Source organism: Panicum virgatum, chromosome 4N (genome assembly GCF_016808335.1).
Source record: "Panicum virgatum strain AP13 chromosome 4N, P.virgatum_v5, whole genome shotgun sequence".
Classification (NCBI taxonomy): domain Eukaryota; kingdom Viridiplantae; phylum Streptophyta; class Magnoliopsida; order Poales; family Poaceae; genus Panicum; species Panicum virgatum.
The window spans coordinates 31990837-32062925 of record NC_053148.1 but is presented as its reverse complement, the minus strand read 5'-3'; the positions used below and the strand labels follow the sequence as shown (position 1 = coordinate 32062925).

General features: G+C 45.8%; 3 protein-coding genes and 1 long non-coding RNA gene across 44 annotated transcripts in view; 1 reads left to right on the top strand and 3 right to left on the bottom strand.

The window, feature by feature from the left end:
• Positions 1 to 19366: 19366 nt before the first annotated feature.
• LOC120671469 lies at positions 19367 to 20643 on the top strand. The gene has a single exon (XM_039951803.1). It carries the CDS (start codon positions 19452 to 19454, stop codon positions 20136 to 20138), a length of 687 nt encoding a protein of 228 aa, XP_039807737.1. The 5' UTR covers positions 19367 to 19451; the 3' UTR covers positions 20139 to 20643.
• Positions 20644 to 23283: 2640 nt separating this feature from the next.
• On the bottom strand, positions 23284 to 24439 carry LOC120670212 (mitogen-activated protein kinase kinase kinase 1-like). Its single transcript, XM_039950275.1, has one exon. It carries the CDS (start codon positions 24228 to 24230, stop codon positions 23463 to 23465), a length of 768 nt encoding a protein of 255 aa, XP_039806209.1. The 5' UTR covers positions 24231 to 24439; the 3' UTR covers positions 23284 to 23462.
• Positions 24440 to 36512: 12073 nt separating this feature from the next.
• On the bottom strand, positions 36513 to 64930 carry LOC120670269. 41 transcript variants are annotated; one of them, XR_005673165.1, is made up of 13 exons: positions 42846 to 43302; positions 42164 to 42521; positions 41963 to 42033; positions 41652 to 41807; positions 41501 to 41564; positions 41289 to 41394; positions 41061 to 41217; positions 40638 to 40728; positions 40113 to 40204; positions 39493 to 39603; positions 39266 to 39341; positions 36735 to 38377; positions 36513 to 36527 (listed from the first exon to the last, which is right to left on the bottom strand). It is a non-coding gene; the product is annotated as an uncharacterized LOC120670269 (long non-coding RNA). The 41 variants fall into 41 exon arrangements; XR_005673160.1 differs by having other exon boundaries at positions 36735 to 38388; positions 40136 to 40204; positions 42846 to 43301; XR_005673152.1 differs by having other exon boundaries at positions 36735 to 39341; positions 42846 to 43304.
• Positions 64931 to 70905: 5975 nt separating this feature from the next.
• Positions 70906 to 72089, bottom strand: part of LOC120670498 (ethylene-responsive transcription factor ERF039-like) — a 1222-nt gene continuing 38 nt past the window's right edge. The window contains exon 1 of the mRNA XM_039950609.1: positions 70906 to 72089. This exon is cut by the window's right edge and continues 38 nt beyond it. Within this exon, the coding sequence (XP_039806543.1) occupies positions 71092 to 71832 (741 nt within the window). The 5' untranslated portion in view covers positions 71833 to 72089 and the 3' untranslated portion in view covers positions 70906 to 71091.

Here is a 72089-nt window from a genome sequence, read left to right as displayed (position 1 = left end):
ACCGGCTTTCTGTTGATGTGTCCCCTCATGTAAAGAGCCTTGAGGTGATTGTCTTACCCGCTTGGCTTCTGGAACACAGCTTCACGGGGACCAAACTGAAGATGAGCCATGTCTTCCTCCGGAACCACAAAGTAATCTGAAGACAAGTGCACCACGTTAATCTCCAAATTGGTGCGCTCCGGAGATGCTTCATAATCCACCAATTCCTCGTCTTCAGCTATCGGAGGAACTGCTGGGGCTTCGTCAATAGAAGAAACTGAAACAGGTGGTGCCGATTTGGCTGCTGGCTCTGCAGAAGGCTCGACCAGTCTGACCGGTTAGTCAGAGCGGTCTGACCGGTCTGTCTGACCGGTCTGACTAGTCGGCTGCAGTGGTCCAACCAGTCTGGCTGGCTGATCAGCTGTCTTGGCCTTCGAAACCTTGCTCTGAGGGAACATGGGCCTGTATCTGTTGAAGTCCTCATCCCTCTTCTTATCTTTCTCCTGCTCCTTCTTTTCTTTCTTGCAAAGGCGCTGCAATTTCCTCTTTTGTGTATGAGTTAAACCCAAAGGGCACCACCTAGGCTGATGGTACTTGTTCGCCGTGCTCTTGCTGCTACCGGCCTCATGATCATTGGCCATGACCGGCTTTTGCGAAGGAACGTCAACCGATGTATCTATATCCATCGGTTTCTTGCCCGTATCCTTTATGGGCACCTTGATTTCACCGATTTGAACCACAACATCAGCTTTAAGCTTCTCTGGGTCGGCCACAGGCTTCTGCTACCCTTTCTTCTCCTTGACGCGATACTCGAACCTCGGAACAGGAGCTTGGCCCGGCCTCTAATGAGACCGGTCTGACTGGTCGGAGGTGACTGGTCTGACCGGTGCAGCCTGCTGCACTGGACCAGATTGGCGTGGTCCCAATCGGTCATGTACTGGTACTCTGGAGCTTTTCCCTGATAATGTGGAGGATAAGGCATCAGAAAACACTGCATCCAAATTCCTTCATGCTCCCACACCGGATTTGTTGCATTTGATGCCGGTGGCATCCATGGCATGGTAGCATACATCTTCTGAGGAGGATACAATGTGACAACATCACCTCTGCGCCTGCTGAACTCCCTCCTCGGGGACGCTGGACGATCTTGGAGCGGTGGTGATCGCGGTCTCTTTTTTAGCAGCCGATCGTTTTGAATGGCCTTTGTGTACTTGTTCAACAACTGGTTGAAGGTGGGCTTCTGATTAGTAGCTCTTCCCTGCACCTTCACCTCATTGGTCTTCCAAGTACCCACTTTCGGACGTTTTGGCTTGAATGTCCGGGGACGGTCACCAGGGCGGTCAGATCGGCTGGAAGAACCGGTCGGACCGGTCTGACCGGTCGGAGACACCGGTCGGACCGGTTGTGCCTGATCAGCAGACCGATTTTCTGGTGGAGAGCTTCCTTGCCCCCCGAGTCTGGGATTTCTGACAATGATCTTCAAAGTATCCTTGCCATCATCACTCTTCTCTTTGATAACTTCCCGGGCAAGGATCTTGTCACTTGTATTCATCGGTCTTGGATCACCGATGACAACATGCTTCCCCTTAGCTCCTTCGGCTTGCTCCGGCCGAATGAGCACCTTTGGATTGTTCAATTCTAGCATATGAACAGGGAAAGAAGCTTTGTCAATTTGCATCTCAGAAGGTACCAATCGTCCTTCATTAATGGCCGATTGTACCTGTCGACGAAAAACATTACAATCAGTAGTAGTATGAGATGTAGAGTTATGCCACTTACAATATGCATGTCGTTTAAGTTCGTCAGGAGATGGAATAGCATGTGACAATCGAAGTTTACTATTCTTAAGCAATTCATCAAAAATCCGATCACACTTAGAAACATCAAAAGTAAATTTCAGCTCCTCTTGCCGATTCTTTTGAATCGGCTTGAGAGACGGAACCGAACCGGGTTTGGCCTTTGATGGCCAAACAAATTCAACGGCATATACTTCCTTACTATCATCGTCCGAACTATCTGAATCATGATCAAGAACATGTGTGTTGGACCGATGAGGCTTGAAAGTATCTTTAGAATATTTGTACTTAAATTCGGTGCCAATAGCTCGCATTTGCAAATGATTAATCGTAATGTAATCAACAAATAATAATGCAAGCCATTATACGCTAAATCCGCCAAATCCTTTTCCGAAAGAGATGAATTAAAACACCGATTTTTTAAAGCTTTAAATCTTTGGAAGTAATCCAAAACCGATTCATCTCGGTTTTGTTTAATCGACGTCAAATCTAACAGTCGAATTTCGGCTTCCCCACTATAGAAGTGATCATGAAATTTGCGCTCTAATTGATTTCAATTTAAAATAGATCCCGGCGCAAGCGAGGAAAACCAAGAGAAAGTGGTTCCAATCAAAGGCAAAGAAAACAAGCGAACCCGCAAAGCATCATTAAGACCCGCTTCTCCCAATTGCAAGACATATTGGCTAACATGCTCCCAAGTCGTGCGAGAATTTTCACCATTGAATTTGACAAACTCGGGAACGCGCCAACCAGCAGGATATGAAATAAAATCAAACTCAGGAGGATGTGGCTTTTGATATAAACGCGACCCACCCATATCAATCCCCAGTTTAGATTTAAGTACACCGGCCAAATCTTCTTTAAATCAATTAAAATCGGCCTGGCAAGCACCATTGGCCGAAGTATACAAAGAGGATGATACACGTTGAATGGTAGGACCGGAGTAAGCCACGTTAGTGTTAGGAATCGGTCCTCGATGAAGTCCAGATACCTGCTGTGATGTAACATGGGGCCCTGTATACATCAACATCTCATTAGTTCGGCTAGGGACGGCCGAACTAGGGTTGGACGTGTGCGGCACAAAGGGCACTGGCTGCTGTCCCGTCAGACCGGTCTGACCGGTCGCGTAACCGGTCTGACCGGTCGCGTAACCGGTCTGACCGCCAGCACCGGTCTGACCGGTCGAGGAGACCGGTGGGACTGGTGGCGCATGGACAGTAGATGGCGACGGAGTTTGCCCTGGGAACGAGTTCGGTGGCATCCCATAGAATTGATCTTGGGTAAAAGACGTGCCAGCCGAATCTGCTTCTGTGAATTGAGCGCCACTCTCGACAGTTTTATCCTTTTTAAGCGTTGTAATTTCATCATTAAGCCCAGCAAGAGTCTCTCCCGCAGCTACTTGCACAACAGATATTTTCGAATCTACCATGAGAGAGAATTGTTTAACTAATTCAGAGGGATCATTAGGAAGTACCTCGACCTTGTCTTGGTTTAACTTGAACGATGGCATCACGAACTCCCCGACCCTCTTGAATAGGCCTCCTCGCTCATTCTTGAATCCCTGAAGAAACTGCTCCTTCAGGTGCTCTTCAGCGATGAGGTAGGCCTTGCGCTCCTCTTCAGTGAGCTCCTTCATAGTTGCCTTGATGACATTGTCGTTGTGGATTTCACCATGAGTACCCATCTTCTCGGAGAATCTAGATTAGATCGGTTTTAAAACCAGATTAATCTGAGTCCCCAGCGGAGTCGCCAAAAAGTGTGTTGACACAGAATCGCGCCAACACACTCGAATGCGCTAGAACGCGCGACGATCGTCAAAACGATCAACACAGCAAAAACCCTGGGCGGACCGGTCTGACCGGTTTCGCCGACCGGTCTGACCGGTGCAGGCAGGGAACTCGCGAAGACCTAGAACAGCGAGCTCGGGAGGGACCCCATCGGAGCTCGTGATCGTAGGGTTGCTCTGAGGTCGGCAGGCTAGGATTTGAGAGATAAAAGTAATGCGATTTTTTGTATTGATTCGATTGGGAATAACCTCAATCAGCGTTAGCCTTTATATTTATAGGCCGGGGAAGACGTACCCCTTCACGAGTAGGATTACTTGAGGACTCTTTACAAAAAAACCTAATTCTACTCGGACTGTACAGACCAGACCGGTCAGACCGGTCGGCCCGACCGGTCAGACTGGTCGACCTCAACAGGTGCCAAATTTGGCTGTCAACATGTATATAGATCTACCTCCGTCAGTGGTATTGTCCATTGAAATTCTCAAACTATCCCGAGAAGCTAAGTTGGAGCATAAACGCCAAGTTTCAGACTTCTGTACTTGTTGCAAGAATATCTTGGTTAGGATCATCCATCCGCTTGAGTGCAAGATTTAATTAGTACATTTTTATTCGCGAGGAGACCTTGGCCGCTGCGTTCCTAGAGGCCACAATGTGCCATTATTTTATTCTATGACATTAATTAGCAAAAAAACATAAATATTATTGTTATTTGTTAGAAAACTACTCACTCAGTCCTAAGAACAAGTACAATAATAGAGCAAAGTTATACAATAAGGGTCTCTTATAATCTATAGGAAACTTTTTTATCATTAATTCAATCCATGTTTCACCTTCTCTTTGCTAGTCCTCCTCACACTCAATATATCATCCACCACCTGCATATACTTTCATACCCAGCTTGATGTTTGCATGAGAGCCGAGCTCTCCTCTCTCACTCTCCTCTCTCCTCTCCTCTCCTCCACCTCAGCATTTGCTTGGCTATAAATCAGTTATTGTACTTGCTCTAAAGATAAAAATCACTGAGGATTTTATGCCAAGTTTGAGTAGTTTTATAGAAAATATAAATAACATTTGTATGAATCTTTTTGAATTGATAATATTTTAATGAAAAAATATGGAAATAATGATGAAAAAAATGCATGTCTAGTAGCCTGTTGGTTGCCCAAAAGCATGATATTTTTTGTAGTAAAGAGGAAGTAAGAATGATATTTCTTATGGTACAGAGGAACTATAATACTAAAAAATAAAGATATGAAGAGTATTGAAGAGAGAGAATCTAGAATAGAAACATTGAAATAGCTGAAAAAAACACCTTTCATACGGGTAAGTTGGTGCTAAGAGCATTTGTAAGAGTATACTATTTCTTATTCCCAAAAACATGGTGTTTTCTAACTCCCAAAAAAATTTTGTTAGAAAAAAATAAGAGCGTTTGCAACAATATCCAAAATATAGTTCCTAAAATTATTGAGTTTTCCAAGCTGCCAAAAAGTATTGGGAACATTAAAGAATAATTTCTCCAATATAGTTTCTAAAAGAATCATTTCTAAAATACTAGTCCTACACAAAGTTCTGGCGATGTGCTGGCAGACATGTTTGCAGCACGCCACGGGGGTCACCGGCCATGCCCAGCCGACATGTTTACAGCACAACGACACATTAATGCAGTGCCTTTATCCATCGCATAATTAACAACTCAAAGAATCAGCACTACTAGCTCTCAGTGGCGGAGCTAGACCCGAGATCTAGGAGGGGCCGGGCAAGTTCGATGGCCGGCACTAGTGCCTAGATTTTTTTTCTCTAAACATCAACGGCGCCTTCCATGAACATGTCGAAAACTGCAGCAATGTGTTCAAAATAAAAAGGGAGGGAGATGAATCAAGGTTTTATAGGTAATTGGGCTTCGCGATGGACATGGATTAACTAGCCCAACAGGAAAAAAAAGCAGAAACACATTCCATGGAGCTTATTTTGGACTGTATTTCTTTTCTAAGACGATGCACTGCTACATAAGATTGTGCCTGCAGCCTATGACCTCAATGCTTTGCCCAGAGGAAGCGGGGCCTATATGTAGCTCCGCCTATGCTAGTTCGGTAACAGAAGTAGGCGACGTCCAACCATGGAAATAAACAAATCAATGTTCATCCTGCTGATTGATTCCATGGCAACATGTTCGTGGAGAAAGGTCGACATTATGAACATTTCAATCTTATTTTCATTAAGATTTATGGTTATGATTCTCTTCCCTTTTGTGTGCTTTATCAGCACTATTAGTGATGCAAATGTTACTCTCTTGTATTCCATTGAACAGTGGTGAACATATATATACAAGACCCATGTGGGCAGTTAAGAGAGAGAGAGGGAGGGAGATTGTTATTTGTTTATGCGTAGGATTGCTTTTCGTCCTTTTGAGATTATTAAAGACTTTGTTTTATATGCTTAGGAGCTTATTAGTTTTATATGTATTTTTTGCGGGTGGTTTTATACGTATTGCCAGATCTTTTGGGTTGGCAGAACCAACGTAACAACCGGTGTGTTCTGTTGTTGTGAAATCCTACTCGGTACTCACCATATTTATCGCAAGTCCATTTTTAACAAGCAGTCACCTATCCCTCTACAGTCATGATTATGCAACCTAAAATCATGTCGTCTCCCTAGGCAGTTCCACCTGAAGGGAACACTTCTCTACATCTACAATGTTCTCTCAACTGCCAAACGTGGGCTTTAAATGAGAACTACCGAAGAGGTTTCTCCTATAGGGTCCTTGGCATAGAGATCTAAAACATCCAACTAAACCAGCAGATATAGAGCAACCATCAAAGGAGAACTACTTTATTAAATAAAAAAGCTTGCATATGGCTTTCCCTTTCGAGAACCCCCAAACTATTACAGAAAGAAGTGAAAAGATTACCTTACACTGGGTATTCTACACTAATCTTGGTGGCTAGTTTACAGGGATGCTACTAAAGATTTTATTGGTTTTGGGAGCTCTCGCAGGTTCTTCACTCTTGAAGGCTCTGGCTTCTCTTTCCAATGCCATTTTTCTATGCAGTACCATCTTCTTATATAGTGCTGCAGAGAGTACTGGTGTCTTCATTGATCTTATCTCTTCGCCGAGCTTATCGTTTTGAGGCATTGTCCATACTTCTTCTGTATGGCACAATTTTCTTGTGCATGGCACAAACTGTGCTTGACTAAGGCTCCTGGCCTTCTCATGCTTTTTCTGTGGAACAAGTTATGATGTGGAATCTTTTGGGTGGCATGCTGAGTGTGTGCATGGAAAGCTTTATAATACTTTTGCGGTGCTTGCTATATCACAATCTGAGTTTTTTTATTTATATATATGTATTTGTATTTTGGATTCTGCAGATTTTTTTTGGATTTTTTAGGATACTTCTTCCACGCCAAAATATTTGATAGTACCACTATCAAATTAAGGGAATGAGAATGTTATTGATGCTTCCATACCCGAATTGTTTATTCATATCAATATTCAAGTGCTTTCAAAGCCTAACCGTGGCCTTGAATATCCATTTATCTCTGGTGAGTCTTCCATTTTGTCATATATTTCTGGGAATTCAAATTTTTCTTCCAAACATTTCTTTATATTTTCAAAATTTTCTTCCAGTTCTTGTCTTAATTCATTCATTATTTGGTTCTTCATTTCATCCTATAATTCATTCATGATTTCTCTTTTATTACCTTTTTATATTGTGGGGAAGTTTGTTCAAACATATCTATGATCTTCCTATTTATTTGTTCACTATCTTGAGGGTCTATTATTTTTTGAAGAGTTTGTTTATAAGTTGGTCTGGAAGGACCTTCTTGGGCTGTATTTATTAGGGATGTTCTTTGTTGTATTCCTTTTGTCTGTGCTAATTTGAAATTTTGGATATATTCGTTGGCAGCTGGTTCTATACAATAATTTACTCCCAATATTGATCTTGCTTTGGTCAAGGCTTCATCAATCTCATTATATTTGTTTGATGACATTCCTACTTAAGTCAAATTGGCTTCCATTTTCTGAGATATTATTTCTTTAAAATATAGACCAGACTGTTTGCCATCATAGATAACATATATTGGTCTTTGTTTGGGAGCTTCTGGAATATTTGGGATTGGTAATATTTTGTTGAAATGGTGAAAATATTCAGCAAGACTATTTAGTATTGATAGCATGTAGCCTTTTTCTTCTCTTTTATTTTTTTTGACGCAAAGACTATGGGGGAGTTCCCCATAGCATCATTTTATAAAATTAAAAGAGTTACAAACAGAAGATACTTACAAAGCACAGAGGAGAAAAGAAAGAATGTACAGAGCAAAACTTACGAAAAAGTCTCTAGCCATTGTGTAATACAGGAAAGTTGTTCTTCTCTAACTCTCACGAGATGGAGAAATACTTGGTCCTTAAAATTTCAGACCCATCGCCTTGTCGTCGGATTCCCATTATCAAAGATTTTTGAATTTCGAAGCTTCCAGATTTCCCATGTTGCAATAATGAATATTTCCATGAAGAAAGGTAATCCCATTGTATCCATCAAGCTCAGAACACGTTGTTTTATGTCTGCAATGGACGGCCAAATAAAGCCTAGCTTTTGCCAACAAGTTGTAGCAAAGGGGCAGCTAAAGAATAAGTGTTCCAGGTCTTCCTCCAAATTGGTTGTGTAGAGAACACATAGAGAATTTGGCTGAACATTGAAGTTCCTTCTGACTAGCATGCTTCTTGTATTCAGCCTATCAACAAACAAAAGCCAAGCAAAGAATTTCAATCTAGGAGTACATTTTGACTTCCAGAGCTTCTTGAAAATTGAGGAAGAGTGCACATGCTGAAAGACCATCTTATAGTATCGTTGGGAAGAATAGGTTTTGTTTCCCCAAATAAACAACCATTCATCTTTGGTGTCCATGTTGAAAGAGATAGACTGAATGTAGTGACTTAGGTCTAACAGCTCATCATAAATATTTGGAGTAAGGGGCAAATCAAAAATTGAATCCAGATCTTCTGCTAGCATAATCTGCTGTACTGAAACATCAGGGTTACTAGTAAAAGAGGAGAGCCGAGGGAACTTGCTCGAGAGAATTTCTCCATCAATGAGGTCATTAAAAAAGGTAACACTTGACCCATCTCCAATTTTACAGGAAGCAATTCCTCTGTAAAGGGTGCAAAGTTTTAGTACATCTCGCCACCAAAAGGACCCAACAGTAGCTGCAGCATGTGGAACTTTAGTGGAATAATACTTGCTCCAGATGAGTTGTACCCAAGGGATGTTTTCCCTGCTGTAGAACTTGTGTAATTGCTTCAACAAAAGGGCATCATTTTGTAATCTTAGGTTAAGAACCCCAAGTCCTCCTTTATCCTTAGGCTGCTGGACCATTGACCAAGCTGCAAGATTTCCTCATTTCTAGGTGGCATCATTACCTCTCCAGAGACATTGCTTTTGAGCTCTGTCGATATTTTGTATCACTCCTACTGGCAGCTTGAGTGAGCACATAGCATAAGTCACTGTGGGTGTGAGAACTGAGTTAATCATTTGTAATCGACCAGAGTAGGAGAGGTAGGTTGAGAAAACAGACAGCCTTTTTTCTACTTTATCCATTAATGGTGTGAGATCTTCCATCCTTGGCTTAGTGGTACCCATTGGCAAACCCAGGTAAGTGAAAGGCATGGAAGCTGTCTGACACCCAAAAGCTGAAGTCAGGGCTGCAATGTTTTCATCTGAGACATTGATTGGTACCATGGAAGATTTAGAAAAATTAACCTTGAGCCCAGTTGAATCAGCAAAAGTATCAAGCAGGTCCTTCAGATGTAAAACTTGATTTATGTCTGCTCTCATGACAATAATTGTGTCATCAGCATATTGTATCACTGGGAAATCATTGCTTTCAGTTGGAATAGGCAAAGTTAAATGACCTTGCTGATAAGCATTATTAACCACATATTGTAGGAGTTCAGCAGCAAGCACAAACAACAACGGAGACAGAGGATCTCCTTGCCGCTCAAACATTTAAATTGCCTTCCAAGTACTCCATTGAGCAGGATGGAGGAATATCCTGAGGTAAAGAGTAAATTTATCCAATTGAGCCATTTCTCAGGAAAACCCATGGCAGCCATAACCTTTAAGATGGCAGTATGCTCAATTGTATCAAAGGCCTTAGCAAAGTCTAGTTTCAAAATAATTATATCTCTTTTGCTTGGCTGACATTGGTGTATATATTCAAAACACCAGGCTAAACAATTTTGAATGGTTCTAGAGCGAATAAAGCCATATTGGTTGTCATGCAACAATTTCAAAATTATCAGCTGCACCCTTTCTGCCAGAATTTTTGTCAGCAATTTAATACTGCAATTCAGCAAAGAAATGGGCCTAACATCATTCACAGTCTCAGGGTTGCTTATTTTTGGAACCAAAGTAATGAAGGAGGAGTTGATGCTCTCAAGATTGATATTACAGTCAAAAAAAATCCTGACATAGAGCATAAAAATCTTCTTTGATAAGAGGCCAACAATTTTTCATAAATAAACCATTGAACCCATCGGGCCCGGGGCCTTGTCAATTGGCAGCTGCTTGATGATTTTATCTATTTCCTCTTTTGTGAAGGGAGCAACAAGGCTGTCCAAGTTTACTGAAGGAGAAATGAGACTATGGAGGTCAAAAAGCATTCTTGGTTGCAAGGAAATCCCCATTCTATTTTTATTGTTATATTGAAACCAGAAATTATCTAAGATGCATTCTTGCACATCATCTAAGACTATATGATCTCTTGGCTTGAATTTATATGAGTTTGGCGGGAATACTCTAAGCTTGTTATCTTCTCCGAAGATGAATATTTCAATTCCGCTGAAAGTGACGCTCTTCATCATCATTTCTGCAAAAAGATGAACGTGAAAAGAGGTAGGTAATTTATTTTCCTTTTCTTTAATGTGCTCAAAAATTACTTTATATCCATTCCTAGTAATAACATCTTTGAATAAACCACATCTTCTAGTAGAACTATTTTCTGTTTATTTGGTTATAGTAACGACACATGGCTATGCAATCTGTTCATACAGTAAACTCTTTGAATCCTAAGTATAATCTAAATGCATTGAGCGCATGAATTATTGATAAGATCTCTCTATCGGTGTTATTCACTGTTTTTAATTTATAGCTTGTTGAAGTATATCTGCATATTTTTCTTCTATTTTTAGAGAATATTTATTCGGTTTTTATTTTAATATGGCTCTCCATCTAGATATGGATGCATCTGTTTCCATAATTAATTAATTATTATCTAATGGTAACTCTAAAGGTTGCAAGTTTTTTACTTTTTCCTTTATGGCTTGAACTAATTTTATGTCTTCAGAGTTGAAGTATTTGTGTCCTCATAATTTTGCATATAGGGGTCCAGCAAGTTTTGCTATGTTATCTAGCATAATTTACTATTCCTAAAAATTGTTACAAAACCTTTTTGTTATTCATACTATCAAGGAACTGTAAGATCTTTTTTTGCATTGTGTTCTTGTAAATATATTTTCCCGTCTCCTATTTCGTGACCAAGGAAATTTATCTTTTCTTTACATACTTCCATTTTATTTTCAAATAAAATTGTCACACCCCAAATTTTCATTTTTGGGATGTGAACATCTTTTCAAATATAATTATCCATCTTTTGAATATTTTGAGAATTTTCTGGCATTTATTCTCACTTTTCTCTAGAGCTGAATCCAATTGATGGAAAATTCTAGAGTCTTTTTTACGAGATTCAAGTATTTTTATTTGAACTTCTCGTGTCCCAAATTCTCCCTTGGACTTTCCTTGGAATCTTGTGGATTCTCGGAATATATATATTTGGATTAAAAGATTTATCTAGATTTTTTTCTAGATTTATTTTAAACCTAAAAATATATTCTGAGCGATCGAATTTTTTTCCCTTTTCTTTCCGGACTGGATTCAATGACGCTCGAAACAGTGTCGTAGCTCGTTTTCCGACGAAGCTCTGCTGTAATCACCGTTAACGCCGATGACTAGCACTGTATGTCTAAAATTCTAAATCCATCTTATCCCTCTCTTTCTCTCGTTCTCTTGTGTTCATGCTCCAAGCTAAACCTGATCACAGGCCACTCGACTTGATAAATCCAACCCAACTCGTCCGAAAAAAAACCCGACCCGACCCGATCAAGTGTTGGGTCGGGTATGGGCCGAAATATTTGACCCGAAACTCAAAAAAACCCTAATCCAACCCGAAAATTACACAAAAAATTGTGGGTCAACCCGACCCAATCCAAATCTGACCCGACCATGTCATGGACCGGGCATGGGCCAACCTGGAATTGCCCGTTCACCATCACAATGCTCTTGCTGCTGCACAGCCACGTCAAGTACATTTGCCATCGCAACATTAATCGCATCAAATTTTTGCAAAGCTGTAACTGCCAACAGTTGATGGAACACGCAACAACAAGTATGCAGCATGCTACTAGCTTCTTGCTGCTACACACTTACATCAAACTGGTACTCTCTATTGGCGCTCTTCATCATTCCGACGGAGAAGAGCAACACAAGCACTGCGAGTCTGCGACGATGATAGTAGAAGGCAGGAGGTATCCGTTGTTGCATTTTTTTTCTCAAGCTCTCAGTCTAAGACACTCTACAGCTGATCTATCGATGAGCTTTCCTTGGCTGATGGCTAAGCACCCAATGAACGCTACGTGTGCTTGGGAGGGCAGTAGATGTTCCTATATATACTACAAATATACACACACTAGATATTTCTAAATTATTTCTTCTTGCACAATGTGGTTGATCCTCTCAATACACTTTTAATTAAATCTAATTAGTACGTGCGTCGCACTTACGTCTATGCTTGTTTATAGCTAAAAATCGACAAGATTTTGGGGGCGCAGGGCCTGTAACTTGGGCGGGAGCAAACCACGCACACGAATGGCTGGCACGGCAGCAGTGTAGGATCTTATCTTATATAATAGAAAAGGAATCTCTACTTTTGAGCGAGAAGAGATTTTTTTTTGGGTTAAGACAGTGAATTTGTTTGGCCGCCACATGATTTTAGAGGAAATATGATATGAAGTTATCGTGGAACCCATATGGTCTCACCCTATGTTTTTTTAGGGGAATGCTTCGTAGGGCGTCCGACAAGATAAAAAAAAAATCTGACACTCTCCACACCAGACCACCGAATCGGTCTTTGCTTGCACTCCCCTTCCTGGCTCGCTTGCTCACCGCTCGCGACCCACCATGTGGCGGAAACACCACGCCTGGGCCCTGGGGTGAGATCCACGTCGGCCTCCGCCACCCCCATCACCCCGCCGCAGCCTCGGATTTCCACATGTGCGGGCTTGCTCGGCACCGGATCGTCCAGGACTCGTGCCGTTCGGATTTGATTTGGCTCAATTCGACGGGAGCTCCGGGGCGGCGGCGCATGAGGCCGAGGGCGTCCTCCTCCCTACACTGCCTTGGGATGCCCTGATCGGCGGTGTGGTAGCGGTGTGTATGGCACTACCAGATCCGAGCACTTTGTCGAGCGCCAGAAACACTCGGCAAAAGCCATTATGCACTCGGCAAAGCACCCTCGACGAAAAAAGTAACGGCGAAGACGACTTTGCCAAGTGCCTTTTTTCGGGCACTCGGCAAAGAGTTCACCGAGAGTCAAATCTCACTCGGCAAAATAAGGATCCTAGGGCGGCGAAAGTTACGGTGATGGGGGTTTCGCTGAGTGCCAGATGGAAAGGCACTCGGCAAAGGACACCACTTCGCCGAGTGCCGCGCGTCTGGCACTCGGCAAAAGAGCCAGATTCGCCGAGTGCTGCGCCACTGACACTCGGCAAAGGGCCCAGCTTCAAGTGCCGTGCCACTGACACTCGGCAAAGAGCCCAGCTTCGCCGAGTGCTATTGCTTTTGCACTCGGCGGAGACCTTTCCCAGCTGGCACTGTATGGTCACTTTGCCGAGTGCTATGGCTTTTGCACTCAACAAAGTGACAATTTTTTTGTGCCTGTTTTCTCTAGTTTTCGGTACTCAGACATTCAATCATCTAATGTAAGACAATTTATACATTATAGGTAGTTATCATAACACATATATAGCACAGGTACGACCAAAATCACAAATATCGTTACGTACGCACAACAAGTCCACAAATGCAACAAATAGTTCCACACCGATACAAAAACAACAAGTCCACTAATACGACAAGTAGTTCAACACTAATACAAATACGACAAGTCCAACGTTTCCGGTCACATAATAACATGTCTAACCCACAAGTTCAACACCGATACAAGTCCGAAATCTCGAAATACACACACTGGTCAGATCCGGAGCCCTAAGCTGGCCACTGCGCCGCCAGCGAGTTCTAGTCCGGAGGCTCATTCGATGCCGCCCCCGATTGATTATGCAAATAGGAAAATTCATACAAACATTTTTGAGTCAATATTCATTGTAAGCAAAAAAAAATCATACTCACAGGAGTGCCTCTAGATCCCGGAGGAAAATAAGTGACCGGTGTAAAGGTGAAGGGTGGCACCGGAGGCGGCGGTCGATAGTTTACCAATGCGCCAAGACCTTGCATCCAGGAAACCATGCTCTGCAATATAACAGACTGCTCCTCCCTCAGCTTCCGCTCCTGCTCCAGCTTCGCCTCGATCTCCATTCTCCTCCTCCTCTCTTCCTCAAACTTAGCCTCCATCCCGGCCTACAAGATTTTAACCCCCATGTTATAATGCGAAGCAAAGGTGCCTAAAAATCATAGACCGACAACTGAATCAGAACTAATCTGTCTCAAGTGCATGCTGGCCACTGAAGTCTCAGGCCTTTGGCGTATGGGCGGAGTCGAGTCAGTGGTCCTTGCCCGAAGCTGCGAGAGGTTGGGCGTACTCACCGTGTCGACTAAGCTGTTGGCCATCCAGTACCGGCCGTGCTTCTTCCTGCCTCCCGTCCTCATGATGGCTTCTCCAGAAAATGGCACGATGGCCGGATCCCAAGTCTCCCCATGGAGCGCCCTTCCCATCTCCGTGTACGATGTTGGGGTTGGCGTAGGCCTCTAGTGGATCCGCCGGGTTGTAGGCAACGTCGGACGTCGCCCTGCCCTTGTGGGCCATGGCGTATGTCGTGAACTCGTTGCAAAACTGGCCTTCATGTGACGCTGACTGCCAAGAAATCAACAAGATGATTGGTAAGAATGCAGAATTTAGCTTTAGAAAGAATGAAGAAATGAGTAAACTTATCCAAACCTCCTTGTACTCGGCGAGGCTACGGCTACATTGATGATATGCTAGACCCGACATCATCAAACAGCGCTCTCGGCATAAGCTGTGCTGCCGGGCCCACTCCTCGCTGATCCACTAGTCCACCATCATAGACCAGCACGCGCACTTGCCGGCGCATCAGTTCGGAGGCACCTAAACGTAATGAAGTGTATGACATATTGTAATATCATATTCAAGATAAATGAGTAGAGATGGTATTTATTTATCTTCAAATACTACTCCCGCGTGAGAAGGAGTTCCCTTGCGACTTCTTTCTTGACACTCCTTTTTTCGAACTCGGCGCAGTATAAAATGACGGCATGAACACGTACATTTTTCATTTTCAGAGGCGTGCATTTTTTATTTTCAGATGTGTTTTTTGGAAATGCCTCAGAGCTATAGTCAGTGTTAATACACCATTTTCAGAGGCGTTTTTGTGCATGCCTCAGTTAATCAAATAAAAAAATAAAAAAAACACGAACCCACCGAGCCCATCTAGGCCCGGCGAACCCATCTGAGGTGCCGCGCTGCCGGCGGCCGCCCGCAGCCCCAAGCCCGCACACGGCCATCGCCGCCACCCGCAGCTCCCGGCTCGTGCACGGCTGCCCACCGCGCCGCCGCTCCCGGCCAGCGCGCTGCCGCCCAAGGCCCGCGCGCGGTCGCCGCCCGCCGTGCGCGGATGCCCCCGCAGCGGCGGAGGCCGCGAGGGAGAGCGCTCGCCCGTGGTGGCGTCGACGAGCCTCAGTCCGCCGTGTCGCCCGTGATGCGGATCCCACCACGGATCTGGCCGCCCCGCAACCGGAGACGACCTCTGTGAATGCCGGCGCGCCCCTGGCCGCCGGATCCCGCCCGTCCCAGCCGCGCGCCGCCGCCTGCCATCGCCGGTGCAGGGGAGAAGAGGAGAGGGAGGGGCCGGCTGTAGAGGGAGCGGCTGAGGGAGATGGAGAGGGAGAGGGAGGGAGAGAGAGAAATGAGACCAAACCCTAATCCTATCTATATATATGTGCTTGCAATCGGGTTTTCTGGGCCAACGGGCTGTGCCTATTTTTTCTGAGGCGGGCTTTATAGCGTAAACGCCTCAGTTAATCAATTAACTGAGGCGGATGCATTAAAACAACCGCCTCGGTTAATTGTTATTAACAGAGGCATTTATTTTACAACGTCCACCTCAGTTAATCGATTAACTAAGGTGTTTTTTGTAACCGCCTCAGTTAATAGCAAACGAACGCCTCTGGCGTTTTTTTTGTGTACACCTCAGAGGTATTTTTCAAGTGCCTCGCAAAATCCAGAATTGTAGTAATGAAATCCTGCATATAGACCCGATAATTGCAATCACTATTCTAAAAATTGAAACAGAATGTGATATATCGACCATTTTAGTGCGAGGATGACTTACCCACAATTCCCCGACCAGCCGCCTCGCTTTGGTGCCGAAATTGCTACCTTCCCGATCTTCTGTGTCCGGGCCGGCCATGTAGTGGTCCCACGTGTAGGCCGGCTCCAGGACCCCGCCATGCATCACGAGCCAGGAGAAGTGCAACCTACACAGAAGACCCAAGATACCATTGGGCTTCCGTTTGTGGTCACCTAGCAGCACAAAAACCCAACCCCTGCAAAAGTGTTTAAGGTAAATTTTAGTTAGTATTATGATTTTCAATATATATAATGCATAATGAAGAAGTACTAACATACTTACCGAGGCTCTGCTGGTCGAATCATCGGCCATCTCGCTAGAGGTATCGGCCGCTGCGGGAGTTGTGATGGTCCACGCAACCACACGTCCCGCTGATCTCCTGCCGCCCCCTCCTCAGTCTCCTCCTCCTCCCCCTGCACGCGCTCGCCGTCCTCCTCCTCCTCCCCCTACAAGCGCTCGCCATCCTCCTCCCCCCTACACGTGCTCATCGTCCTCCTCGCTCCCCTGCTCGTCCTCCTCCTCCTCGCTCCCCTGCTCCTCCTCCCTCTGCTCCTCCTCCTCCTCTTCCTCCTCGTCCTCTACAGGAGAAGGTGTACTCTCCCTCCTCCTCCTCCCCCCTTCCCTCCTCCACCTCTCCCACTACCTCCTCCTCTTTGCCGAGTGCCCGTGTTCTGGCACTCGGCAAACCACGTGGCACATGGCATATTTGCGGTTTCTTGTAGTGTGAGCTGCCACGGGAGTTTGGGGGGGGGGGGGGGCACAAGGCCAGCGGCGAGCCCCGCGCGGGCGGCGGCAAGCTGCAGGCTGGCAGCGGAAGATCTGGGGGCGGCGAGGCCCTCGTGTTGTTGGAGTAGAATTTTTTTTATGTTGCAATGGTTGATTCCAGATGTTGAGACTGGTATTCATGTTGCCATAGGAATGTCCTTCTTGCTTGTTGTTTTCTTGGATGCAGCTCTTTTCATGTTGCACCGGCATGAATTTAAGTTTTAGTAGTTTTTTATGTTACATGAATTTGAATGGATGTTACGTGCAACAGAGCTACAATGTTGCGGCGCGAATTTTACTTTTGTGTCGGCTATCTAGTTCCCTGCGCTGGGCGCTGCTTGCATGCAGGTACAGCTTGGGCCATCTCAAATGCATGGCACAAGATAATGGCCGTTCAGCATATCATCACTAAATATGATGAAAGTTTGGGGGGCCAAAATTCACATGGACTCATAAAAAAATGTCAATCAGCAATTCAGCATGCAAGTGAGAATAATATGGAACGACACTGATGCTTTATAGCCGACTCGACGACTTATGTCACTGCTGACATAATAGCAAGAACGACCTAGCTACCCACGTCCATGTCCCACAATATCTACAGTCTCCCCCTGCTGCTGAAAGCAACGGAGCGAGGAGGAAGAAGGGAGAAGAAATCCATGGCTGCCGCGGCGCGACGTCGATCGGTTACGCGGATCGGAGGGAAAGAGGGGGGCTGATCAGCTTTGCACGTGACCTGTAAACTTTGTGCACTTACTGCTCCGACAACTTGATCGTTCGATCGATCGATAAGCTAGCTAGCCCAGCTGCTTTTCTGATAGTGAGAAAATGACTGGAGGAGGAAAGGCTGATAAGCCGTGCATGCATGGTATGATAAGCTGATAGCTTTTGGCAAAAGGAGCTGTGCTGAGAACTGATCACTTATCGCTCGATATTTAGGATCCTCATTTATTTTATTTTATTTTTCTTTTTGTTAATTTTCTCCAGAAGCTTCTCAATCAATCTGAGATTAAACATCTCAATGATTCACTTGTATTTTAGTACAGGTCTTAATTTGTTAGCGCTCTCCATCGGCTAATGTCTTTCTCGCAAATTGCAAACCAATCTGAGATTTTCTAGACACTGATGACATGGGTATAGTAGGTTAGCTAGCTAGCTAGGTGCTAGGATATTGATCGATCTGTTTCATCAGAGAAAACATCATCAGTATGTGTGTGGTTGAGCCGAGGCCAGACAAACAATATCTGCCAGGAGCCCGGACATTGATTGGCAGATCTCTAACTCCATTCCTAGTTGCTCAGAACTGCGACGTCAAAGTATAGGGAAAAAAAAAGTACAAAGCCCACTTCGAGACTTCTCTGCGGCGGCCGCGGCGAGCTGCTCGTGAGCCACTCTACTTTCCAGCCTGTCCAGGCATGAGATGGAATCAAGGCCATCGATGCCAGCACTAGTGATATGATGTGGATTGTGGAGAGCACAGACCTAGATGCGACGACGACACATATGGATATTATTAAGTGTCAGTTAAAAAAATGTTGATTTATATCCTTAATTAGGACATGTAGACGACATGTAGTTTTATTTGGCCAACAATGAGGCGCTGGCGGGGTGATAAATGGTCTTGAAATTTGATTTGGATAAACGACCGGGCTCTAATCCTATATAATTTTGAGTTAAAAATGTATAAAAGTCAAGTTGAATTGTGAAGGGACCATAGGGTCATAGCCCATTACCACCCCTCCGGCCCCTCTGCGTCGCGTCACAGGTCACCACGGTGGCACCGGTGGATCTCTCTGTTAGCCTTACTTAGTGAAAAATGAAAGATAACAATCATATTCTTCAATTCAGTACCAAAAAATTTATTAGACTAGCTATATATATGTGTGGTGATTGCAGATAAATAATCAACTTTAGATGAACTGGTTAGTCACGACGGGAGATGAAACGCTGTACACAATCTTTTGATCACGTCTTCAACAGTAACCGTAAGCAAGGCCGCCGAAACACGCAACTGGCCGGATTTCGCCGTCACCTTTTGCATACTCCGGCCATGATTTCAACCCTACTTGATGGCCCGATGCTGGTCTCGCCACACCATTTCACGTGCATCGGATCAAAAACTCAGTAGCCCGTGCGTCACGCTGATGCCTCCGGTCAGGCCCCAACTTGGCGAAAAGGTCTCTTGATCGGCCGGCTAGCACTTTCTTCTGCGTACCAAATCTCGAGGTCACAATTTGTGCAGTGGTGCACCGCCGATCCACCACACGTTGCACGCTAACCTTTTTGACACATTGTGTGGCTCTTCTCGCTCTTGCCATGCGTGCCCGATCGACCTCCCAAACCTCTATAAATAGCTCCGAGTTGTTCATGCTGGCTGCTCCCATGCACATACAAAGCAAACAGTGCGCAGCAATCCGACCATCTTCGATTCGCTTCACCAAGCAAGAGATAGCAGAGAGAGATTTGATCCACATGGCTCCAAGCAGAGAGGCGTGCGCGGTCGCCATGGCCATGGCGGCGCCGTTCGTCGCGATAGCGAGCAACGCCGGCAGCGCTATCCCCACGGCCACATGTAACAACGGCGAGAAGCGGCGCCGGACCTCGTCCGATGCCCTCCAGCGCACCGTGTCCGACGTCTCCTACGAGCTCCACCACCACCAGCAGCACGGCGCCAAGGAGAAGGAGGCGACGGAGGCTGGGGAGAAGCCGCAGCAGCTGCTGCGCCCCGTCCCCGAGGTGGAGGACGTCAAGTGCGAGTGCTGCGGCATGTCGGAGGAGTGCACTCCCGAGTACATCCGCGGCGTGCGCCGCCGGTTCGCCGGGCGCTGGGTCTGCGGCCTGTGCGCGGAGGCCGTGCGCGAGGAGGCCGAGAAGAGCGGCGGCGCGCTGGAGGAGGCGCTCAGGGCGCACATGGGCGTGTGCAAGCGCTTCAACGGCTTCGGCCGGACGCACCCGGTGCTGCACCAGGCGGAGGCCATGCGCGAGATCCTCAGGCGGCGGGCCAAGCTCGGACCCAGGTCCAGGTCCAGCATCAACCCCAGGGAGGTCAGGGACGTCGCCGCGGCGAAGGCCGGCGGCGCCGGCATCGCTCGCTGCTCCAGCTGCATGCCCTTGATCACCGACGAGGTCAACGGCCGGGTGTCTACCAACAGGAACTGATTCGCGCGGTTGGTCGATGATTAGTTTTGAGCATGCAACGTTTGAGTAGCTTGCTTGATGCTTCATTAGCATTTCCTTTTTAGGCTAGAAGGTGCACGCATGTTTACATGCCATGGCGGCTGTTTTTTTGCTGCACTTGCTTCTAGCTTGAGCAGTAGTGCTGTAGTCTAGTCATGCTTAGTCTGGTTTGCTCATGCAACCTCGTCCGGTTGCATGGAGACTATCGAGGGTATTTCAGGGACTCAGGGTGCTCTTCCAGCTGACTTGTCAATGGATGGACATCCTCTATGCCCTATGGTAGCGTCAGTTTGTTTTTGGACGGGGCTTTGCTTGGCACTCTTGCGGTGTATTTGCATCACACCCTGGGAGGGTTTGAAGCCCTGTCTTTGGTCAATTCCAGCCTCAATTTTATTTGGGCATGATGTAACGAAGGATAGTACTCCTGAGTCCTGACCTTCAAATCTATAAATAAATGTAATGATGTGTGGATATCGTTGTGTGCTAATTTGGATTTCTAGTAAAGGCTCACCTGTAAGTTTTCATTTTCTTTTGAAGTTAAAACACATGAGATTTTCTTTTGACAACCCATATGTTTGAAAAAGAAGTTGTACTAGTTAAAGAAAACAAATTATATATCTAATAGGTGACCAAGATTAATTGTTACCGATCACAATTGGAATGAGAGACATAGCCCGCCAAAGGGCATGCAACTTGGGTGGGCCAAAGGCCATTTAAAGAATAGTATCCATCAATTTACAATATAGCCTGCTAACCACACGCATCGGTAGCGAGTGTGTTAAGTTCAGAACCCCCTAAATATTTTGTTTAGAAGGGTACTGGTTGATGAAAAACTCCAAGAATGGCTTGATTTGGTAACTAAAATAACCAAAATTGGTCAATAGTTGAAGGGAGTGATCACTTTAGATGGAATTTATATAAATACGGGGTTTTTACAGTTAGATCTATATACCTCCACAAGATGAACCAAAATGCTCCCTTCCGCCACAAATTGATTTGAAAACTACAAATTCCTCTCAAGATAAAGATCTTCTTTTTGTTTCTCCGAAAAGGAGTTGTCCTAACAAAAGATAATCTAGCGAGGAAGAATTGGAAGGGGGTTTGAAGTGTTGCTTCTGTAATTGTAATGAATCAATTACGCATCTCCTGTGTAATGAATCAATTACACAACAGGAGAGAATTGCCCATTTGACACTCGAAAAGATGAGGTTTGCTCATTTGACATTGAAAATTCAGAACTTGCCTATATGTTTCCAACTGAAAATTTTGTTGCCTATGTGATACTCGGCTTGCTTCTGTTAGATTCCACCGTTAGACGCGGGCCTCGCACAGAGAAATGACCAATATGCCCTTCTGGGCTCGCCCCAATCCCGCCCTTCGCCGTCGCCCAATCCCACCAGAGAGTCGGGCCGCCGCCACGGGAGGCCGCTGGGCATGTCGCGGCGGGAGTGGGGAGGCCGACGCCCCTACCCTGAGGCCGGAACTGGAGAGGAAGGGGGCCGACTGGCACGTGGACGCCGGCGGCCGGCCGCCAGGCCTGCCGTCGCGCGGGTGGAGGCGGGCGGCCGCCCAGCGCATTGAGGACGGCCGACGTTGGGGCTGCCGTCGCCTGCAGAAGTGCGTGCGCCATCGCAGGCGGGGAGGTGGGAGACGACGTCGCCGAGGATGTCGTCCGGGAGGGCGCCGATGCGGTCCTTGCCGTCGACGGGTGCGCCCTCGTCCGCGGCGGAGGAGAGGGAGGAGGCTGCCGCCGCTGGGTGCTAGCTCAAGATGACCCAGACGAGCTTGCCCATGGCGGACGGAGAAGGCCGGCGAGCGGCGTGCGGCCCGCGGGCGGGCAGGCGAGCGGCGAGTGGGCAGGCGCGCGGCGAGCGGCGAGCGACGCGTGGGCGGGCGGCCGAGAGGCGAGCGCCGCGGACGCTGCCGGGGCCACCGCGCTGTGCCTCGGCATGGTCAGCCCGGCCTGCAGTGGCGTCTGCGGCGGCGCCTTCATGCTCGTCAGGCTCGCCGACGGCATGGCCGTCGTGTACGATTCCCGCGAGACCGCGCCCCTCGCTGCCTCCAAGGTGAGCCGTCAATGTCAATTCCCGCCTCGTCTTCACCGCAGGAATTTGCCAGCGACTTGCTCCGAGCCAGCATTTTTTCCTTGTCATCCTTGTCACAACTCACAACGACAACGTAGCAGCACGCGAGCGGCGCGCGGCCCGCGGGCGGGCGAGCGAGCGGCGAGTGGGCAGGCGCGCGGCGTGCGGCGAGCAACGCGTGGGCGGGCGGCCGAGAGGCGAGCGGCGCGAGACGGGCTTCTCGGCTCCGGCGTGTCCTCCAGTGGCGTCGTCCTCCTCAGCTCCGGGTACGGCCTCTGGGCGTGCCGGCGTTGGCTCCGGCGGTGGCAGAACGGCGCGGCCGCGGCGGCTGCGCGCGGCGGCGCACGCGCACGCGCGAGGGGCGGTTGACGTCGTTCGGCTGCGGGGCGGCGTCTCCAAGGAGCAGCGGCGCGCACGCGCAGAGGCGGCGGGCGGCGCACGCTGCACGGCGAGGGCGGCGGCTTCAGGACGGGGCCGCGGTGTAGACCGGGAATGGAGCTTCTCGGGCTTGGTGCCGACGCGTGGGCGGGCGGCCGAGAGGCGAGCGGCGCGCAGGCAGGTGCGTGGCGAGCGGGCGGCCGACGAGGGCGCCGGCTTATGGCGCGCAAGACGCTCCGGACCATGCAGGGGGACCTGGACGAGGACGGCGAGTACAACGACCTGACGAGCAAGTAGCCTGGAGTGCGGCGACGGCGAGGACTGCGGCGGGAGCAAGGTCTCGAACGGGCTCATGTCTTTCCGGCTCCGGCAACAACCGAGCAGAGCAAAGCCTGGCCTCCTCTGTGTTTTGTCTTCCCGTGTGGGCTGAAGGGCATATTGGTCATTTCGCGATGCGGGCCCACGCATCTAACGTTGTAATTTAACAAAAGCAAGCCGAGTGTCGAATTGGCAACAAAATTTCCAGTTGGGGACACATTGACAAGTTCTGAACTTTCGACGTCGAATAAGCTTTGCTTTCATGCAATTGATATATAGCATCATCGTAAGCTATACCCTGCTAGCGTCATATTCACACCAGAAGGCATGTCACTGAGATTTGCACAAAAATTACTAAAGAATTGTTTCATTAACATATACATATCAGGTTTGTAGAACATGATGTATGTCGTACAAGTCAGTTCCCTACGGAAAACAAAGAAAATGAGAAACCAATTAATGATTTGACATGCTATTTATGTACAGCTTCACAGCAGGCCATGTCACGAACGGCCACGTTACACAACTACCCGGCGCACAGCCCGCCGTCGGCGCCCTGCATCGTCACGTCGCCGTCGCCGTCGTTCATGTAGGCGGCGAGGTTCATGTACTGCTCCTGCTCCTGCTCCCGCTCCCGCTCCCGGTTGGGCTGCCTCCACCGCGAGCGGCACACGACGCACGTCGCCGCCCGCCGCGCGCGGCTGCGCTTCCACCGCGCGAAGCACTCGGCGTGCACCGCGTTCCGGCACGTCCTGCACGTCAGGACCGCCTGCGGCGCCGCGGCCGCCGCCGGCGCCATCTCCTCGAGGCACACCGGGCATGCCGCGCCGTCGAGCGGCCTCCCCGACGACGCCGCGTCCCGGCGGGCGTCGGCGGCGGGGCGGGCCGACCAGAGCTGGTGGAACCTCTCCCTGGCGCGCGCGCCGGCGAGCACGTCCGGGTACGTTGGCGCGGCGACGAGGCGCGCGACCTCGCACGGGCGCAGCGCCTGCCTCCAGACGCAGGCCTCGTCGAGGGAGAGGCCGAGGACGCGGAGCAGGACGAAGAGGATGTGCTTGCAGGGCACGGCGGGGTCCGGGCACGTGCACGCCGGCGCGGCGGCCAGCGTCACCGTGTACACGTTCCCCGTGGCGCCGAGCACGAAGAACTCCGCCCCCGCGCGGTGCAGCAGCCGGAGCTGGTGCTGCAGCGCGCGGATGATGCGGTTCGCCACGCGCCGGGTCGACGCCTCCTCGTCCGCGGCCGCGGCGGCGAACGGGGAGGTGGTGGTGTCCGACGTCGCGACCGGCTCCATCGGCGGGTGGCTCGTCGTATCTGGCGTAGCACGGCGAGGGTCCGGAGCTGCCGGCTATGTAAGGCCGGGGTGCTCAAAAAGCCTGGATGCGTTGAGTGCCGTGGGAGATGACTACTGTGACGGCAAGAATGGCGGCGGAGTGAAGCAACCTGCAACGGGGAAGAGGGGGAGGCAGGTCCGGCAAGTTACCCTTGGGTTCAGGTTTGGGAAAGAACGAAGGACAATCATCCCTCCTTCCAAGTCTCAATGACTTTGCAAACCAACCAAATCATGGGTTAACTGCTTCACTTCGCCGGAAAACAGAGCAGTTTTGTGCTTGAGAAGGTCACCGTTGCAACAGGATGATACTACCTGAGGTTGCCCAGTTTGACCAAACTGCTAAAAGTTACGGAATGGACCGGACGTGTTTGATTGAAATGGGAAACGACACAGCATTTTTAAATTTTAATTACATGTAGACTGCAGAAAGCGGAGAAGAAAGTAGAAGTTTTTTTTAACGAATATGACACCATTTAAATCATTTCGAGTGATTTTGGTGATCGAGTGACAACGCAATCTATGGGACTAACGAGTTTACAAGATCGTATTTGTAGGATTCTTTAAGTACCTTGGATAGAGTCCAAGCAATATCCGAGACGTCCAATGCACCGTCGAGACGAGACGACCAATGCACCGTCGAGACAAGGTGTCCAACCCACCGTAGAGATATCAAGTCGCAGTGAAAATGGAGAGATAGAATATATTTGAAGTGTCCAAATGACCGCTGCGACAAGTTGGACATATGCAAAATGAAGCAGAAAATAGAGTAAGCTCGGATAATCCGACACCCCTTAGGTCGGACTATCCGACTAAAGAAGCCGGTTAATCCGACGCGTTGAAGACCAGGTCGGAATATGACCCGTAGCATTCTGCAGAGAGCTTGTTACGCGGTTTGGAAAATATCCTTCAGGGTTGAATGATCCTATGTGGTAACTTTGGAGCGTCGGAGTAATGGTCGGAGCAATGATCATAAAAGGTGTTTGGAATTCAGGGTTTATCCTACTGCACCGGATGATCCGACGCATGATCAAAAGAGAGTCGGACTAAAGGGTTGGTTAATTGATGTCAGCAATTGGTTTGAAACTTAACGGCTATCGTGGAGATGGCAGTGGGATCGGATGATTCGACGCCCTGGTCAAGATAGGGTCGGATTATCAGACGCCTACGCAGAAAAAGGCATAACGGCTACTCAACGGCTAATCTGAGTTGGTGGCTTATATAAGCGTATCTCCCCGGCCATTTTGGAGTTGCTGGAGTTTAGAAAGACCATAGACACATTGAAGAACATCTCCAAGCCAACCAAAGAAAAAATTAATCACATCTTTAGGTTTAGTACTAGTTTAGCTCTTGAGTGAGTGGGTGAGCAAGGTTGTGTGCCTTCTGCATTGGTTCTAGGAGAGAACCACATCTTGTACTGGGTGTGACGGCCCCTTGGAGTCTTGGTGGCTCTCCGGCAACGTCATCGACCCTCCGGCTTGGTGTGGAGCGGCAATGACATCTTTGTGCGGGGGACGTGGAGACCCCCACCCTTCTTGGTGAAGCTCCTTAGTGGAACCCGGAGCCAAGATGACCGTGATTATGTTCACGAGAGAGATTTAGTGCCCGAGAAGCAATACTCTTCGTGAGCGCTTCAACAACATGGATGTAGGTGTGCCTTTGTGGCTAACCGAATCACGGGATAAATCTTCATGTCAAAGAGTTTGCTTTCTCTCATCCCAACTTTAAGCTTCCGCATTTACTTATTGCAATCTTTGTGTGCCTTTACTTTCTAGAGTAGAATCTTGATAGAATTGGCTATAGGTTGCATAATTTTTTTGGATGAGGGTTTTCACACTAAAACACTAGTTGCACATTTAGATAGTATATTTTAGTTTAATTTATGTGTAAATAGTTGGAGTTTGAGGTTAAAATTTTTAGTTTGTCTAATTCACTCCCGCCCTTATTAGGTCATGAGCACCCGATTCCTTTTAGTTTTGGATGTGTCATACAGTCCTTTTATTCAAGCTCCGGATTCCTACCTATTAGGAAAAAAAAGGTTCCGGATTGGTACAGCATTTTGGCGTTTTTTTATTTTTATATTTTTGGAAAAACATTTTTTACAGAAATATATTTTCAATATCACAATTTACAGTTTTGTACCCCTACCGCCCGGCAGGGGGGCGGCAGGGATTTATATGTAAATTAAAAAAAATTATATGCGCGGAAGCCCTCGGCGGGAGCCTGCCGCCCCCTTGCCGGGCGGCAGGCCCCCTGCCGCCACTCCACTCGGCGGCAGGGGGCCTGCCGCCCGGCAGGGGGGCGGCAGGCTCCCCCTCCCCGCAAATTAGGCCATTAAATGTGGTTTTAGATATTTTGGATAGAAATAAAAAACATTTAGATATTTTGGATAGAAATAAAAAGCATTAGTAAAGTATATGAATAAGAATAGTATAAGTTAGCAATTCATACACATACGCAAATGAGAACGAAATATGTGATGCCTGAGAACGAAATAAGTATAACATGACGACATGTCCATAACAAAAATACGGAAACAGCTAGAACCACCTCCTAACCACCCCGGCCATGTCGACCTCTTTTACGCGGAGCGTGGACGTGGTCTGTAGAGTAGGTGTGCCGCTCTGGAGGCCCTACGTCTCTACCTGGACGTCCGGTGGCCATAGGTGTCTGGAAGGTAGGATCGGCCTGCTGGTTAGGTGTAGAAAATAACTGACTCCAATCTTCGAAGTTCGCCTCAAAGGTATCCTGTGTGGGCCCTATACAGTAGCAATTAAGATATTTTAATCATCGTCTTATAAGTCATATATTTTATTATATATTTATCATACGTACCTGGTGGTGGTGGATACGAGAAATGACCCATATCAGGAAGCTGGTGGTGCGATCTGTAAACCGTTCAAATTATTTAAAATATTCATAGAAATAAGAAGCACATGATAAATTCGGGCTACAGATTAGTTATTTACCTTGCGTTCCTTCTGCTGTCGCTGTAGGGTAATACGAAGAAGGTCCGGCATCATATAACTGTTGTGATCCTATATGTAAATACAAAAGGAATTAGACTTCATACCACAATTAATTGAAATTAAGATATTGACTATATGTCTACCGAAAGGTCGTGGTGGTGCTTGTGTTGGTTGAAATGACACCCCTACAGCTGGTGCCATGGTACTAAACTGAGTCCCTCCTTGAGGTTGGTAAGGTGGGTGTGCATCACCTGTATGGACTGAGAATTAATTGTTGGCTTCAAAGTAGAAAGTTAGTAAGTATCCTCACGTACCTGGATAATGCTGCTGAGACCAATAAGGTACTTGGGAAGACTGTTGCTGTGTGGGACCACAAGAAAACGAGGTCGAGGCTTGAGACGAACCGTACGAGTCATCGTACGATGTCTGGCTACCAAAGGCTTCAAGCATGGAATGAGCTCTTTGTGAAACTCGGGTCCAGGCCGACTCTTGCTCATTCCTATCCATCATAGATCCCCCTCGAATCCTCATCAAATTCGCCCTGGCATCTAAGTCCATCAACCTGCACATTTCAAACTGCAAGCAAGAAAAAGAAAGGCATTAACACTGTAATCTAAAGTATTTGAAAAGCGATGATAACTTTGACTCACCGCCCCAGCTAATGCCTCATCCCTATGTCGTGCGTACCCATCCTGTGTTGTCGCAACATGCGGCTGTGGTTGCATGTCATCATATATCAAGCGGCAACGAGTCTGAGGCTGGTACCAGCTCATGTACACCCTGTACGAAGCCTCCGTGTGTGCAGGGGTCGCAAGCGCCACGTTCTCCTCTGCCTGGTCCCAGCCATCGACCCAAGGCTGCACCCTTGTCACCCACATGTTGGAGAAGGGTTGCCCAGTCCTCGATAAACTAAATATTGAAAACAATTTAGTCAAATATGATTAGTTAACTATACAATGCATAGTCACTGAAATAGTATATGAATTGTTAACTGTGGTCATGGCGTTCGACCCGATCCAATGCTGACGGCACAGGATACAACTGCCTTTGACCAAACTGTCTCCTGACTCTGTCCGGGCAGTGAGCCTCAATGTAAACGTCGTACACCAACGCTGCAGTTGTCATCCAAAAGGCCTGGTCCTGAAAACAAACCGAAGATATCCCGATCGGTGCAGGAGTGTTTATAGCCAACTCGGAGTAGGGCTCCCACACGACGTCTTCAGGTGTCAACCGATCAAACTCAGCCACAAATTCAGGATAGGCCCGACGAGACTGTACGTGGGCCCACCTCTTCTGCACAAATTTAATAATAATATGTACAAATAAGAAATACAAAGAGGGTAAAACAAAGCAACAGAATTGCCAATAGAATAGTATGAGTAGCAGTCATTTCCGTACCTGACGAGCGTATCAGAGAGTCCCCATGGTGGGCCTATCATCCTCGATGTCACCGTACATATCCAGCTCATACGGTGAGTGGTCGACAAGCGAGCGACCAATTGCTATCCTCTCGTACGACCAAAGCTGTAACAGAATTGGACATCCTGTAAGAATTGCATTGTGCTTATTTTGCACCGATGCCTTGCAGAGGCCACGGTATGTGGCTGCAAGTACCGCTGCACCCCAACTGTATTGAGGCATTTCCTCCACAGCTGCCTCTGCGATCTCCAGTGCGTAAGGCACAAGCACCCTATCCACATAGGCCCCGTGTGAGTTGTTGAACATTATGTATCCAAACAACCACAACAGGTATGTCTCAAGGGATCGAGTGACGCTATCATCATCAGCATCATATGCTAAATTGTCGGGCTGCATAGAAAAGATGAACATTTATGAGTACGAGATCAATTATAAAATAAAACCATAACTGCACTTGTCAAAAGCATAACTCTAACATTAATCGTAACAAAACAAGGTATGTACCTAAAACTGGAGGATCCATGCCTTGGCAGGGCCTGTTGCTTTTGGGTGCTCTTCTACATCAATCGCGATGTCAATATTTGCAAAACGCTCTTCTAGATCGTCCAACCACGTAGGCGGGACGACACGAGGCCCTACGGCATCCCCACTGATAGGAAGACCCAGCAGCATCGCAACGTCCTGTAGGGTCGGTGTCATCTCCCCACAAGGGAGGTGGAAGGTGTTTGTCTCAGGCCTCCATCTATCAACCAGAGCCATTAGTAGGGACCTGTCCAGTTGTACTGAACCACTCTCAGCAAGACGACCTATAGTAAGAAGACTAGCCTCACTCAAACTGAAAAATAGAACGATCAAAGATAAGTACATTATGTACGAAACGTATATGAAACAAACGTAATCTTAAAAACATATCACCTGGGCACCCATCGTGGGTCAACAGGAACAAACTCCGCTGGTGGACGTGGACGCAGCACGTTAAGTTTCACGCGCTAAACCACTGCAAGGAAAGACCGGTACGACGAGTCTATGACTCCGTCAAGTAGAGCTGACGTATCTTCGGCCATACCTAACACAAAAAAATATAAGTTTTCTACATTTTCTACAATTTTTATGCATTTTTCTACAATTTATCTTAAATTTTCATAAACTTTTCTAACATTTTCGTGCATTTTCTACAATTTTTGTACAATATATTTTTATAAATATATTTTTCTAACATTTTCTAAATTTTTCTGCATTTTCTACAATTTATTTTAAATTTTCATAAACTTTTCTAATATTTTCGTGCATTTCCTACAATTTTTTACAATATATTTTTATAAATATATTTTTCTAACATTTTCTAAATTTTTCTGCATTTTCTACAATTTATCTGAATGTTTCATATATTTTTCTAACATTTTCTACAATTTCTGACTATTTCTCGAAATTTTTTCTCGCATTAAACAACTAATCAATACCACAAAATTTGTTGGTAAACATAATTGGTTTTTCTAAAAACTAATCTTAATTCTACCTAAATTATATTAAAAACATTACCTAAATCGCTAAAATATCATTACTGCTGCATACACTAATTATAGAATTAAACATACAAAAAATTTAGATCGAGAAAGTTGAGAAATATTTATTACCTGCGGTTAGGATCCAAAATCCGGCAGGGCTTCGCCGTTACAACTCCCTCCCTCACCCCTCCTCTCTCCCTCCCGCTCTCTGGATGTCGTGGGAAGCAAATGAGGGGGAGGGGGGAGAGAAACCTTTTATACGGTATGGGGGAGCCTGCCGCCCCACTGCCGGGCGGCAGGCCCCCTGCCGCCCTGTGGAGTGGCGGCAGGGGGTCTGCCGCCCGGCAGGGAGGCGGCAGGCTCCCGCCAAGGGTTTCCGCGCAAATAATTTTTTTTTAATTTACATATAAGTCCCTGCCGCCCCCCCGGCGGGCGGTAGGGGTACAAAACTGTAAATTGTGATATTGAAAATATATTTCTGTAAAAAATGTTTTCCAAAAATAATAAAAAAAACGCAGCATTTTGCAGGTCGTTTCCGCGGGCCATTCTGTGGAGAAAACGGACGGTGGGCCGGGTTGCATCAGGCCGATACGGCGAATAAGGCCTGCTCGAATGCATTTGTTGCCAATGGGCCTGCCGGCAAGGCCACGGCTACGGCCTTTGTTCCGCCCAAACACCGGGTCTCTTCCGGTGACCGATTCAATTGTAGCACGAAGGATATATAGCCATGCGCATCTTCCGTGCTGAAAGAAAACGATGTTCCTAACGATTACCCTGGTAAAATTCGTTTCCTTCTGTAATCAATTTTTCTACGTTTGTTCCCCCTTACGGGTTTGAAGTCCATCGGAGCACCGATTGCTATTTGCGGCCCATCAGAGCTTTTTGTTGTTTTGCGCGTGGGAAAGGAGGACGTTGTTGCTGCTTAGTCGGGCCGGGATGTGTAGATTGGCCTGGTTAGCACAAAAACATTTTTGTTTAGCCTGCTAGTGCTGGTGAAGTTGAACTCGGTTAAGGTGGAGTTGGATCGGGCCGCAAGTTTGGCCTTGACCAATGACCAGATGATAGTAAAAAGAAAAGGCTGGGCTATGCTGACTTGATGGTTTCGACTAAGCAAGTGGTCAGGTTGTAATGTATAATTGTTTGTTTTATTGGTATTTCAAAATATTATATGTTTAGTTTAATCTCCTTTCACTGGATGTACTTTTCATGCAAGGAGTAATATCTTTAATTTAGATCAAATTCAAGGGCAAATCCAGCCAACACATACGAGGAGGGGGGCTCATCTCCCTTCTTTTCTTCTTCCTCCCCTTCTCTTCTTTCTTCATTCTTTCTTTCCAAAAATGAAGGGGGATTTAGAAGGATATCCATTGATTTTGGGGAGGCAAGAGAGTTTGAGCCCCCTAGCCCTTAGATCCGCCACTGTTGGGAGTAGTGCACCGGGAGCCCAACAAGCTACAATGGACCAATGGTTACTGCCCATACTGACAGTGCTGGCACTCGAAAGGTTCGTCCAATGATGCCCTTAAAGCCAACAGTGTGTGCAGATAGTACTAGAGCTTGGGTAGCTGAAACATTTTATGAGCAGCTAGCTATTAAGCCATGCCACGTGACCACGTTGCAACTCCAGTGAAGCAATCACTCGTACAAATGATGAAATCATTGGCGGTTCAAAAATGTTTTTTGTTGGTGGTTTTACCTTTTTGACTGTAAAAATCCTTAGAAACATATGCCATTAGAAACATTATCTTTACAGTAGATTATATCTATTAACTGCATGTAGAAAACAACAACAATTTTACCTGAGGTTTGTATGGAGCACCGCCATTAAAAATATGATCTTTACCCAAGGTTTGTTTTAGCAACCCTCGGTAAAAATAACCTAAGCGTAACGCCTGCTAACCCTAGTTTATTTCCCTTCCACTCCTCGCCGCCAGCTCATCGTGCCCGCATCGCCCTGACTGCCTCGACGCCGACGCAGAGGACCGGTGCGGCGCTTGCCTCGACGCCGACGCTAGGGACCGGCGCGGCGCGGCGCTGCCCTGTCCGCCGCCGGGGCCCGACGCGGCACTGCCCCGACTCTCCCCTCTTCACCATCGCCCCTAAGGTGAGTCCAATTACTTCCTCTGTTAATTGGTCATCACTGGAGCCGTAGGTAGGTAGTTCAAGAGCGTTGGAGAAGGTGGCCGCGCCCCATTGCTGATAGGAAAAATTCCTTGCCTGTCGTAATTTATTCCGCGATGCATTCTTAGTTGTCCTGCCTATTATTCTCTTGGTTGAAACTGCCAATAAATTGATTTTTTTTGGTTGAGAGGTTGTTTCCTGCCGCGACGAACTGTTGACAAGTAATGGCGTATTCAACTGTTTTCAAATGTTGAGAACGCACAGCTGAGGTTTCACCTAACTGTTTTCAAATGTCTGATTATGATTAAATAACACTACACCAGATTTCAGGGTGAATGGTTCCATTCTCTAATTCGAAACATTTGGTTGTTTTATGCTATATAAGGTCGGCTGTTTTATTATTCCTAATTATTATTACTGGCTTGATGTTATATTTGTATTCATGATAATTAAATGATGTGCAGCTATGATTACAAACGAGAATACCAGTTTGGACTTGAGACCACAATTTTTCAGTTTGATGATATAGAGGCTGTGATATTGCATCATGAATATGGCAACTCAACAATCTTAGTTATTTAGATATTGTTATTAAACAGTCTAGAAGCTAAATCTATTTAGAAATGTTGAATTTAAATTATATTTATTTGATGCTCTTAAGTCAAATTCAATAAAGAGGCTGAAACCATTTCTGGTCATGTGTTTGTGCTGTATTTGTGCCAAGTTAATATGTACGTATGTATGTGTGCCAAATTGAAATAGCGCGTAGACTTGTTACTGGCTGTTGTTGACAAGAGTGTTTGGTAGGATAATAAAATTTTTACTGGAGGTTCATGTTGTAAACCTCAGGTATAAATACCATTTGTAATGGAGGTTTGTGTTGCAAGCCTCATATATAGATATTATTTGTAATGGAGGTTCGTGTTGCAAACCTCAGGTATAGACCATTTGTAAAGGAGGTTCTTTACAATACCCGCCAGTGATAATGAGTTAACTCCAGTGGTATAGGGACCGACGGTACTAATCGCCATTTTTACAGTCACACTGTAATGACGGTTTCAAAACCTCAATTAAAAATCCTCTAGAACCGCCAGCAAATATACCTTTTGTAGTAAGCAGCCAATAAACCAATTGAGGTTGTTTCTCATATGAATGTTAATTATTAACCCTATACCATTGCTGACTGGTTCAGTTACTCCTACTCGGAAGAGGAAGAGTTCACTGATAGCAGATCAAGAGTCCATATTGAAGGCTGCCAAACTCAAAGCCCTCAAGAACTTGGAGGTTTCAGACAAACAATATTTTATTCAAATGCACCTCGAGCTCTGTTGCAGTGCATTGATTAAAAAAGAAGAACAACATATTATCAAAGCATGTCAATGTTTAGAGCCAAGAGCCATGGAGTTCATCACGTATCATGGATGGTCCTTTATTTCCCGTATTGGCCAATAAAGTTGAACCATTATTTGGTACAAACTTAAAGTTTGTAATAATAGTGAACTGATGTCACTTCTGTAAAGAAGGGGTCTAAAGTAGCTGAAATTTTATCTCCATTATAAAAAAAGTGATATGTAATACCCTGCTCCAAAATCTGCTACGGCCTAGCTCCTCACGTGGAGCGAGCCCGTATACGGATAGCAATTCTCTTTCAGTTTCTTCACTTCTTCATGTAAAAAGGTAAAAAGGTTAATCCAGAGGTGCTATGTTTGGAACGACAAGAATTATAAGCTGCTTGTCACCCCCCATCTTCAAACTTCCAAGGTGGTACTAAGCAGTGGCGGATCCAGGTCACAGCCACGGGGGGCTGAAGCCTTCTTCTTCCTCTTCTTCTCCCTTCACTTTCTCCTCCTCTAGCTCCCCTTGTTCCAATGGAGGTTGCAGCCCGTAGGGGGCTGGAGCCCCCCAGCCCCCCCCCCCCCTGTTGATCCGCCACTGGTACTAAGCCACCACACACTATAACCACAATTGGGCCACATAGACCTTACTACTACTAAATTAAAGGATATTGGGCTGGGGTACTACATGATAAGTCAAATTTCCAGCCTCAAACTAGCACAATTGTTCGATTTCAACCTTCAACTAGAAAACCCGATAAAGAAGGTTGTCCAACCGTCGGAAGCAAACAAATTTGGCCTTATGGGTAGTTTTATATTTTTAAATATAAAAAATTATGGTTAGATCTGAAAAATCAAAACTAACTCATTTTAATTAGAATAAAAAACTGAAAATGGTAAAATGAAAATTCTAACAATTTTACTTATCTTTTGGCGCTCTATTTGGACCTTATAATAATAAGCATAACTACAAGAAAATAAATACTAGGAACATAAAAGAATTGAATCTGATTAACTGACAAGTAGAGTGCCAATATTTTTAGAAAAAATGTTAGCACCCACTTCGTATGTTTCTAATATAAAATGAATAACATGATTAAAACTGAATAAAACAACACGCACTTACTGAAATTACACTAACTGGACGAAGACTGTCCTGCGAACGGAGTGCAGTAGACGGTGTCGCAGACGACGATTCGCCGTAGCGCCTGACTTGGATGGAGGACGAGCCGTGATGAAGATCTTTGTTGAGTAGTTGCGCAGAGCTCTTCCCAAAAACCTTATTCGCCCTCTCCCGGTGCAAGGTCACAAGGGCGAAGGGTTCTGGAGACCTGCTCTCCCGTTTGCCGGTGCACGCCGACGCTCAGGATGGAGAAGGCTATAGCAGCAGCGCAATAGCGAGAGAAGGCAAAACCCTAGCTCAAATTGGTATATTTGGTGGAGGTCGATGGGTCATATATATATGGCTGGTCTATTTAGCATGCGGGTTGTTGAATAGCTATTTAACACCCACGGCGAAGCAATGGCTGACTCCGGCAAGTGCAACAGAATGGAGAAATTATAGGGCGTCAGTTATTGGGAGGTAAAATCTCAGTACGAGTGTAATTAATGGATTAAATGGACCTGCGAACCTTGATTGACGTGGACCTGGGTTCCATTATTGTATTAAAGCAGTTCTGAATGATTAGTAATTCAAAAAAATTCCGAATGACCAATGAAAATGGTCATTGAGCTGTTATCACGTAAGGAGGTACGGGATAGTAGGAAATGGTTGGAAGTAAAAAGTGGAAAGTAGGAAGTAAAAACTTACTGGTTTCTTTTTTCTTTAATTTGAATGATTGAAGGGAAAAAAAGGTATTTTGGTATGGGCACGTATTTCGGCATACACTTGTCCGCAGTCACCGGAAGTATACATTGAAGCATGGAAGAGTAAATAGAAGTATATTCAGATTCGGGGTATTGTTCAATAATATAGAATAGGAATCGGTCGGAGGCAATTAGTTGGGTTTGAGAAGTTTGAAGAGAAATTCGAGTGGCTTGGTTTTTGATTTAGTGTATTAGTTCTTGTTATTTATAATAGTTCTTAATAACGTTTACTGCATTTTTTGGAACGGATTAAAATGGTATTATGGTATGTGTAACAATCTGTTCTTCCCGTGGCCAAAGTTGTATGATCCAAACACGATGGTAGACATAAAAAGGTAGTCCGCATGCATGCAACATTTAAATGTCATTCTAGGGTGTACTTCATGAGAGAGAAAAAACCCAATAACAATGCAGGCATGTGTGCAAGAGTAAAAGTCCAATGAATCGGTGTCCGCAACAGTAAAATTGAATTTATGCTGCTAAAAAGGTAATTTTGATGGTCCAATTTATCTTTCGTCCCACTGGTTAATTGCTCCATCGAAATGACATACCTAGACGGCCGTTTGAGTAATTAGTCAAGAAACGAAACAATAAGTAAATTGCAAAAGTTAGTCATGGGACCAAAGGAGTAAATTTGCAAAAAAGATGCCCAGAGTAATTATTCATACAAAAAAGTAGTTAGGAGTAATTAATATGACTCAATTTTATTTTTTAAAGTGAATAGACTATATAACAAAATTAGAGGAGTAATTAGTCCTCAGAATAAAAATTAGTTTGAAAGCAAAGGAGTAATTTCCTACTCGAAATAGGAGCACTTGCTCCTTTTTCCCAAGGGAGTAATTTTTTAGTAGTAATTTTAAATGTACTGACAAGTAATATTTATACAATCAACAAGTAATTGCTCCTAGATATCTCCATATACACAGATAAACAAAATTTGACTACATTCATCCTAGGAAGAAAAGAAAGTGAATAAGCATCCATGCATGATTTCGTCCCTGCATCCTTCTAGCTTGCAGCTTCTCCAGCGGAAGGTATGAAGGTTTTCTACACAACATTAGAAACACAAGGTTAGGCTGCTATACAGACACTTTGACCAATAAAAGATATTAGCAATTTAACACTAATATAGTCGTAAATTACTCTAAGTGAATTTAAAATTACTTATGTCTTGCAATTTTCAAATATCCATGTGAAACAAAAGAAGTTCAGAAGTGTGAAACTTGCTTTCCGATCTAGGAAAAAATATATTACTTGTTTCTCGGCGGACGTTGTAGCATCCAAATTTCTCGCTGGCTCCATAACGCTATTTCAATAAAAAATTGATTTCACCATGTACTAACTTCCGAAGCTTGCATAATCAACTCCCAGATCATAAATGGGTGTGAGATGAGATTGGGCATGGGAAGGGGGAATACTACTGGATCAACAATTGCTTGGGTGTGTGAAAAGAGATTTCTACCTGGTGATCCTTTCATATGAGAAGGACGGGATCAAAGGGTTGCACACTAACCTAGAGACGCCAATGGTGGAGGAGCTCGGCGGTCGAAGGCCACTTGGATGGCCGCCGGCTCCGGCTGGGGAAGGCAGCGGCGGAGTAGCATGGGCGGATGGAATACGGCCGAATCGACGCAACGCCCATGGGGTGGTCGGGCAAGCACCGTGATGGGTGGGGGAGGGACTAGGTTGGATATGGCGTTGAGTGTCTCCGGCGATTTCACAAGAGCCCCTGTGATGAGGGAGAGAGAAAATGGCAGTTAATTGGGATATAATTAGGGGTGGAAAAATTTGTTGTTGCCTTTACAACTAAGAGCTATTGATGGCGTGATTCACGGGAGGTTGAAGTTATCCAAAACGAGCAGTCTGAGACTGTAAAAAGTACCTGATCTTTTTACACTATGGCTGTGCTCGTTGTTACGCCTTTAATACGTGACTAGTGGGGATGCACGCACGTGTTTAAAGAAAAATCATTTAAAAATAATTAAATTGCATCAAGACTACTAAATTTTTGAATTATTTATTAATGTATTATAATAATCAAGTCTAATCTTATACAATCTAATCGAGGGACTCGCACAAAGGTGCTTATAATATATACTCATAGACGTACTTCACTACAGGCCTGTGTTGCGTGATGGCATCAAATTAGCACCTAAAGTAGACCAATTCTAACGACTGCAATAAAGCTATTAAAATATTGAAGGAGTAGCAGATATAATATATATATACTTTATAAATGAACATCAATACTAATACTAAGATAATTAACGACACTACTAAAATCACCTTTTTTTGAACCTTTGCTCATTCATTCAAACACCAGATTCTGGATCAGCAGCATCGCAATCCAACAAAGACCGTACAAATCTTGGGAGGGGATCAAGCCAAACAATCGGCTGATCTGGGTCCCTAGCTAGGCCAAAATGAGCCAACTCGTGTGCACACTTATTACAAGAACGGGTAGAAAAAACAATTCTATCAAGATTAAAATGCAGCGACAGCATCTCCTTTATTTCTCTGAAAATGACTCCACCTGGTGCCTGATCAAAGTCACTGGTTGTAATGGCCTGAACCAGATTCTTTGAGTCTGTTTCCGGAATGATTCTGGAGATCCCCAGCTCCGTTGCTGCTCGGAGCGCTGCCAAACAAGCTTCACCTTCAGCCACCAAAGCATGGTGCACTGCCGTGAGACGCCAAGTTCTTGCCAGCACCCCGTGACCATCACTCTCTTATCAGAAAACCCCATGCCCCATCTTTCTCTTGCTGTCTAAAAGCCCCATCAAAATTTATTTTCAGAACATTACATGGAGGAGGGGTACATCTTTTATCATCCCTGCAACTTGGTGTATCATGGTTACGTGCTTCTATCACCTTTTAGTGCTGATGATGCGGGTCTCCTACAACATTTCTAAAGATATCAGGCTGTGGTCAGATGCTGCATTCTATATGCGTAATGCGTATGAGTTAAAAAATAAAATATTACACATACATGTATTATACATTATATAATAGTAGAGAATTAAATGATTAATATATTTTATAAAAAATAATACTTAAGATATCCTAATCAATAAGAAATTTTGTAGCCACGATAATATGATTGTAGACATCTGCTTCAACGAATAGATATCGTCGTCGCAGTGTGATACAAAATGAATAAAAGCTAGGGCAGTACGATTGATGAACAATAATTGAAGCTAACGTGGTTTAAGATAATAACTGCGTCAGATAGAAATCTGAATATGGGATGGGTCAAATGGAATGAACAGGAATGGAGGTTACCAAGCTTATCCTCCTTGTATACCCTTTAACAAGAAAGATAGATTCAATTTATCACATAAATTTGATGAAAGAGAACCATCACAAAAATGGTAATGAATACTGGAAAAACATACTGGAAATATATTATGAAATAAATTGTCAAGGTATTCATAATGCTCCAACCTTCCTTTTTTAGAATAGAAAATGGATAAAGATCCGACATTTTGCATCATCCAATGCATACGATCATTGTCCATTATTACATCATCATGCCAATAACATATTTGAAAAATTATAAAAGTAAATTGCTCTAGATTATAAGAAAGAAATAATTCCTGCACATCCTTTCTGCAGAATAAAAATTTTCAGAAATCCAATTGTGGTAGCTATTATTGTTAGTTTCTGAAAATCATGGAGAAAAGGTGATTTGGAGAGCAATTGATGTGCTCTTTGTACTATGACATGTTCAAATAATTACATGCAAGCTTGACAGTGCATGTAGAGATACATATTTATAACCATACCTGAAAGTAAAAGAAGGATAAGACAACTGCACTTTTCCAACTTCAGTGTAAATGCCAAACCAAATCCTAGTGCTGCCTACAAATTCAGTGTAAATGCAATCTTTTTCTTTTTAACGGGCAGGAGGACTGCCTACAATTATATTAAGAAGCAAAAAATATGGTACAAGGCAGTCCAAACAAAAATAAAGCTCAGGAGGAAAAAAAAAGAAGCGTGAGATGTGGATTACCTAATGGCAACTTTTCCAACTTGTGTTTTCATCATGAATCATTAAAAAAAATCACAGTTGATCACAGAGATGTGGATTATCTTTGTGGTAGCAATGAACCACAAAATTTGTCTACAGAAGACGCGGGATTGCAGATTGGTCATCTCAAAGCAATAAGAAGAAATCACTGGAGAACATCATATACTGCTCAGAACAAAATAATTTATGCAATTGAAAATTTTCTGAAAAATCATGTACCCTCCAACAGTTCAGTTGAACCCTGAATATCATCAATGTGAATTCCTTTATAGATGTTCGTTCAAAAAAAATAATTCCTTTATAGATCATATAGTAGCAAGTTCCAGCAAGAGGGATGACAATAAAAGCATAACTGTTCATTCAGATATTACATTTCATTAAATACTATACATGTATTTATTATGTTATTAAGATAATCTTCTTAGATAAATGGTACGTATAGGTCCCAGCCATGCCATGCTTGCAGCAAACAATGAACAAAAAAGTTGCCCCAGCATAGCACCAGCCCCAATAAAACCAAACAATCTTGACACTGACTGAATTTAAAGGAAAAAAAGAAGAATTGAAAATAAAGGAAAGAAAATATTAAGGATTATCCATACTGGGTGGTGCGCTGTAATGATACCTCACTATCCATGACATCAATAACCCTTGCCCAAGTTGATGATATTTCAGTGAGATTAAGTAAAGCAACCTTCATATAGAGAGTTGATGAAACTAAATCATCTTCAGTATCCAAAGCATAAAAAGGAAAAATATAGAGAGTTAATTAAATACACAGTAATCTTGCTTAAAATAACATCTTCAAGAATGTAGTTCATGGATCATCGTGTCAATAATGGAGGGCATACAAACCCATATGTTGTCAGTATTTTTAAATCTAATTAGAAGACAACTCTATGCTAAATGAAATATATTCCTTATTTCTATTTTCACAATATGCAGGGGCTGAATACCATCTACTTGTTGCTAAACTGATCACTCATCAGTAGGAATTATGCTTGTACATTTATATTGAGCTTTCTCTATATAAGAGAATAATATGTCCAATTTCTGAAAGATGCAAATTTGAAATGTCATTGGTTCAAGATACTGTTGCGAGCAGCGATAGGAATCTCGAATGATACCAGTCATGAAGAAATGCACTGGCCCAGCATTCTCTATGGCCATCACCACGGCCTCATGCCCGCGTGACACCAGAAGCTTGTTGGAACTCATCTATGTCAAAATTAGATTGTCAAAATAATGAAATCAGACATACCTAATACATAATAAGTTTATATCATAAAAGTTGTAGTGACTAATAATATTATATTTATAAAAAAGATATACATGCTGCAAAGGACTTTCAAAAATTTTAGCATAAAAGAATAGGTTCAGTAACCAACAATTTAGCAAAAAATAAAGAATTTTATATTCATATAGAAAATCCAAGTAATGGTAACTTTGGTGTAAACTTTGCTTTTACTGCCGTCTTGATGTCGATGTATAAACTTTGGGGGTAAAAGTTACGGATTCATTAGCTTTTTGTTCTGTTATGCTATGATCACCTCTAGCTCTAGCACATTTGCTGTTGCAATCAGTTCGTTATCTTGAGCTTCTCGTTTTTCTTCGGCCTGACCACCCCTAGCTCATTTGCTGTTGCAATCAGTTCGTCTCCGTTGCCCTGCGATCCAAGGGCAACACGACATGACCCATCCTGCGAGTCTAGATTTTCAGCAATGTTAGAACTACAAAGTAATGGGGCAACAAAGTTCACAGTCACTAAGACATGTTACCGGGAGCACTTCCTTCACCACACCGTCTTCTGACCTCATCCCCTCCCCTGGAGACGCTCACCAAAATGTAGTAGATAGGACCAAAGCCAGTTGCCAGCCTCTCCACCTGCAAGCATTTGAAGAAGATTGATCCCATTCGATCCAATCCAGAGCTCCAGATTGCAAAATTATTTTCACTGCAAATGCGACAGTATAGAAGGCCAAGGACAAACCTATTCTTGTAATCCCTGTGGTGACCTCAGAACTCTCCACAACATAATCTGCAAACATGCGGATCTGTAGTCACACAGAGACAGTAAAAGGTTAGAAAAAAAGAATTTGCACTAATCAAGTACTATTACATCTGACGCAAGAATATCTCACATGTCCTTTGGTAGTGTCTGATAAAATGATCAAAACATGCCCTTCCACGTTAACAACCATGCCTGTTGCGCCTTCTTGAACTCTGGATAGGACTTTTACATGGTCTCCAGGATTAAAATATTTACAGAGATCCTTTTCACTGAAGGCAAGCGTTCTCTGGGTTATGAGAAGTTCATCAGTTCTTAAGGTAAATTTTGATAAAATAATCTATAATTAAATTGAATATAAAAGAGTAACTTTAGTATTAGCAAATAGCAGCAAAAAATGAAATACAAAAAAAACATTAGGTGACAAAAGGGACAAAAAGGTACCTCGCCTCGTCAACACTAAAGAACCTTGGTGGTGTAACGAATGACTTCTTCTTAGCAACCTCATTCCCATCCTGAAAACACCAGATTCTCATCAAGCCAAGCGATTCAGCACCAGAGGGAACATGACAAAAAAAGTAAGATAGGTTATAAGAACATCCTTTTGATGAACCAGCCAAGAACTCAGATGGGCAGGAGTCATACCTGTAGGTGCTTGATGGAAGAGGGTCATGCTCCGCTGGATCCTTTTTGCCAGCATCGATCCACATCTTGGTCCTGGTGGATCAGCTCCTAGTGGAGGAGTCCTGCACAAAATAACAGAATGGCAGCACACTGAGTAAATATGCAGCCTAACGTTAGTATAGCGCCTAGTATAAAGGCAGCTTAAGGTCCACATCCTTAATTTCAGGGATCTGTGTTTGTCCAGTTAGCATAGCGCCTAGTATAAACACAGCTTAAGGTTTTCGGTTGTAATCATCAAAGAAATAAAGCTCTCCCTGTTTGGGCGGAGCTGTTCTTCGATGGTGGCGTCCTCAGCCACTGTCGACGATGCCATATCAGTCTGCTGGATATTAACATAGCAGTAAAAAGACTGACATACTGATCTTTGAGCTGAATTAAAATGTGCCAAATCTTTCAAAGCTGGATTGATAATGTGTTGTGGATGCTACATAGCCATTTTTTGCCCATAATAAACCTTTTTATCAAATTAAAATCCGAATACACAGTGAAGTGCTTGAAATAAGGTGTGCGAGTATTCTGGACGTGTTTGGAAAAATTCCAGAAAGCGGCTTCTTCAGCCCACGGACAAGAAGGGGAAGGCGGAGGGATGGAGGGCCTGGGGAGCAGCCATGGAACAGAGGATGCGAAGAGGGTGAGGTCTCACCAGATCCGGTCATGTAGATGAGCCACCAGCGGCAACGGAGAGGAAGAGGTGACGCGCCTTGGCCTGCAGGCAGCGGCGTCGATGGCATTGAAGATGCTCGCTTGCGCGCTGCTGAAGAAGCCCAGGCAGTAGTCCAGCGATGGCGGTGGCTGCGGCGCCATCCAAGCCGAGATTGGCGGCTAGCCCCGCTTGCGCGTCGTCGCCCGCGCCGGCCTCCTCGGAACTGCTTGCACCGGCCCCCGCTGCCTTGGCCGGCGGCTGCCGACGTAGCGCTGGATCCGGCCGCCGCCGCCGCCGGAGCTCGGAGCTCACCGGCCCGGCATCTGCCTCAACCTCGCGAGGGAAGGCATCGGGTGGAGGCAGTGTTGGGTGGAGGCGGCGTCGGGGGAAGGCGCGTCGCGAGGGGGAGGGCGTGGTGGTCGGATGGATGGGGAGGGAAAGGGCGACGCGCAGAAGGAAATAGTGGATGGGATTAGCCATGATTTCTGCGTGGGTACGCGCGGGCGGGTAGGATCGCGCGTGGTGAGAAAACAATTTCGTTTCAGGGCAGAAATATTTTTCTGGACGGTGTTTTGATGTTTGGTCAAGTACTAACATCTTCTATGTGGGTCTAAAAAAAGTATCTTGTGAAAGATGTGGGTAGGTTTGAATTGGTAACAATTGTTTTCAATTTTTTCATCCCTAGCTGGTTGAAATGGCGGCAAGCTTCTGGCATCCTTTGTGACAAGAGGGTGCCACAAAAGTTAAAAGGCAAATTCTATAGGATAGCAATTCGTCCGGCGATGTTATATGGTGCTGAATGTTGGCCTACAAAAAGGCGACATGTGCAGCAACTGAGTGTAGCAGAGATTCGGATGTTGCGGTGGTTTTGCGGGAACACAAGGAGGGATAGAGTCCGGAACGAAGTTATTCGGGATAGAGTCGGGGTGGCACCAATTGAGGAGAAACTTACCCAGCATCGGCTGAGATGGTTTGGACATGTCCAACGAAGGCCTTCTGAGGCGCCGGTGCGTAATGGGGTTCTTGAGCGGGTCGATAATGTAAAGAGGGGTAGAGGTAGACCTAAACTATCGTGAGATGAGTCGGTTAAGATAGACCTTGAGGATTGGAATATCTCTAAAGAGATAGCTTTGGATATGAGCGCTTAGAGACTAGCTATCAATGTGCCTGAACCTTGAACTTATTTCTTTCGGGTTTCATCTTTAGCCTACCCCAACTTGCTTGGAGAAAAAAGTTATGTTATTGTTTGTTGTTGTATAGTATAGATGAGGCGAGGTGGCTCAAACCAAGCGCCCGCGTCGCTCTCCTCAGGGGCGACTCGGGCAGACCCAAGCCCCCCGCGCCGCTGCACCCCTAGCCCGCGCCCCGCTCCCTCGCCGCCGCCCGAGCAGCGCGCGGAAGTCCGCCCAGCTGCTGCAATGAAGGCGGCGGCGAGGCTCTCGTCAACCTCGCGCCCGGTGACGCCGTCACTCGTCGCGCTCGCCGCCGGCGACCTCGACGTCCCGCTTCCGATTCCGGCCACCCAGCGGCAGATCTGTCGTCCCCCTGGCTTGATCTACTCCCTTGGGATTGGATCTGGGTTACAGGCTGGGGGGGTCGGCGCATCGACCTCCGGCTTCCTCACCGGCTACTATTACCGATGGTGACGTCGCCGCGTGCCGCCCACCTCCCGGGCCTGCGGCCTTCCGCCCCGGACCCGGAGCTTCCTTGTCTGGATCCGCTCCCCCCCTCTCCTAGTGAAGCTGCAGGCGATGGTGTGCGGCGGCGGCCCCGGCCGGCTCTGTTTGGTGTCAGTGGCACTAGCCCGAGCTACCACCCGCGGCTCTGCTGGTGGGCGCCATTGGGGCCTCTGCTCGGCCTCTCGGGTTGGAGCCCCTGGATCAGTGTTGGCGCCTTCCGCCTCCTCGACGTCCATGCCTGCTGTTCATGCGAGCTGCTAGCGGCTCAAACAGCAGGCTCGAAGTTCCCGCGTTGCTCTCTTTTGGGTGACTCGGACGGCGACTGTCCCCCTCCTTCCCTACCACCGCCGGTGCCCAAGGCTGGGAGTCCATGCTGCCTAGTCTTGTGCTTCAGTTGGCTTCTACCATGGTTCTGCAAGGGTCCGCTGCTGGTGCCTCTATTTCGTCGGCGCTCTCCTTGTTGATGGAGACTCCAAACCAATTGCCGGGTGGTGAAGTTCACTCTTGGCCGGCCCTCCCTCCTTTGGGGCTTCCTCCCCTCAAGAGGCGTTGGATGGCGGTGGGCGGCGCCTGGATGTGCCTGACTTGGTGTCGTTGTCAGCTCAAAGGTAGGTCGTCGTTTCCGTAGACATTCTGGTCAAGTGGTCTCTCCTTGCCTTAGCCCCCATTCTGTTGGGCGAGCCCTCCCAAATCGTAGGAGGGTGGCTCACAGGGTGGCGTAGCTGCGAGGGGTGGGTGGATGCAATTTGGCTCTTCTGAACCTGGCAAGCAAGTTGTTCGATTGCGGCTCCCATTGATGGGCGTTGGATTCTACCGTGGTTCTGCAAGTGCTCGCTGCTGGCGCCTCTACTTCGTCGATTCTCTCCTTGTTGATGGAGACTCCAAACTAATTACTGGGTGGTGAAGTTCGCTCTTGGCCGGCCCTCCCTCCTTTGGGGCTTCCTCGCCTCAAAGGGCGTTGGATGGCGGTAGGCGGCGCCCGTATGCTCCTTACTTGGTGTCGTTGTTAGCTTGAAAGGAGGTCGTCGTTTCTGGAGACATTCTGGTCAAGTTGTCTCCCCCAGCCTTAGCCCCCATTCTGTTGGGCGAACCCTCCCAATTCGTAGGATGGTGGCTCACAGGGCGGCGTAGCTGCGAGGGGTGGGTGGATGCAATTTGGCTCTTGTGAATCTGGCAAGCAAGCTGTTCGGTTGCGGCTCTCATTGACGATCGGTAGAATAGAATGCACTCTCTATGTTGTCCTCTGTTTCTCGATCTTTTCTCTCGCTGTGTGTGAGAGCTCATGTAATCTCATCCTGGAATGCCAGGATTATGTTTTGTACTGAGCTGTGTTACTTTCGATCAATGAAATGAAGTAGGTGGGGATCTCCACCCCCACCCCGAATTGTTCGAAAAAAAAATACGTGATGAGGCTGAGGAGTAATTATGCTAGGCTACCAATTTTGGTGGGTCTTTTAATTTCTGTTCACCGGAGTTGTGGCGGCGGCGTCGAGGCGTTGAATGTTATTTGAAAGCAATCGGGTGCTCTAGACTAAGAGGGGGAGTGGGTGAATTAGGCACTCTTAAAACTTTAACCTATGGCTCCAACTAGTTTGCACAAAACTTAAACTAAAACAAGCTATCTAGATGTGCAACTACGGTTCACCTTAGTGTGAAACCCTCATCCTAAAAGAGTTTTGCAACCTATAGCCAATCCTAACAAGATACTACACTAAGAAAGTAGAGGCACACAAGTTACAATATGAAATGCGGAAGCTTAAATAGAGGGATGAGAGGAAGCGAAATCTCGACACGAGGATTTATCCCGTGGTTCAGATTGCCACAAAGGCACCCCTACATCCACGTTGTTGAAGCACTCACGAAGAGTATCGTTTCCCGGCAATCAAGTCTCTTTCGTAAACACAATCACGGTCACCTTGATCCCGATCTTCACTAAGCGAGATTGCACATGAAGGAGGGGTCTCCGTCCCCCGCACAAAGTTGTCGATGCCGCTCCACACCAAGCCAGAGGGTCGTTGACTTGCCAGAGAGCCACCAATTGCTCCAAGGGGCTGGCGCACCGTAATACAAGTGTAGTTCACTCTAGAACCAGCCACAAGGATCTCAACCTTGCTTGTTCACTCACTCAAGAGCTAATCTAGCACTCGCACTTTACAAAGCTAGTGCTAAAACCTAAGGATATGATCAATAAGCTCTTGTATGGCTTGGAGGTGTTCTTGGGTGTGTGTGTGTGGGATGTCCAGCAACTCCAGCGAACTCAAAATGGCCGGGGTGAGGCTTATATATAGGCCACCAAGTCTTGTAGCCGTTGCTCCAACGGTCAGCAGAAATCATCATACCATCGGATGAACCGATGCCTCTGCATGGGGTGGCGTCGGTTCATCCGGTCACTCTCAGACCTGAAGTAGCCGTTGAGCTTCTGACGCACTGTCTGCAGCACCATCGGTTTAACCGATGACTGGGTGTCGGTTAAACCGGTCACTCACAGCACTCAACTAGCCGTTGGACCTCTTTCTCTCCTGCTGACGTCATTACACCGGTGCTATGCTCCGATGCACCACCGGTTCAACCGGTGCTGCAGGCGTGGCTCCTGCGCGCTTGATATCGTCTCTGGAACATAGTATATTGAATGCACCGATGCCTCTCTTGACACCGTCGGTTCATCCGGTGCTTCTCTTCTTTCTTCACTTGATCTCCTGAGGCGCACAGACTCGTGCCAGGGCTAGGGCGTCGGATCTTCCGACAACCATCGGATGCACCAATGCTATGGCATCGGTTTTTCCGGTGCTACTGATTTCAGTAGAACTCGTCCAGTTCAGCGTTTCTTTGAGTTCTTTCTTCGTGTTGCGCTTTGTATGGCCTTTTTACTTCATCCCTGAGATCTAGAAATGTTCACTTAACAAAAGCATTAGTCTCATTGATTGTGTTGTCATTCGATCACCGAAATCACTCGAAATGGCATAAATGGTGCCATGTTCGTTACAATCTCCCCATTTTTGGTGATTGATGACAACACAATCAAAGTAAGTATAAAATTTAAAATTTGCAAGAATTGACAAATTGAACCACTTACACTTGCTTGGATGCTTACCATCATCCAATGTTGGCTTGGCCTCCCCCTAAAACCATGATTCCCCCTTTGATCCTCCCCCTATCTTGCTACTTCTTCCTCATTAGTTGACTTGATTCACTTAGGCATTTCTCCCCCTTTGGGATATACTTCTCCTCCTTGAGAAAATACCTTGCTTTGATCCACATTTCCCCCCCTTTGGAATCAAATCACCTAAAAAGTCTTGCACCTAAAACGGTCTTTGCAAAACAATATTGCTCAAGAGAAGGTTAGTAGTCTAGGGAGTTAGTTTCATGACTTATGATCCAAAAGTATGATATCAATGAAGATATCAATAGAAAAATTTACTACGGTGGATCACAAAATCACGAAACTAGCATGACATGAGCTAACATTTTCATAAGTATGTGCACAAAATGATAATGTGAAAATCAAGTACACAACTAGAAAGTTTTAACTAGAAAGCTTAGGTCATATCATGCACGGAGGTAGCTCTAAAATAATAAGGAATTGTCAATGATATCAATTGAATGAGTTCAGAAACTTGCATACCTCCGGGGGTTCTTTGTTTACCTTGCATGTACGAAATTGAAAGTGGCTTGCAACCAATTGAAAGTCTTTGAAAGAAGAGTACTTGATACACTAAGGTTAAGCAAATGTATGAGCACATAGCCTATGAACTTAGATATGAGCATTTAAGTTCAATAGAGCATGGCTCAATATGCATGAAAGCACAATTTATCTAATCACTCTTATAGAGTTGTTTGTTCACATTGATCGTGAGAAACATTCTCTTAGAGTGTTAACTCCACGTGAGACTACAAAAGATAAACTTGCAATCATGTTAGTCTCAAAATCACAAGCCATAGGATGAACTCCCCCTAAATGTGTGCATTTAGTGTTTGAATCACCAAGCAAATGAATGCACATTGATTTTGACACAATTGGGAAGTTTACCCTATATCTTGTGTTCATGGTACACATATGAAATACATACCTCATGAGATCCATGTACCATTAAGGATAACCTTGTGTAGCTTTCTACACACTTATCAAACCATATAGGTTGCTTATGGGTTAGAATCATGGCACAAGCAACCCACCATATATCACACTAGGAGATGCAAGACATGCAAATATCCTAGCAAGAGCAATGGAGCTACATGATGCTTGAATTGAAATCTAACTACCATTACCTTATGTGGGACTTGGGCAACAAATGTTCAAGTTGTGTGCTTAGCTTGTTTTGACTTGAACTTTCACTTCAACTTGTAAGCTAAGCCTCCAAATCCCCCGAAGCAATTCTTGGGCTTCAAGTCTCCTTTGGTACCCACACCATTTGAGGCCCCTTCATATTGGTGATGATGTCCTTGGGCACCCAAATGGAGTGGTTCTAATTCCTTTCCTTCTTCCCAACCTTTTGAGCAACCACCTTGCCATTGATCTTCTTTTTGATCACATAGGAGGTGCTATTGCCTTTGTTCCTCCGGTTGGGTTTAGTGTAGATGAGAGAACTCTTGATTGTGAGCTTCTTCTTGTTCTTCTCATCCGGAAGCTTCTTTCTTAGTTGAGGACACTTGTTGGACTTGTGGTCTTCTTTGTGGCACTTGGAGCATGTCACAGTGGACCCCTTCTCAAGCTTCTTCACCATGTCTTCACGGTTATCTTGAGAAGATTGGACATTGCTCTCTATGCCTTTGCCCTTCAATCTATACAAGTCCTTCATGAGCTTTTCCACTTCTTACTTGAGCTCATCATTTTCCTTGGCAATGAGATCATCACATGATTCTACAACAACATTCTCATAGCATTTCTCATTGCAAGGGTTAGAGCAAGATTCATCAATTAAATCAATGCAAGAAGTTGAAGCATCTACCCTAGAAATTGGAATTGCACAAGGGATAGTTTGCTTCATTTCCAAAGAGTCATTAGTATCATTAATACTCTCAAATTTTAATTTGAGCTCTTCATGCTTCTTGTTAAGCAAATTGAATTTGCACATCAAATCTTCAAAATTTGTAGCAAGAGAAGCATTTAGATCATTCAGATCATTAAGATTTTTAATTTCTTTTGATTGCTTCTTAATGACTTTTTTGGTGCTCATGAACTAAGTCAAGAAGTTCATCAATTGAGGGAGAGTCGGAGTCATCATCACTTACATCGCTATCCATACCTTTGGCCATGGAGAAAGTGTTGGATGATGATCCCATGCGGGTGGTGAATTTTTTGTTTGATTCATCACTTGAACTTGTACTTGATTCTTCACCATCGCTTACCCATTCACTAAATATGTCATATGATTCATGCTTGGCCTTCTTCTCCTTCTTTTGCTTGTTCTTCTTGAACTTCTTCTCAACCTTCATGAGTTGATGGGGAGGCCATCTTTGAGGAAGACCATATACCCCATTGAATTGATTTTCTTCAAGCATTTGTTTATCCTCTTCACTTGCTTGTTGTGGCAGAACCGCCCGACATAAGCCAGCTTAAGTGCGCTAACCATCGTTGCAAAGGCAATTAGGTTTAACTCGCACAGCAGACGGAGTACATCGGAGGTCTGTCGGGTAAATTACCGATAAAACCACGCAAACCTGGATCGAACAAAGCAGCATAACTCACGCGAAGGCGAGTCCAGAGATTACAACACGACACTAAAAATTACAACACATAGAGTTTAACGATCTGCATTAATACAAACCAAGTTCAACATTTAACAAAGTGCTTTGTACAACAACATAAAAGAAGTTCACCAGAGTCCTTTATTTTAGTGGAAAGTAAACACGAGAACTAACGACGATACGGATGTCTCGAGAAAGCCCGATACAAGACATCACTCGTTCTTGTCATCGTTGGCCGGGGACGCATCCCACTCGACGGACCAACCAAGCGGAAAAGTGCAAGGCCAGCAGCAACATCTATTTATCACAAAATAGCACTATTTTTAAGGAGTAATTCACAGAGTTAGGTACACAAATATAAAAATAATAAAACTTGGACAGTGGTGTTCAATTAGTATTGTAAGTATACAGAAAAAGTTTCATACACATATCTATATCATAACATCCAGAAATAAAAAGTAGATTATTCTACTAGATTTAGCCAAGACTACGGTTTCATCTAGTTACAAGTGTCAACTGGTGCTCAAATTTTTACAAAAAGCTAAACATGGCATGAAGTAGCTACTAGACAAAAATCATCTATAGAAATTGAGTAGAACTCCTAGAATAATTATAGCCTATAAAACCTAATCTTTTTCGTAGATTAAAATACAGACAGAAAATAAATATGTGCATGTAACAAAAGTTGTAGATCTTGTTGCAAGGATTCCAAAACATTTGGATTTGCATTTTTATGATTTTTCTACGAATTTATAGGCATTTTCAAAGTTTGCTGTTTTTGAAAACAAAAGAAAAGGAAAAGGAAAACTTGCATCTAGGCCCCTGGACTTCTATCTCCTTCTCACCATGGGTCCCTGGCTGGTTTGAGAAACAGAGGAGGGGCGGGCGGCCGGAATCCGGCGTGGGGGCTCACCGGAGGCGTGGGAGAAGTGGGGGAAAAGCTCCACGGCGCCGAGAGGAACTCAGGGGTGGGCTCGGTTGGGGCTAGGGATGGCCGTAGCGGCGGCTCCGCGAAGAGCAGCGGCCGGCGGCGGCAGTTTGCGGCTGCGGCGGTGGTCCGGTGGTCGGGGGCGGCGATGAGCGGGTCGAGGAGCACCAGTGGGAAGCATGGAAGCTAGCTACGGGGTTTGCTGGGCGCGAGGGAGGGCGGAAGGGTGAGCTCCGCGGTGACCTAGAGAGGGGTGGCGCTAATGGTGGCGGCGGCGACTCTGGACGCCGTGAGGGGGCGCGGCCGGGCGCTCAGAGCAGGGAGGAGAGGGGAGGGGAGGTAGGGGGGCATGCTTGCAAAGCAATGGGAGGGAGGAGAGCAGGACAGAGAGTGGGGCGCGAGAAGGCCGGCTCGGTACGGCTCTGTCGTGGCGGCTCGGCGTCGAACCTCGGCGTGCGCGCACGGAAACAGCGCCGCGTGGTGAGGCCAAGAAGCTACGGGAGAGGATGGGGACGGGGCGTGGCGAGAGAGCGGCGCGTGGCCGGCGGCCTTGACCCGGCGGCGACCACGGCCCGGCACAGAACAGAGGAGGGAGGGAGAGAGAGAAAAGAGAGAGTAGAGAGAGAGACTAAATTGATTCAAATTCAAATTTTCCTCAATAATTTCTTTTGAAACAAGAAAAACTCCGAATACGAAAGTTGTAAAGAATTTAAAAACCTACAAATTTTATTTCAGGAAAAAGTTTCATCGAGCAAAGGTTTGAAAGTTATTTTAAATTTTCGAAAACTATAATTCAAATAACTTATCATTTCATGTAATTTTTGTCACTTTTACCCTTAAGGTTCAACTAGACATTGATTAATCTTTTCATGGTGAACATGTCTATTCTTTTTCATATGCCTAAATGCATTGGTGTGAAAGTTATTTGAGGTTCCTGACCTAAGCACATATACACACATACACATGCTCACACATGTTATTTTCCAAAAAGAAATGCATCAATTGACTTTCTCTTGTTTATTAAGCATGAAACCACATGTATTAGTTCTTGCTTAGCATCTTAGAACTCTGAGATGTCACAGCCTACCCCCCTTAAAAAGAATCTCGTCCCGAGATTCGAGTAACTAGGCTAAGTGTGGAAGGTGTGTGTACCTTGCAAAGAGGCTAGAAAACCACGGTAATGTTCATTTAGATAGGTTTCGGTCTCCCAAGTGGCTTCTTCTTCAGTGTGATGACTCCACTGGATTTTGTACATTTTAACTACTTTTCTTCTTGTTACCCTTTCTTTTCGATCAAGAACTTTGATAGGATATTCCACATAGGAAAGGTCCGGTTCCACTCGTATATCCTCTTGTTCGACAATCTCCGTGGGAACTCGGACACATTTCTTAAGCTGAGAAACATGGAAGATGTCGTGTATGGCGGATAGTTGCGGAGGAAGTCTCAATCTATAGGCCACGGGTCCACAAGCTTCGATGATTTCATAGGGACCAACATACCGGGGAGCTAGTTTTCCTTTCACTCCAAATCTTTGTACACCCCTGGTTGGGGAAACCCGAAGGTATACATGATTTCCAACTTCGAATTGCAAGGGATCTCTTCTTTTGTCGAAATAGCTCTTTTGCCTAGATTGTGCCGCTTTAAGATTTGCTTGGATTACCCTCACTTTTTCTTCTGCCTCAGTTACAAGATCAGGTCCAAATACTACTCGTTCTCCGACTTGCGACCAGCTCAAAGGAGTACGACACCTTCGACCATATAGGGCCTCAAAGGGTGCCATTTTCAAACTTTCTTGATAGCTATTGTTGTACGAGAATTCTGCTAGAGATAAACACTTATCCCAACTCTTGTCAAAGTGAATGACACAAGCCCTCAACATGTCTTCTAAAATTTGGTTTACTCTCTCTGTTTGTCCATCGGTTTGAGGATGATAAGCTGAGCTTCGAATCAGTTTGGTACCAAGAGAAGCTTGCAATTGTTCCCAAAAGCGTGCTGTGAATTGGGTACCACGATCAGAAATGATCGTTTTAGGTACGCCATGTAGGCACACAATGCGATCGAGATAAATCTCGGCATATCTCTTGGTATTATAGGTGGTGTGCATTGGGATGAAATGGGCCGTCTTTGTAAGTCTATCCACGATAACCCAAATGGAGTCGTGCTTCTGGGATGTGTTTGGCAATCCAACAATGAAATCCATACTTATGTCTTCCCATTTCCACGATGGGATAGATAAAGGTTGAAGAGGGCCGGCTACTTTCAAGTGGCTGGCTTTTACTCTCCGACAGGTATCACATTCAGAAACATATTTAGCAATCTCCCTTTTCATCCTAGTCCACCAGAAGTTTTGTCTAAGATCTTGATACATTTTGTTACTGCCTGGATGAATGGAGAACTTGGAAAGGTGTGCCTCATCGAGGATTTGCTTTCGGAGATCATGATTCTTTGGAACGACTATGCGGCTCTCGAACCATAGAATTCCATGGTGATCTTGGCGGAAACACTTATATTTTTCTTCCCCTTGGGAGAGCTTCTGCTTGATGATCTTAATACCTTCATCATGTAGTTGCGCCATGATAATTTGATCGTGGAGGGTTGGTTCAATGGAAATGTGGTTTAAAGTGCCTTGGGGAATCATTTCCAAATTTAGTCTTCTCATTTCAGAACACAGTGTCTGGTCATAAGATTCCACAGCTAGGCAATTACAATGAGTTTTGCGGCTTAATGCATCCGCGACTACATTGGCCTTGCCCGGATGGTAATGCACCTCGAGATCGTAGTCTTTGATTAATTCCAACCATCTTCTTTGTCTCATATTTAGATCGGCTTGTGTGAAGATATATTTGAGACTCTTATGGTCTGTGTAGATATTGCAATGAGTGCCCATCAGATAGTGTCTCCAAATCTTTAGAGCATAAATGACGGCTGCTAACTCGAGGTCATGAGTAGGATAGTTCTGCTCATGTGGCCAAAGAGATCGTGAAGCATAGGCAATGACTCTATTGTCTTGCATGAGCACACAACCAAGACCCGTACCCGACGCGTCACAATACACGTCAAAGGGCTTGGCATTATCAGGTTGAGCTAGGACAGGGGCCTTAGTCAGCAACTCCCTTAGAGTGTGGAAAGCTTTCTCACATCTCTCATCCCAGACAAATTTGATTCCTTTCTTCAACAGTCCGGTCATAGGCTTAGCAATTTTTGAGAAGTCCGGAATGAATCGACGATAATATCCTGCGAGACCAAGAAAACTACGAATCTGATGAACGGAAGCAGGAGATTTCCAGTCCATCACTTCTTGCACCTTACTAGGATCAACAGCTATGCCTTCACTAGATATAGTGTGACCCAAAAATTTCACCCTGTCTAACCAAAATTCACACTTGGAAAACTTAGCATATAACTGATGATCTCTAAGACGTTGAAGAACGATGCGCAAGTGTTTGGCATGGTCCTCCTCATTCTTGGAATAAACAAGGATGTCGTCAATGAAAACCACGACAAACTTGTCGAGATCAGGCATGAACACCGAATTCATAAGGTACATGAAATAAGCAGGTGCATTTGTGAGGCCAAAGGACATGACTAAATATTCATATAGTCCATATCTTGTAGAGAAGGCAGTTTTAGGAATATCACAGGGTCGGATTTTGATCTGATGATATCCAGATCGAAGATCCAACTTTGAAAACACCCTAGCTCCAGCCAACTGATCAAATAAAACATCAATGCGAGGGAGAGGATATTTATTTTTGATTGTCACCGCATTGAGAGGCCGGTAGTCCACACACAACCTCAAACTATCATCCTTTTTCTTCACAAATAGGGCCGGACAACCCCAAGGTGATGCACTAGGGCGAATGAAACCTTTGTCAAGAAGTTCTTGAAGTTGAATCTTTAATTCGGCCAATTCCTTAGGTGGCATTCTATAGGACCTCTTTGAAATAGGTGCAGTACCAGGCATTCAATAACAAACTTTATGTCCCTATCCGGTGGCATTCCTGGCAAGTCATCCGGAAAAACATCGGCAAACTCGCATACCACTGGGATTTCTTCTAATCTGGATCCGCTCATGGCATATGCACAAGAATTGATGCACCCTTGGGAGGGTAAATAAAGAGTAGTGGCTCCTTGGGTTGGAGAGTTTATTTCAACGGCTCGGGAAGGAATGTCTAGGGTTAATCCATGTCGAGTCATCCAATCCATTCCCAAAATAACATCCAGACCTTCCAGTCCTAAGATGACAAGATCACTGTTGATGATTTTACTACCCAGCTTGATTGGCACAAGCCGTATCATTTGATTAGATGCAACTTTACCACCGGGTGTTGATATCATGTATGATCCCTTCGTATGACAGAAATCAAATCCCATTTTTGCACCAAATTTTGCACTAATGAAACTATGTGATGCACCGGTATCAAATAATATCACTGCAGGCTTGTGATGGATAGAAAATGTACCCGTCATTACTGGCGCTCCTTCCGGCAGTTCTGCAAGAGTGGTGAAGTTGACCCGACCTTGCTTGACCTGAATAGTCTGCCTTCTTCCCTTGTTCTGGTTGCTTTGAGTAGAGCCTTGACCCTGGTTTTGTTTCTTAGGCTGTGGACACTCTCGGGCAAAATGAGTTGAACTCCCACAGTTGAAGCAACGATTTTTATCGCCTAGACGGGCTGGTGGTGGGGCAAATGGTCTAGGACCAGTTAGCTGAGGAACAGGAGGTCGCATCACACCCTGTTGCTGCGGCGGCCTAAAAACCCAACGCCCTGGCTGAGGGGCCTTCTGAGGAATTGTAGGAGAAACATTCTGCACGAAACGATACCTCGGTGACTGAGCACTCGAGGGTCTAGGTGGAGCCTTCCGCTTCTTCTCAGCACGATGAGCCACAATGCAATCCTCTTGGGTAATTGCCAGATTAACCAACTCATTGTATGTATCGACTTTAATGGGGTTCAGACGTTCTTTGAGTTTGGCATTGAGTCCTCTGCGGAAGCGGTCACGCTTCTTAGCATCTGTGTCAGCATGATAGCCCGCGTACTGACAAAGACCATTAAAAGCTTGGGCATATTGGATAACCGTACGAGTCCCTTGAGTAAGAGCCAGGAACTCATTCAGTTTCCTTTCCATAAGACCCTCTGGAATATGGTGACCCCTAAATGCATCCTTGAATTCATTCCAAGTGACAATGTGATCGGCCGGAAGCATGCCATGGTAGTTGTCCCACCAAAGACGCGCAGAACCGCGAAGCTGTTGCGCGGCAAATCGAACTTTATTTTCCTCCGAACATGGCACCAGAAGTAGTGCAAACTTGGACTCGATTGTGTGAATCCAAGCATCCGCGTCCAGTGGTTCTTCTGTCCTGTTGAACAGAGGAGGCTGGGTTGCAAAGAAATCCTGATAACCAGCAGCTTGATGTTGATGGGCGTGGTGTCCACCTCGTTGCTGCCCTTGGACAAGTTGGCGAAGCAACTCAGTCTGGGCGGCCAGGACTTCCGCAATGCCTGGTGGTGGGGGTGGCGGCTGCTGCGATCCGCTACCACTCGCGTTCACGAAACCCTCCGGGTTGCCACGCGTTGATCCCACCATCTGGAACATGCAAAAACTCTTTGGTGAGCAAGTAATATACAATGCCCCAAAATACAAAAGAGTAAATGCAAAAAAAATGTATTCTACTCAAGCACTTCGGCAGACAGATCAGAGTCTAGATAGACCTTAATCGTGACAAAAAAATAACACGTGCTCAGGTGCAAACCTCAGTATTTCCCCACTACCACATGTACTTTTATCGATTTCCAGTTTAAGATTATGATGCATGCACGTCCTATTCGTCTTCACAAAACAAACAACTGCCAAATAGCTTTGTACTTACGATGTTAGCGCCGGTAGCATAGCACAAAATTACGTCTCTCCCTATATATGTCTAGCCGGATTCTAACCGTTCTTAACTTAACATAATCGCGGTTCGTGTACCTGCAAAAGATGCATAGCATGTATATATATGAATATCCACGACTGGACCCTTCGTGCCAGCACTCACGAACGGCCCCCATGTGTCCTACGCCACATGGGTAACGCATATGCAGTTGCCCACATATTCACCCATACATTGCCATTTACTATAGAAACGGCAGCCATACAATTTTCCGCCATATGGCCAACGTTAACATACGCTACTCAGTGGCGTATTCACAAGTTCCTTTACTCCCAATATAATCGACCGAGGTCGGTATATTGGTAGCAGCTCAAGTAGGCCACTGCTTGAGCACAGCGTTCGGTTCGCATCACCGACGGGAAGGTCAGTCTCCCTCAGCTGACTGAGTATACTTTACTTCCAATATAGTCAACTGATAGTTGGTATATTGGCAGCACCTCAAGTAGACCATTGCTTGAGGGCAACGTTCGGCTTGCATCACCGACGGGAAGGTCAGACTCCCTCAGCTGACTGAGGATCCTTACCTCCTTACCTTAGCGTAGGTGCGTCGTTACAGAATTCAAGGGTTGATTGTGCACAAAATAAGGTCTGACAGAAGGTAAAGTGCTGGAAGTCAGGTACATACAGACATAAGTTAGATAGCCACCTAGTAACTTCCCATAATTTCCCTAGGGCTTTACGAACTAGGCACCATCCTTAACGAACCAACGTATTTTGCAAACGCAATTGTTATGGCCAAAATTTAATGAAAATCCTTCAAAAACTCGTCACAACCTCTGGTGCACGCTTTGTTCGGCTCTGATACCAGCTGTGGCAGAACCGCCCGACATAAGCCGGCTTAAGTGCGCTAACCATCATTGCAAAGGCAATTAGGTTTAACTCGCACAGCAGACGGAGTACATCGGAGGTCTGTCGGGTAAATTACCGATAAAACCACGCAAACCTGGATCGAACAAAGCAGCATAACTCACGCGAAGGCGAGTCCAGAGATTACAACACGACACCAAAAATTACAACACATAGAGTTTAACGATCTGCAGTAATACAAACCAAGTTCAACATTTAACAAAGTGCTTTGTACAACAACATAAAAGAAGTTCACCAGAGTCCTTTATTTTAGTGGAAAGTAAACACGAGAACTAACGACGATACGGATGTCTCGAGAAAGCCCGATACAAGACATCACTCATTCTTGTCATCGTTGGCCGGGGACGCATCCCACTCGACGGACCAACCAGGCGGAAAAGTGCAAGGCCAGGTCAAACTGGCAATCATGTCCTCAAAAGTACCTCCTGAAACAAAATGAGCCACAAGCAAGGCTGAGTATTCTAATACTCAGCAAGGCTGACCCGACTGAGGGTATACTTAGTCCTTTAACTAGACATGTAAGGCTTTTGGCTTGAGGGGTTTGTTTTGCCGAAAAGCAGTAAAGAGTAGATCCTTAATTGTAGGTTATAGTTTTTAGGTTCTAGTTTAATTGACCATTCTAGGTGAGCATCTATCCAAAAGCATACATGGTGAAAACAATTATCTTTTATCATCCAATCAATCATATTCATCATCCTCATCTTTCACTTCTTACTCTATGTGACAGAAGGGTTAAGCAGTCTCAATAACCGGTGAGAAACGGACGATTCGAATCGAATTTGTTAACCTGGCCAGGCAGACCTAAACACACGTCACGTGGATACTCACAGAGTCACACGTGCAACTTTTCCCTTCAATTCCTGCTTCACGGAACAGGCCCACCGCCCTCAAGTACAGCAGTACGACGACTCTGTACTCGTCATTAGCTAGATGTGAACGAGTTCAAGATGGTGGGGAGTATATTCCGGCTGCGGTTCAATCCAGTACTTAAGCTTACCGATTACCATATTCTCGGCATGTGATTAGTACGTTCAAACTCTTAACCACCACTACCACACACTGCGGCCTTATCACTTTTCACTAAACAGACGGGGCATCCCGAGTATCACGACCCCGCCCGTAGACCTTATAGTTGTAGTAGGTAGTAAAAATCCAACTCCTATAATTCTCGCGAGTGACAGGAAATCACTCGACTTCTACCGAACCATTAGCATAGCCAACTATCGTCCTACACATACTAGTATTCAAGCATAGGTACCTAGGATCATGCAACTAAGGTTCCAGTCAACTCCTGTAACTTAAATGCACAAGTAGATAGGAACAATAATAAGTTGCATAATTTAAAATAGAGGGACATGCTCCGGGGCTTGCCTTCCTGGGCGCAACTGGATCTGGGCTCTTCCGAAATCGGGTTCGGGTCTTCAGTAACTTCAGTTAGATTCACCTGAGCTTCACGCTGCTCACTCTCGGACCCGGGCACCAGCTCGTAAGTTCCGTCAGCAAGAGTAGTAGTATCTATATGAGATGCACATGAGTAAGTCGTTGTGATGGCAGTAATTAATGAATTATTTCATAATAAAGGCGTAAACCAACAAGACTCAAAACAGCAATAAACACTGTCATGTTTCTTCCATTGGGCAATCGTGTATAGAGTAGAAAATAATATTAGTTAGTGCATAAGTTCCAAGTGGAGTTTTCGTTATATACCAAAACATACAAAAGTGGCTTTCTTTAACAAAAATAACGATATCATGCTTTGTCTAAAACTATAGTTACACACAGTTTCTAAGTCTCAAATTTTTGCAGAGGAGTCTACATATGATCCTCAACACACTTTAAATTTATCAGAATTTTTCTAGACGTAAATCAGGAGTAATAAAATTGACAAATCCTACTCACATATAACAAGACTAATTAGTACAGATAGTTGCAAAGTGTTTTTGGCTCTCAAAATTTATATTCTAGCTTATCTTCTGAAGACTAAGCCACAGTAAAATTTTCAGATTTTTCCAGCAGCAACATCTATTTATCACAAAATAGCACTATTTTTAAGGATTAATTCACAGAGTTAGCTGCACAAATATAAAAATAATTAAACTTGGACAGTGGTGTTCAATTAGTATTGTAAGTATACAGAAAAAGTTTCATACACATATCTATATCATAACATCCAGAAATAAAAAGTAGATTATTCTACTAGATTTAGCCAAGACTATGGTTTCATCTAGTTACAAGTGTCAACTGGTGCTCAAATTTTTACACAAAGATAAACATGGCATGAAGTAGCTACTATACCAAAATCATCTATAGAAATTGAGTAGAACTCCTAGAATAATTATAGCCTATAAAACCTAATCTTTTTCGTAGATTAAAATACAGACAGAAAATAAATATGTGCATGTAACAAAAGTTGTAGATCTTGTTGCAAGGATTCCAAAACATTTGGATTTGCATTTTTATGATTTTTCTACAAATTTATAGGCATTTTCAAAATTTGCTGTTTTTGAAAACAAAAGAAAAGAAAAAGGAAAACTTGCATCTAGGCCCCTGGACTTCTATCTCCTTCTCACCGTGGGTCCCTGGCTGGTTTGAGAAACAGAGGAGGGGCGGGCGGCCGGAATCCGGCGTGGGGGCTCACCGGTGGCGTGGGAGAAGTGGGGGAAAAGCTCCACGGCGCCGAGAGGAACTCAGGGGTGGGCTCGGTTGGGGCTAGGGATGGCCGGAGCGGCGGCTCCGCGAAGAGCAGCGGCCGGCGGCGGCGGTTTGCGGCGGCGGCGGTGGTCCGGTGGTCGGGGGCGGCGATGAGCGGGTCGAGGAGCACCAGTGGGAAGCAAGGAAGCTAGCTACGGGGTTTGCTGGGCGCGAGGGAGGGCGGAAGGGTGAGCTCCGCAGCGACCTAGAGAGGGGCGGCGCTAATGGTGGCGGCGGCGACTCTGGACGCCGTGAGGGGGCGCGGCCAGGCGCTCAGAGCAGGGAGGAGAGGGGAGGGGAGGTAGGGGGGCATGCTTGCAAAGCAATGGGAGGGAGGAGAGCAGGACAGAGAGTGGGGCGCGAGAAGGCCGGCTCGGCACGGCTCTGTCGTGGCGGCTCGGCGTCAAACCTCGGCGTGCGCGCACGGAAACAGCGCCGCGTGGTGAGGCCAAGAAGCTACGGGAGAGGCTGGGGACGGGGCGCAGCGAGAGAGCGACGCGTGGCCGGCGGCCTTGACCCGGCGGCGACCACGGCCCGGCACAGAACAGAGGAGGGAGGGAGAGAGAGAAAAGAGAGAGTAGAGAGAGAGACTAAATTGATTCAAATTCAAATTTTCCTCAAAAATTTCTTTTGAAACAAGAAAAACTCCGAATACGAAAGTTGTAAAGAATTTAAAAACCTACAAATTTTATTTCAGGAAAAAGTTTCATCGAGCAAAGGTTTGAAAGTTATTTTAAATTTTTGAAAACTATAATTCAAATAACTTATCATTTCATGTAATTTTTGTCACTTTTACCCTTAAGGTTCAACTAGACATTGATTAATCTTTTCATGGTGAACATGTCTATTCTTTTTCATATGCCTAAATGCATTGGTGTGAAAGTTATTTGAGGTTCCTGACCTAAGCACATATACACACATACACATGCTCACACATGTTATTTTCCAAAAAGAAATGCATCAATTGACTTTCTCTTGTTTATTAAGCATGAAACCACATGTATTAGTTCTTGCTTAGCATCTTAGAACTCTGATATGTCACACTTGTAGAGGTTGGGGTTCATTGGCTCTTTTTCATCATTTGAGGAGCTTCTTACATCCTCTTCTTCCTCATCACTTGAGCTATCTTTGATGACCATCTTCTTCAACTTCTTGAGTTGCTTGCATGCAAGTGCGCTATGTGTTGGTGAAGAAGATGGCGTCTTTGTCTAGATGTCATTGCGTAGCTCATGGGCAATCACCTTGTTGAGGACTTGATTTGGTGTCATCGTATCGAGCTCTTTCTCATATAGAATTGTGGTCACCAAATCATAGTCCGGCTTTCGGAGTGAGTGAAGGATCTTGCGAATGAATTTCAAGTCTTCAATTTGCTTCGCACCTAAGGAATTAATCTCATTCACAAGAGTGTTCAAGCGTGAGTATATTGATTCGGCATTCTCATCATCAAGTTGCTTAAAGCTATTAAGCTTATCAATGAGAACATGATATCTTTCGTTGGCAACATCCTCCGTGCCCTCATGGTTCTCAATGATAGTCTTCCATAGCTCTTTAGCATTTTCACAAGAATAAACACGATTGAACACATTGTTACTTAGAGAAGACAAGATTATGCATTTAGCGGTGACATCATGTTGCTTCTCTTGTTGATCATTATTTTTTACACCTTCACTCACAACTCTCCAAACGTTTAGTCCCGTTGCTTGGAGATGGGCTTGCATCAAAACCTTCCAACATTGGAAGCCCGTGCCGTCGAACCGTGGAGCGGGTCTAAAAGGATCCATTCTTTCCCCCTAAGAGCTAACTCACTAGGCGGTGAAGACTACCGATCTAATGAGCCGGTAAACACAAATTTGTCAATGGAATTGGCTTTTTTTGTGAGAGAAGTGAGTCCCGGCTCTGATACCAGTTGAAAGCGATCGGGTGCTCTAGCCTAAGAGGGGGAAGGGGTGAATTAGGCACTCTTAAAATCTTAACCTATGGCTCCAACTAGTTTGCACAAAACTTAAACTAAAACAAGCTATCTAGATGTGCAACTACGGTTCACCTTAGTATGAAACCCTCATCCCAAAAGAGTTTTGCAACCTATAGCCAATCCTAGCAAGATACTACACTAAGAAAGTAAATGCACACATGTTGCAATATGAAATGCGGAAGCTTAAATAGAGGGATGAGATGAAGCGAACTCTCGACATGAGGATTTATCCCGTGGTTCGGATTGCCACAAAGGCGCCCCTACGTCTACGTTGTTGAAGCACTCACGAAGAGTATCGCTTCCCGGCAATCAAGTCTCTTCCGTGAACACAATCACGGTCACCTTGATCCCGATCTTCACTAAGGGAGATTGACCATGAAGGAGGGGTCTCCGTCCCCCGCACAAAGTTGTCGACGCCGCTCCACACCAAACCGGAGGGTCGTTGACTTGCCGGCGAGCCACCAATTGCTCCAAGGGGCCGGCGCACCATAATACAAGTGTGGTTCACTCTAGAACCAGCCACAAGGATCTCAACCTTGCTTGTTTACTCACTCAAGAGCTAATCTAGCACTCACACTTTACAAAGCTAGTGCTAAAACCTAAGGATATGATCAATAAACTCTTGTATGGCTTGGTGGTGTTCTTGGGTGTGTGTGGGATGTCCAGCAACTCCAGCGAACTCAAAATGGCCGGGGTGAGGCTTATATATAGGCCACCAAGTCTTGTAGCCGTTGCTCCAATGGTCAGCAGAAATTATCATACCATCGGATGAACCGATGCCTCTGCATGGGGTGGCGTCGGTTCATCCGGTCACTCTCAGACCTGAAGTAGCCGTTGAGATTCTAACGCACTGTCTGCAGCACCATCGGTTTAACCGATGACTGGGTGTCGGTTAATCCGGTCACTCACAGCACTCAACTAGCCGATGGACCTCTTTCTCTCCTGCTGACATCATTACATCGGTGTTATGTTCCGTTGCACCACCGGTTCAACCGGTGCTGAAGGTGTGGCTCCTGCGCGCTTGACATCGTCTCTGGAATATAGTATATTGAATGCACCGTTGGCTCTCTTGACACCGTCGGTTCATTCGGTGCTTCACTTCTTTCTTCACTTGATCTCCAGAGGCGCACAGACTCGTGCTAGAGCCAGGGCGTCGGATCTTCCGACAACCATCGGATGCACCGATGCTATGGCATCGGTTCTTCCGGTGCTACTGATTTCAGTAGAACTCGTCCAGTTTAGCATTTCTTTGAGTTCTTTCTTCGTGTTTTTCTTTGTATGGCCTTTTTATTTCATCCCTGTGATATAGAAATGTTCACTTAATAAATGCATTAGTCCCATTGATTGCATTGTCATTCGATCACCAAAATCACTCGAAATGGCATAAATGGTGCCATGTTCGTTACATTATTCAACACGCTGGTAGTAGAATAGCAGTTACCAAAATCTGTTTACGAGAGTTTTTTAAATGTTTTACTAGAATATGACCCTTGTATGTGATTGTGATAATTTCTATAAATAGTTACTAGAATCTGTGCCCCCTGTAACCTGGTGAAATAGACGTAATTCCAAAAAAATAGTAGTAAATTATATGGTTAATTTACAACATACTATATAAGTCAATTACTGTAACACAACAACTAGTGACGTAAATTTCATACTACAATTTATGAGAATACACGAATTATATTAATGGATCCAGAGAATACTAAGAAGAGTGATTTATAGCCATGGTGTTACGATCATACACTGATGCTCTACAGCATATATAATCCTTCATTCAATTATTGTTGGAATTCCTATGTCATTCTGACAGATCATACACTGATGCTCCTAATCCAGTATTCAAGCAGTGAAAACCACATCATCCTATTATATTCCTTGTATGCCATTTAATTTCAATAATATCTTATGTAAACGATTTACTACAATATGATATATTGACGATAGAGCAATGTTACTGAAGACCTTGAAATCTGAATTTTAAAGCATGGAGGTAGAATCGATTCAGATGATATGGCTACTATAAGAACTGCAGTTCCTCATAGCTAAACAGATCAATGGAAAAATGCTGAAAAGAATAGACGTACAGTGAGGGAAAAAATCATGATGCAGAGAGGAATCAGCTCCTAATCTAAATGAATCGCTTGAAGCCAAATGGGTACTAAAAATTTAATTTGCAGCTGCTCACCTCAGTAACCTGTAGCAGGCTGGCCGCTGGGCTGGATGGGGATTATCAATCTAAAATACATCACGGAGGCTCAATTGATTGGAACTATAGTAAAGAAAAAATATTTAATTAATCGGCAGCTTTACCTCAGTGAGAAGCTCTTGTGCGGCGCACAGGATGGCAGAGAAACGGGATCAGGATCACAGCCTGATGCTGATCCGGTGCCGATCCAGGGGGAACCGGATCCGCCGACTTTAAGTCAGCGAGACACTGTGGCTGACGTGTGGGCCACGCTCACGTGGAGCCCACACGTCAGTGGCCCGAGTCCGGCTGACTTAAGTCAGCGGAGACTCATCCATGGGGAAGGTGCCCGGAGATCAGGATGTTGAGGGAGGCAGGCTGCCGCTGGTTGGTCGGGAGGAGGGCCGCTGCTTTATCACCATGGTCTGCTGCCGAGATCCGACGTCATTGGCAATCGGATCTGCATCTCCGACGGCACGCCAGGATGACGAGCTCCAGACGAGGCGAAGCCTACCGATGGAGAAGGCGGATAAGTTCCTCTAGGGAATGTCTCATGCGGCGCATTGACGGATTGAGGCTGCTTCCATCGGGTGCCGGCGGCGGCGGAGAGGGAATTTCGGGAATTCTTGCAGGGGAGTAGGAAGGAGCAACTTTTTTTTGGAAACAGGAGAACTCTTAGGAATTGTGTTCTGTGTAATTAATCGTGGGCATGCTGTCGCTAGGTTGAGAGCCATCGGAATCGAGCCACGCAAGGTAGCTCCGAAGCCGTGCGCCGTGCGCGGCTGGTGTGGGGGTTCTCGATCTGAGCAATCGAACGAGGATTAGGCCTGGCTACAGAATAGTTATTCTGTGGCCGGCTACAAACAATAGGTTATATATATATATACACACACGACGAGACTAAAATGCAACAAGGTGCATTTGCTATAGCAAATGCACAGACCCTCCGCCGGACTCGCCAACCAACCACAGTTTAATCCCGCCACCCACCAGAAAGCTGCATGCAGAGAATCTTTTATTAATTTGGATTAAAAAATACAATATCTCTTAAACCGTAGCTCCGATTTCAGATCTATTTGCATCAGGTTGTTGGAAAAAATGTGCTTAACAAAACGAGATCCATGAAGACTATATTTGATGAACTTTTTTTTTCAAGTATGTAATTGCAACATCACGATACTATGAGTTGCTATCATAGCTACATTACAATTGCAACTTGGCTGTAGCGTAGTTAGCACTAGTTGCGACCACTTAGAACCTTGTTTTTGCACAATTCCTACTGGTTTCAACTAGTTACAATCTAGTTGCAAGTCTAGTTAGTGAACGTTGCAACAAGGTGCATTCTGTGTACAAAATGCACTTATACCCTGCAATTGCAACTGAGAGACTTGTAAGGATCGATGGACCAAGAGGGGGGGGGGTGAATTGGGCCTTTTTCAAATTTCTAAAACAAATTAAAGCAACCTTAACCTATGCAATACTAGTAAGGCTCAATTCACCAACCGGCTAACTAAGCAAACTACACAAGTTATCAAAGATACAACAAGATATGGAACTAAGCAAGGTAGAGCTAAGTTATGATCTCTAAGTTCAAGCACATGAATAATTGCATGAAAGTAAGTGCTTGAAAGTAAAGAGAGGACAAGAGATAACCGAATTTTTTCCCGTGGTGTCGATGTGTTGGCACACACCACTAATCCACGTTGTGACACTCACTAAGAGTCTTGTCACCTCCCATGTCACTGAGACGTGGGCGCTCACTAAGAGTCTCCGTTCACCATCCTGGCGTGGTGGAGCTCAAGCCACGTACAAACTTCTTCGGGCTCCCACAATCCTTGGCAAGCTCCGGAAGAAACACCTTCAATCACCCAGATCGCCTAGGTGCTGCCAATCACTAAGAGTAACAAGCTAGGGCCTTCACTTGAGCAAGAACCGATCACCAAAAATGGATGCGCGCAAGTTTCTCTCTACTCAAGTCCTTAGTCTTGCTTCTTTAATGATTGAATGAACAAATGTGTGGAAGATGAAGCTCAAGGTGGCTCTCAACAATAGTATGAGTGTATGAATGTTGCCTGGTGTCAATAGAGAGCAAAATGACTCATTGGAGGGGTATATATAGGCAGCTCACACGAATAGAGCCGTTGGAGAAAAGCTGCCAGAAAAGTACGCAACGCCGGTTAATCCGACGGTCCTCCAATTGTCATCATCGGTTTAACCGATGAATGTAAACTGCCCATTTGGAAAACTAGCCGTTACAACTTGGGTAGATTAACCGACGTATCATCGGTTTAACCGGTGAGTGTAGTTGTCCACTGATCAACTGAAAAACCAACTCTCTGGACAACTGCACCGACGTTAACTCAAATCCATCGTCGGTTTAACTGGTGAGTATAACTTCTGAAATCCCTGGAAAAACCAACTCACTGGACAATTGCACCGACGTTAATTTCAAACATCGTCGGTTTAACCGGTGAATGTAACCTTGAAACACTCTGAAAAACCAACGTTTTGGACAACTGCACCGACGTTAATTTTCATTTCGTCGGTTTAACCGATGTATATACTTGTCCAGACTCTGATAACTGTGTTTAACCGACGTATAGAAAAATAGAGTCGTCGGTTAAACCGGTGTATAGATTTTTTCTGATTTTGCCTTTTCTGATTTGAGTCTTGAATGAAATCCAAATATTCTTGAGATATAAGTTGAAAACCACTTATTTGAACTTATTTAGAACCTGAGTGACCATAGTGTGCATCCATTTTTGATTGACCATGTCCATGCTCAAGTTACTTAGCCTTAACCCCTTTTAATAGTGCGACCTCTACAAAACTATAAAAACCTATACTAACCTAAGTGTCCTTCTCAACCTTATGACACTTAGGACTAGAAAGATCCTTAGTCTTGATATATAATTGAGTTGAATACCGAGATCGCCTTTTTGAATAATGAAATTGAGGGGCCTCTTTAACATATGACCAAATGAGCAATAATGTTTCATTAAGCTGCACAAACTCAATAGTCACAATAATGGTTGTCATTAATCACCGAAACATACCTAGAGGGCCTAGATGCTTACAATCTCCCCCCTTTTTGGTGATTGATGACAACACAAACATAAATAATAACGAGAGAGCGAGAAAGATAATACAGTAGAAACTCAAGCAAACTCAAAAGAGAACCAAGGAGCTCAACGGCTCAAACGGAATCCATAGATATGTCTCAAAGCACAGCATACTCAAGAGTCAAATGTACATATCCATGAACTAACATCAAATGAGATATAAAACATCAAGTCTTGTAACTAAGAGCTCTCTCTAGCTCTACCCTCCCCCTGACTCCAACTCCCCCTAACTCTCTCCCCCTTTGGCATCAAAGCACTAAAATGGCAAGCTACGGGTCCGGCTGTCGCGGCACGGCGAGGAAGCGGTCCGGGTCGTCGTCGTCGTCGGATGGAGAGCCCTCGGTGACGGACGGGAGCTGCTGGTCTGAGCTGACTGGGGGTGTAGCTATCGTGGAGGCTCTCATGCTAGCACTGCCTAGGAGAGGGTCCGTAGAAGTGGTAACCGGGTCAGCAGAAGAAGTGTCAATATCTGAAGTCGTGACTGCTGAGGCTGCCGGCTATGTCGTCTGCGGAAGTATAGACTCCTCTCCTCCTCCCCCTGAAGAAAGTGTCTGTGGTACGACGGGGAGGGTGACTGACTGAACCGCTGACGGTGAGTCTTGAAAGAGCGTAGTCGCTGGCAGTGGCGAGAAGAGCGGACGACCGGCAGACCCAAGGAGTGCGGACATCGAGAACGTGGTTTCTGGTGTCGCCGAAGTAGCTGGGGCTGCAGTAGGGGCTGGAGCTGGAGTGACTGCAAGCTGAGGTGCTCCAACACCCTGAAGTCCTGGCTGCTGCGGGGCGAGTCCGGTGTGAGTGTAAAGCTGTGTGATCATCCCGAAGATCGCCATCATGCCCTGCTGCATCTGCTGGAACTAAGCGTCTGTCCTCTGTGAAACTCGTTCAATGAGCCCGACAAAACGCTCCTCGGCTGCAGCACGCTCTCTCTGCAAGCTGAGCCTCATGGGCTCTCCTGGCCTCCTCCTGTGCTATCCGATCCTCTCTCTGCTGAGTGACAAGCTGCTGAAGGAGAGAGGTGAGCTCGGACGGCTGAGTTACCTGGGACTCTGAAACAGTAGCAGCTGCTGGTGATGAAGGAGCTGGCTCTCTGGACCCTCCTGCCTCGTGGTCGTGACTGGCTGGTGCTGCAGGAAAGTACTCGTCGTCCTCGGAGGAGTCTGACTCAAGCTCAGACCAGTGTATCTCATTAATCACCGAAACATACCTAGAGGGCCTAGATGCTTACAAGACTACATCAATTGCAACAAGAAGAATAGACCAACTGCAACTAGACGGACCTAATTGCAACTGGACACTAACCGGTTGCAACTCGGACTGACCCGGTTGCAATTGGACGCGAACTGTTGCAATTGGACACAATCCAATTGCAACTAGAACAGTCACAGTAGTTGCAACTGAGAGGGTGGGTGCATTCTCTATACAGAATGCACCCAGGTGTATTATACCATAACACTGTATATATATATATATGTATATATATATATATATGTATGTATGTATAGAAAAGTCCAACTCTATCCTCAACCTCCACTAACAATATGGGACTAAAGATTTCCACTTCCCTATACCTTCATGGGTCTTTGAGATTTTATTTGGAATTGCTGAAAATTTTTTGGGCCAAGCTCAAATTCCAATAGAGAGTAATAACTAAACGGGAGGATATGATATAGCGTAGTATGGTTGAATCGATGTACTAATTGGGAGCAGACAAAAACCCCCTTAATTCAGAGCGAGAAGGGAATTAATTTTTGGGCAGAGCAAAAATATCATATCATATATACAGCCATACAAGTGAGTCGATCATGATATTGATCCAGCTTGCTGTTTAGTAGTAGTCGCCATGCATGTGTTCTAAACTATTTCTGAACGTCATTCTACAGAGATACGGTGGTACGACAACCGTACGGCCGATGCTCTCACTGAACAGTGTACCACTGTCTCCCAGCCTCCCAGGTGTACTATCCTTACTGCTAGTATAGTTTTTAGCACATGCGGTTGCACTCAGCTAATTAATAGGCCCTAGCTATTTCAATGATGAACTGGTCAGGTGAATAACAGTGCACGATCTGCAGTTCTGATCAAGGAAAGAAGGACAAATACGAACTGAACTAGGTGCAGGGCAGTTGATTTTTCTGGATATTTAGTGGTCAGTCAGTTTCTGTTGGATAAGTTGTTGTAAGATTTGTTTGCATTGCTAGTTAACAGTAAGGATTTGTTTTGCAACGATGCATGTTTCTGGAAGGATGCTAAAAAAAATGTTGCTCTAGGCAGATGTGAGACCTCTAGAAGCTGTCAAACTCAAACATCTTTATTTGCTAGCGACAGACAGCTCGTTGCCAACGCCAAGCAAAGCAAAAAGGCTAGTGATGATGTGAGCGGCGTACACGACCGTTGCGTTGAACTAGTACGGTAGTACCATGCATGATACACAAGCGGCACCCTGAGAGATCCTGTCAGGACTCGGCAGTGTCTACTACTGGCATCACCAGCAGGCTGCTCGCATGACACTCCGGCGAGACGCCAGTGCCGGTGCATCCATCCATCGCGAAGAAAAAAGAAAGAAAGAAACGGATCTCAAATAATTCTCAATTATTAGCACGCTGATCATAGTTTAACATTGGCTTGGCAGCATCACCATCCATCCTAAATCTTGACCATACTGCATAAGAGAACATCATAAGCTCGCACGATCGAAGCCAAGCATGAAGCATCCATCAATGCGATGTGTCTGCAGTTGGTTTAATTCGGCCGATGCATTTGGCACCTAGTAGAGTTGCAGACACGAATTAACCGGACGGCGGCGCGACAGGCCACGCCAGGAACGCACGGCTCGTCGGAGGACGTACGCCTCCGGGCCTCCGGCGGGGTAGCCTCTGGCCTCCGGCGCACGCGTCGTTCTCCTGCAACCGCCTACCTGTCTCGCTGAGACTGCCCTTGTCAGGGGCATGCATCGTCAGACTAGCTAGCTAGCAACAAGGGCCGGCCGGGGAAAATAAAGGTGAAAGGGATCGAGATATATATACGTCCACATGCTTGCTTGCCGGTGGAGTTCATCAGCCATGTCACATGCGCACCAATGGCGGGGGCGGTTGAGGCGTCGGCCCGGGCAAATGCTTTTCTGGGGCTATTGACAAGCGTTCTAGAAAGAGAAGGGGGTGATCAGAGACATGGATTGAGCGCTACAGGTTCCACAGGAGCGCACCGAGCCCCGACGACACGATGCCGTCCGGCTGCGGCGCCCAGAGCTGGTCCGCGGCGAGCCCGGGCACGACCAGCGGCATGTCGTCGGCGTGCGCCGCACTGCCGGCGGCGTGCATCCACGCGGCCGCCGGCTCGTACCACAGGTCGGCGGCGGCAGAGTCGTGGTGGAACGAGGCCGCCGTCGTCCAGAACAGGTCGTCCGCCGCCGCCAGGGCTTCCTCGTCGATGGCCGGCAGCTCCACGATCTCCTCGAGCTCCTCGTCCGGGTCGGCCGCCGCCAGGGCCTGTCCCGGGCCAGGAACCAGCTGGTGGGGCGACGGCGGCGCCTCCTGAGGCGCCGCGGGTGGCACTGCCGCGGCGGCCGCGCCCACGACGGCGGCGGGCACGTCCATGGCGGCGGCGCGCGCGGCCGCGGCCTGCACGTCGCGCGGCGCGGCGGAGGCCGGGCGCGGCAGGGACGCGGCGATCTCAGGGAAGTTGAGCACCGCGGCGGGGCCCTTGACGACCAGCGCCGCGGTGTCGTGCGCGCGGGCCGCCATCTCGGCCGTCGGGAAGGTGCCCAGCCAGATGCGGGACTTCTTGCGCGGCTCGCGGATCTCCGACACCCACTTCCCCCACGCCCGCATCCGCACGCCGCGGTAGGCCGGGCGCCTCCCGCCGCCGCCCTTCCCGCCCCTCCTCGGCGGCGCCGGGCTGCTGGTGCCATCGGAGTCCGGCATTGCCAGTAATGGCGAGTGCGTCGTGCGCGCGCGAACGCAAATGCTGCGCACGCCTGAGGATGGATGGATGTTTGGATGCGAAGCGAAGGGGTGGGTTTTAGTAGTGGTTGGTGGGAGCGCGACGATGGCGACGGCTCAGCGAACGGGAAGCTCTCTTCTCCTCCAGCGACGTCCCTGTCGCGGCCATCGTCGTCAGCGAACGCTCCCTCCCTTTCTCTCTCTAGATTTCTCTGTCCCTGGTGCTCTCTTTTCCGTTG

What these genes read in the sequence shown, in the direction of transcription:
- LOC120671469 (XM_039951803.1), top strand. Translation starts at nt 19,452, where the DNA reads ATGGCTCCAAGCAGAGAGGCGTGCGCGGTCGCCATGGCCATGGCGGCG.
- LOC120670212 (XM_039950275.1), bottom strand. Translation starts at nt 24,230, where the DNA reads ATGGAGCCGGTCGCGACGTCGGACACCACCACCTCCCCGTTCGCCGCC.